The following is a 72,089-nucleotide window of genomic DNA, read 5'->3' on the forward strand; positions in this document are numbered from 1 at the left end:
AAATCGGAAGACAAAACTAAAACAATGCCCTGTTCCCCTTGCATCAGAGTACTCTCTGTGACCAAGTAATGCAGACATAGGATGTGTCTTCTATTTTTGGACTGCAGGGAATATGCAAGGGAAATGGCAGAGGCGCAAAAATAACGAAAAGTAAAGAATGAATGTGCCTACCTTAAAACCATTTGATGGTCCAGGAGACCCATCAATCTGACATGCAATGAACTTCAGATGTGTCCTTACAGTCTTCCCGCGATCCAAGAGATTCGCAAAGTGCCAAGGTCCTTCCTATCCATTAAAGGTAAGTCCTATTGCGTCCTCAGTGCAGATCCTAATGTTTTTTCTTTTTGCCTAAAAAAAAAACCCATTCTCTGTCGGCAGAGCGAGCAAGAGATATGGGAACAACCGCAATACAAAGCAAATACTCTAACATGGCATAAGACGCCCCAAAGTTGTCCAGTTTTGGGACCATCAATCTGCACAGACTATAAAATTAACATTATGTGTAGGCTTCATGCCTTGCACACATGATGTTAAAAACCTCCAGCCTCCTCCATCCCCTTACAGCTGGCCCCTTTACCTCCAGAGTCGGCATGATGGTCCAAAAACTGGAAAATCGGAAGAAAAAACTAAAACAATCCCCTGTTCCCCTTGCATCAGAGTACTCTCTGTGACCAAGTAATAGAGACATAGGATGTGTCTTCCATTTTTGGACTCCAGGGAACATGCAAGGGAAATGGCAGAGGCGCAAAAATAACGAAAAGTAAAGAATGAATGTGCCTACCTTAAAACCATTTGATGGTCCAGGAGACCCATCAATCTGACATGCAATGAACTTCAGATGTGTCCTTACAGTCTTCCCGCGATCCAAGAAATTCGCAAAGTGCCAAGGTCCTTCCTATCCATGAAAGGTAAGTCCTTTTGCGTCCTCAGTGCAGATCCTAATGTTTTTTCATGTTGCCTAAAAAAATAACCCATTCTCTGTCCGCAGAGCGAGCAAGAGACTGGGGAACAACCGCAATACAAAGCAAATACCCTAACATGGCATAAGACGCCCCAAAGTTGTCCAGTTTTGGGACCATCAATCTGCACAGACTATAAAATTAACATTATGGAGCAAATTTATCGAGCTGTCTGAAAGTCAGAATATTTCTAGTTGCCCATGGCTACCAATCACAGCTCAGCTTTCATTTTACCAGTGCTCATGAATATTTTAAACGGGAGCTGTGATTGGTTGCCATGGGCAACTAGAAATATTCTGACTTTCAGACAGCTTGATAAATCTGCCCCTATGTGTGTAGGCTTCATGCCTTGCACACATGATGTTAAAAACCTCCAGCCTCCTCCATCCCCTTACAGCTGGCCCCTTTACCTCCAGAGTCGGCATGATGGTCCAAAAACTGGAAAATCTAAATTAAAAACTATAACAATCCCCTGTTCCCCTTGCATCAGAGTACTCTCTGTGACCAAGTAATGGAGACATAGGATGTGTCTTCCATTGTTGGACTGCAGAGAACATGCAAGGGAAATGGCAGAGGCGCAAAAATAACGAAAAGTAAAGAATGAATGTGCCTACCTTAAAACCATTTGATGGTCCAGGAGACCCATCAATCTGACATGCAATGAACTTCAGATGTGTCCTTACAGTCTTCCCGCGATCCAAGAGATTCGCAAAGTGCCAAGGTCCTTCCTATCCTTTAAAGGTAAGTCCTTTTGCGTCCTCAGTGCAGATACTAATGTTTTTTCTTTTTGCCTAAAAAAAACCCCATTCTCTGTCTGCAGAGCGAGCAAGAGATATGGGAACAACCGCAATACAAAGCAAATACCCTAACATGACATAAGACGCCCCAAAGTTGTCCAGTTTTGGGACCATCATTCTGCACAGACTATAAAATTAACATTATGTGTGTAGGCTTCATGCCTTGCACACATGATGTTAAAAACCTCCAGCCTCCTCCATCCCCTTACAGCTGGCCCCTTTACCTCCAGAGTCGGCTTGATGGTCCAAAAACTGGAAAATCTGAAACAAAAACTAAAACAATGCCCTGTTCCCCTTGCATCAGAGTACTCTCTGTGACCAAGTAATGGAGACATAGGATGTGTCTTCCATTGTTGGACTTCAGGGAACATGCAAGGGAAATGGCAGAGGCGCAAAAATAACGAAAAGTAAAGAATGAATGTGCCTACCTTAAAACCATTTGATGGTCCAGGAGACCCATCAATCTGACATGTAATGAACTTCAGATGTGTCCTTACAGTCTTCCCGCGATCCAAGAGATTCGCAAAGTGCCAAGGTCCTTCCTATCCATGAAAGGTAAGTCCTTTTGCGTCCTCAGTGCAGATCCTAATGTTTTTTCTTGTTGCCTAAAAAAAAAACCCTATTCTTTGTCGGCAGAGCGAGCAAGAGACTGGGGAACAACCGCAATACAAAGCAAATACCCTAACATGGCATAAGACGCCCCAAAGTTGTCCAGTTTTGGAACCATCAATCTGCACAGACTATAAAATTAACATTATGTGTGTAGGTTTCATGCCTTGCACACATGATGTTAAAAACCTCCAGCCTCCTCCATCCCCTTACAGCTGGCCCCTTTACCTCCAGAGTCGGCATGATGGTCCAAAAACTGGAAAATCGAAAGACAAAACTAAAACAATGCCCTGTTCCCCTTGCATCAGAGTACTCTCTGTGACCAAGTAATGAAGACATAGGATGTGTCTTCCATTTTTGGACTCCAGGGAACATGCAAGGGAAATGGCAGAGGCGCAAAAATAACGAAAAGTAAAGAATGAATGTGCCTACCTTAAAACAATTTGATGGTCCAGGAGACCCATCAATCTGACATGCAATGAACTTCAGATGTGTCCTTACAGTCTTCCCACGATCCAAGAGATTCAGAAAGTGCCAAGGTCCTTCCTATCCATTAAAGGTAAGTCCTTTTGCGTCCTCAGTGCAGATACTGATGTTTTTTCTTTTTGCCTAAAAAAAACCCCATTCTCTGTCTGCAGAGCGAGCAAGAGATATGGGAACAACCGCAATACAAAGCAAATACCCTAACATGGCATAAGACGCCCCAAAGTTGTCCAGTTTTGGGACCATCAATCTGCACAGACTATAAAATTAACATTATGTGTGTAGGCTTCATGCCTTGCACACATGATGTTAAAAACCTCCAGCCTCCTCCATCCCCTTACAGCTGGCCCCCTTACCTCCAGAGTCGGCTTGATGGTCCAAAAACTGGAAAATCTGAAACAAAAACTAAAACAATGCCCTGTTCCCCTTGCATCAGAGTACGCTCTGTGACCAAGTAATGGAGACATAGGATGTGTCTTCCATTTTTAGACTGCAGGGAACATGCAAGGGAAATGGAAAAGGCGCAAAAATAACGAAAAGTAAAGAATGAATGTGCCTACCTTAAAACCATTTGATGGTCCAGGAGACCCATCAATCTGACATGCAATGAACTTCAGATGTGTCCTTACAGTCTTCCCGCGATCCAAGAGATTCGCAAAGTGCCAAGGTCCTTCCTATCCATGAAAGGTAAGTCCTTTTGCGTCCTCAGTGCAGATCCTAATGTTTTTTCTTGTTGCCTAAAAAAAAAACCCTATTCTCTGTCGGCAGAGCGAGCAAGAGACTGGGGAACAACCGCAATACAAAGCAAATACCCTAACATGGCATAAGACGCCCCAAAGTTGTCCAGTTTTGGAACCATCAATCTGCACAGACTATAAAATTAACATTATGTGTGTAGGCTTCATGCCTTGCACACATGATGTTAAAAACCTCCAGCCTCCTCCATCCCCTTACAGCTGGCCCCTTTACCTCCAGAGTCGGCATGATGGTCCAAAAACTGGAAAATCGAAAGACAAAACTAAAACAATGCCCTGTTCCCCTTGCATCAGAGTACTCTCTGTGACCAAGTAATGGAGACATAGGATGTGTCTTCCATTTTTGGACTCCAGGGAACATGCAAGGGAAATGGCAGAGGCGCAAAAATAACGAAAAGTAAAGAATGAATGTGCCTACCTTAAAACCATATGATGGTCCAGGAGACCCATCAATCTGACATGCAATGAACTTCAGATGTGTCCTTACAGTTGTTGGGGGGTGAATGGTGAACTGTTTGTCTTCTCTGTGTGTTTAACTTTTCTTCTTTTTCTCCTCCTGCTGGCCAGCAAACCTTTGTCTCTGTCCACTATTGTTTCACCAGACAAACCAGTTCAGCAGCCACCACTCAGCATTACCTGATCTTACCTGTGTGTGCAAAACCTGAGCAGAGGGTGAGCTGGGGTTATATAGCTGCATCTGATTACTGCCAGGTGATGCTGAGCTGAAGCCATGTGGTTTATGTTTGCATTTTTAACTTTGGTTACTTTGTGTATATTGTAAACTCCCCTTTATTTTTATATTGTGTATTATATTGTATTGTGGCATTATGTATATTAAGTAAGAAATATATCTTTGTGTGATGTTTGTTGTTAAAGGTGCAACCCAGGGGTGTATCCCTTTAAAACTCAAGGGAAATAGTTGGGTATTTAATGACACCTGTGTGTACATGGATTGTCTCTAGGTCAGAGTGTCTGATCTGACCACAGGGGAGCTGCTTGTTCCAAGGTAGCTGCAATCTATCCCCTGAATTATCAGCATTTTTGTTCTGTACATTTTATTTTTGTGCAAATAAATGCAAGCCTTTTCTTTGGACCTGAAGCCTGAGTAAAGATTTATTTTTTTTTAACGGCCAGAAGACCCCACATCTCAACATATGGTGGCAGCGGTGGGATGGCTGTTTGTACTGGACTAAGTACAGTTTACTACTCAGCTGATGGCAGGACGTACCAGGAGGTTTATAACGACGCAGTCTGCTAGACCACCGCAGCGCGCTAAAGCATCTGCACGTCCCAAACTGGTAGAAGGATCTCGCCAAAAGGCAAAAGCAGTTCCTGTATTGGAGATGGAGAGCACCCAGCCAGAGGTATGCAAACCTGTGATTCCAGAGGAGGGCGCTGCAGCTGGTACTGATCCACCAGTGAGTGCAACTGCTCCAAAAAGCATGGAGGAACTCCTTGTATGGTTGGTCCAGCGCCAGGAGTTAAGTGATCAACGTAGAAAAGAGGAGGAAAAATTCTACCGTGAAAAAGAGCAATGGAGGCGAGACAAGGAGGAGGAGCAACGCAGAATTGACATCAAGCAACAAGAGGTGGAAAGAGCAAGGAGAGATGAACAGTTTATCCAGGCACTACAAGCCATGCAGCATAATCTTTCTCCTGCCACAAAATTAAAGCTGACCAAGCTAACAGAGACTGATGATATAGAGTCATATCTAAAAGTATTTGAAAGAGTGGCTCATGCGAACAACTGGCCTGAAGATCAATGGGTCCTTCATTAAGTGCCATTCCTCACCAGCAAAGCACAGCAGGCATATAGCCAGATGAGGACTGATGACGCTGAAAATTATTAAAAAAGTCGAAACTGCAATTTTAAGACGTTAAGTTATTATCTATTGGGTAAAGAGTTTGTGTTAATTTCTGACCATTATCCTTTATTTTTGTTGCATACAGTGAAGGGTAATAATGCTCGTCTAACACGTTGGTACTTGGGCTTACAGCCTTACCGGTTCTTGGTACAGTACAAACCAGGGAGTCGGCATAAGAATGCCGATCACTTATCCCGATTTGGTACCCAAGTCCAAGAGAACTACTTTGTGGAAGGGCAAGCTTCCACTTAAGCAGGGAGGTATGTTGGGGGGTGAATGGTGAACTGTTTGTCTTCTCTGTGTGTTTAACTTTTCTTCTTTTTCTCCTCCTGCTGGCCAGCAAACCTTTGTCTCTGTCCACTATTGTTTCACCAGACAAACCAGTTCAGCAGCCACCACTCAGCATTACCTGATCTTACCTGTGTGTGCAAAACCTGAGCAGAGGGTGAGCTGGGGTTATATAGCTGCATCTGATTACTGCCAGGTGATGCTGAGCTGAAGCCATGTGGTTTATGTTTGCATTTTTAACTTTGGTTACTTTGTGTATATTGTAAACTCCCCTTTATTTTTATATTGTGTATTATATTGTATTGTGGCATTATGTATATTAAGTAAGAAATATATCTTTGTGTGATGTTTGTTGTTAAAGGTGCAACCCAGGGGTGTATCCCTTTAAAACTCAAGGGAAATAGTTGGGTATTTAATGACACCTGTGTGTACATGGATTGTCTCTAGGTCAGAGTGTCTGATCTGACCACAGGGGAGCTGCTTGTTCCAAGGTAGCTGCAATCTATCCCCTGAATTATCAGCATTTTTGTTCTGTACATTTTATTTTTGTGCAAATAAATGCAAGCCTTTTCTTTGGACCTGAAGCCTGAGTAAAGATTTATTTTTTTTTAACGGCCAGAAGACCCCACATCTCAACAACAGTCTTCCCGCGATCCAAGAGATTCGCAAAGTGCCAAGGTCCTTCGTATCCATTAAAGGTAAGTCCTTTTGCGTCCTCAGTGCAGATACTAATGTTTTTTCTTTTTGCCTATAAAAACCTCCATTCTCTGTCGGCAGAGCGAGCAAGAGACTGGGGAACAACCGTAATACAAAGCAAATACCCTAACATGGCATAAGACGCTCCAAAGTTGTGCAGTTTTGGGACCATCAATCTGCACAGACTATAAAATTAACATTATGTGTGTAGGCTTCATGCCTTGCAGACATGATGTTAAAAACCTCCAGCCTCCTCCGTCCCCTTACAGCTGGCCCCTTTACCTCCAGAGTCGGCTTGATGGTCCAAAAACTGGAAAATCTGAAACAAAAACTAAAACAATGCCCTGTTCCCCTTGCATCAGAGTACGCTCTGTGACCAAGTAATGGAGACATAGGATGTGTCTTCCATTTTTAGACTGCAGGGAACATGCAAGGGAAATGGAAGAGGCGCAAAAATAACGAAAAGTAAAGAATGAATGTGCCTACCTTAAAACCATTTGATGGTCCAGGAGACCCATCAATCTGACATGCAATGAACTTCAGATGTGTCCTTACAGTCTTCCCGCGATCCAAGAGATTCGCAAAGTGCCAAGGTCCTTCCTATCCATGAAAGGTAAGTCCTTTTGCGTCCTCAGTGCAGATCCTAATGTTTTTTCTTGTTGCCTAAAAAAAAAACCCTATTCTCTGTCGGCAGAGCGAGCAAGAGACTGGGGAACAACCGCAATACAAAGCAAATACCCTAACATGGCATAAGACGCCCCAAAGTTGTCCAGTTTTGGAACCATCAATCTGCACAGACTATAAAATTAACATTATGTGTGTAGGTTTCATGCCTTGCACACATGATGTTAAAAACCTCCAGCCTCCTCCATCCCCTTACAGCTGGCCCCTTTACCTCCAGAGTCGGCATGATGGTCCAAAAACTGGAAAATCGAAAGACAAAACTAAAACAATGCCCTGTTCCCCTTGCATCAGAGTACTCTCTGTGACCAAGTAATGGAGACATTGGATGTGTCTTCCATTTTTGGACTCCAGGGAACATGCAAGGGAAATGGCAGAGGCGCAAAAATAACGAAAAGTAAAGAATGAATGTGCCTACCTTAAAACAATTTGATGGTCCAGGAGACCCATCAATCTGACATGCAATGAACTTCAGATGTGTCCTTACAGTCTTCCCACGATCCAAGAGATTCAGAAAGTGCCAAGGTCCTTCCTATCCATTAAAGGTAAGTCCTTTTGCGTCCTCAGTGCAGATACTGATGTTTTTTCTTTTTGCCTAAAAAAAACCCCATTCTCTGTCTGCAGAGCGAGCAAGAGATATGGGAACAACCGCAATACAAAGCAAATACCCTAACATGGCATAAGACGCCCCAAAGTTGTCCAGTTTTGGGACCATCAATCTGCACAGACTATAAAATTAACATTATGTGTGTAGGTTTCATGCCTTGCACACATGATGTTAAAAACCTCCAGCCTCCTCCATCCCCTTACAGCTGGCCCCTTTACCTCCAGAGTCGGCTTGATGGTCCAAAAACTGGAAAATCTGAAACAAAAACTAAAACAATGCCCTGTTCCCCTTGCATCAGAGTACGCTCTGTGACCAAGTAATGGAGACATAGGATGTGTCTTCCATTTTTAGACTGCAGCGAACATGCAAGGGAAATGGAAGAGGCGCAAAAATAACGAAAAGTAAAGAATTAATGTGCCTACCTTAAAACCATTTGATGGTCCAGGAGACCCATCAATCTGACATGCAATGAACTTCAGATGTGTCCTTACAGTCTTCCCGCGATCCAAGAGATTCGCAAAGTGCCAAGGTCCTTCCTATCCATGAAAGGTAAGTCCTTTTGCGTCCTCAGTGCAGATCCTAATGTTTTTTCTTGTTGCCTAAAAAAAAAACCATATTCTCTGTCGGCAGAGCGAGCAAGAGACTGGGGAACAACCGCAATACAAAGCAAATACCCTAACATGGCATAAGACGCCCCAAAGTTGTCCAGTTTTGGGACCATCAATCTGCACAGACTATAAAATTAACATTATGTGTGTAGGCTTCATGCCTTGCAGACATGATGTTAAAAACCTCCAGCCTCCTCCATCCCCTTACAGCTGGCCCCTTTACCTCCAGAGTCGGCATGATGGTCCAAAAACTGGAAAATCTAAATTAAAAACTAAAACAATGCCCTGTTCCCCTTGCATCAGAGTACTCTCTGTGACCAAGTAATGGAGACATAGGATGTGTCTTCCATTTTTGGACTCCAGGGAACATGCAAGGGAAATGGCAGAGGCGCAAAAATAACGAAAAGTAAAGAATGAATGTGCCTACCTTAAAACCATATGATGGTCCAGGAGACCCATCAATCTGACATGCAATGAACTTCAGATGTGTCCTTACAGTCTTCCCGCGATCCAAGAGATTCAGAAAGTGCCAAGGTCCTTCCTATCCATTAAAGGTAAGTCCTTTTGCGTCCTCAGTGCAGATACTAATGATTTTTCTTTTTGCCTAAAAAAAACTCCCATTCTCTGTCGGCAGAGCGAGCAAGAGACTGGGGAACAACCGCAATACAAAGCAAATACCCTAACATGGCATAAGACGCCCCAAAGTTGTCCAGTTTTGGGACCATCAATCTGCACAGACTATAAAATTAACATTATGTGTAGGCTTCAAGCCTTGCACACATGATGTTAAAAACCTCCAGCCTCCTCCATCCCCTTACAGCTGGCCCCTTTACCTCCAGAGTCGGCATGATGGTCCAAAAACTGGAAAATCTAAATTAAAAACTAAAACAATGCCCTGTTCCCCTTGCATCAGAGTACTCTCTGTGACCAAGTAATGGAGACATAGGATGTGTCTTCCATTTTTGGACTCCAGGGAACATGCAAGGGAAATGGCAGAGGCGCAAAAATAACGAAAAGTAAAGAATGAATGTGCCTACCTTAAAACCATTTGATGGTCCAGGAGACCCATCAATCTGACATGCAATGAACTTCTGATGTGTCCTTACAGTCTTCCCGCGATCCAAGAGATTCGCAAAGTGCCAAGGTCCTTCCTATCCATTAAAGGTAAGTCCTTTTGCGTCCTCAGTGCAGATCCTAATGTTTTTTCTTTTTGCCTAAAAAAAAACCCATTCTCTGTCCGCAGAGCGAGCAAGAGACTGGGGAACAACCGCAATACGAAGCAAATACCCTAACATGGCATAAGACGCCCCAAAGTTGTCCAGTTTTGGGACCATCAATCTGCACAATCTATAAAATTAACATTATGTGTGTAGGCTTCATGCCTTGCAGACATGATGTTAAAAACCTCCAGCCTCCTCCATCCCCTTACAGCTGGCCCCTTTACCTCCAGAGTCGGCATGATGGTCCAAAAACTGGAAAATCGGAAGAAAAAACTAAAACAATTCCCTGTTCCCCTTGCATCAGAGTACTCTCTGTGACCAAGTAATGGAGACATACGATGTGTCTTCCATTGTTGGACTGCAGGGTACATACAAGGGAAATGGCAGAGGAGCAAAAATAACGAAAAGTAAAGAATGAATGTGCCTACCTTAAAACAATTTGATGGTCTAGGAGACCCATCAATCTGACATGCAATGAACTTCAGATGTGTCCTTACAGTCTTCCCGCGATCCAAGAGATTCGCAAAGTGCCAAGGTCCTTCGTATCCATTAAAGGTAAGTCCTTTTGCGTCCTCAGTGCAGATACTAATGTTTTTTCTTTTTGCCTATAAAAACCTCCATTCATTGTCGGCAGAGCGAGCAAGAGACTGGGGAACAACCGTAATACAAAGCAAATACCCTAACATGGCATAAGACGCTCCAAAGTTGTGCAGTTTTGGGACCATCAATCTGCACAGACTATAAAATTAACATTATGTGTGTAGGCTTCATGCCTTGCAGACATGATGTTAAAAACCTCCAGCCTCCTCCGTCCCCTTACAGCTGGCCCCTTTACCTCCAGAGTCGGCATGATGGTCCAAAAACTGGAAAATCGGAAGACAAAACTAAAACAATGCCCTGTTCCCCTTGCATCAGAGTACTCACTGTGACCAAGTAATGGAGACATAGGATGTGTCTTCCATTTTTGGACTGCAGGGAACATGCAAGGGAAATGGCAGAGACGCAAAAATAACGAAAAGTAAAGAATGAATGTGCCTACCTTAAAACCATTTGATGGTCCAGGAGACCCATCAATCTGACATGCAATGAACTTCAGATGTGTCCTTACAGTCTTCCCGCGATCCAAGAGATTCGCAAAGTGCCAAGGTCCTTCCTATCCATTAAAGGTAAGTCCTTTTGCGTCCTCAGTGAAGACCCTAATGTTTTTTCTTGTTGCCTAAAAAAAAACCCCATTCTCTGTCGGCAGAGCGAGCAAGAGACTGGGGAACAACCGCAATACAAAGCAAATACGCTAACATGACATAAGATGCCGCAAACTTGTCCAGTTTTGGGACCATCAATCTGCACAGACTATAAAATTAACATTATGTGTGTAGGCTTCATGCCTTGCACACATGATGTTAAAAACCTCCAGCCTCCTCCATCCCCTTACAGCTGGCCCCTTTACCTCCAGAGTCGGCTTGATGGTCCAAAAACTGGAAAATCTAAAACAAAAACTAAAACAATGCACTGTTCCCCTTGCATCAGAGTACTCTCTGTGACCAAGTAATGGAGACATAGGATGTGTCTTCCCTTGTTGGACTGCAGGGAATATGCAAGGGAAATGGCAGAGGCGCAAAAATAACGAAAAGTAAAGAATTAATGTGCCTACCTTAAAACCATTTGATGGTCCAGGAGACCCATCAATCTGACATGTAATGAACTTCAGATGTGTCCTTACAGTCTTCCCGCGATCCAAGAGATTCGCAAAGTGCCAAGGTCCATCCTATCCATTAAAGGTAAGTCCTTTTGCGTCCTCAGTGCAGATCCTAATGTTTTTTCTTGTTGCCTAAAAAAAAACCCCATTCTCTGTCGGCAGAGCGAGCAAGAGACTGGGGAACAACCGCAATACAAAGCAAATACCCTAACATGGCATAAGACGCCCCAAAGTTGTCCAGTTTTGGGACCATCAATCTGCACAGACTATAAAATTAACATTATGTGTGTAGGCTTCATGCCTTGCACACATGATGTTAAAAACCTCCAGCCTCCTCCATCCCCTTACAGCTGGCCCCTTTACCTCCAGAGTCGGCATGATGGTCCAAAAACTGGAAAATCGGAAGACAAAACTAAAACAATGCCCTGTTCCCCTTGCATCAGAGTACTCTCTGTGCCCAAGTAATGGAGACATAGGATGTGTCTTCCATTTTTGGACTCCAGGGAACATGCAAGGGAAATGGCAGAGGCGCAAAAATAACGAAAAGTAAAGAATTAATGTGCCTACCTTAAAACCATTTGATGGTCCAGGAGACCCATCAATCTGACATGCAATGAACTTCAGATGTGTCCTTACAGTCTTCCCGCGATCCAAGAGATTCAGAAAGTGCCAAGGTCCTTCCTATCCATTAAAGGTAAGTCCTTTTGCGTCCTCAGTGCAGATACTAATGTTTTTTCTTTTTGCCTAAATAAAAACCCATTCTCTGTCGGCAGAGCGAGCAAGAGACTGGGGAACAACCGCAATACAAAGCAAATACCCTAACATGGCATAAGACGCCCCAAAGTTGTCCAGTTTTGGGACCATCAATCTGCACAGACTATAAAATTAACATTATGTGTGTAGGCTTCATGCCTTGCACACATGATGTTAAAAACCTCCAGCCTCCTCCATCCCCTTACAGCTGGCCCCTTTACCTCCAGAGTCGGCATGATGGTCCAAAAACTGGAAAATCTGAAACAAAAACTAAAACAATGCCCTGTTCCCCTTGCATCAGAGTACTCTCTGTGACCAAGTAATGGAGACATAGGATGTGTCTTCCATTGTTGGACTGCAGGGAACATGCAAGGGAAATGGCAGAGGCGCAAAAATAACGAAAAGTAAAGAATTAATGTGCCTACCTTAAAACCATTTGATGGTCCAGGAGACCCATCAATCTGACATGCAATGAACTTCAGATGTGTCCTTACAGTCTTCCTGCGATCCAACGGGTTAAGAAAGCCCAAAGGTCCTTGTTATCTGTTGGACCTGAGTCCTTTCGGGTCCTCAAAGCAGATCTAATGTTTTTGTTTTTTTTTTTGCTTAACTAAAACAACCCTATAAAACAAAATAAAAATGTTTTGCCTCTTAGAACATGGGGGAAAAAACAGTAAATTTCTCACCAAATAAATTCTATATAAGTTGAGTTTGTATGTAAGTCGGAACTGCATAGTTTATCATTGTAACCCCAGTCAAACATTTTTTGGTCTATGTGACAATTGGATTTTAAAAATGTTGGGTTATCATAAGAATCAGGATTAACAATAAATCTTAATTACAGGCACCTTTTATAACTGTTATAGCGGTTTAGTGGAGCCTGGGACTAAAGTACAGCAAATTACTAAAATTCAGAGGTCCGTTCGTAACTAGGGGTCGTATGTAAGTCAGGTGTTCTTAAGTAGGGGACCGCCTGTACTGTAAAACAAGTCAAACATTTAAACCTATATAAATGGTATCGCCGTAATGGAGGAGTGAAAGGCCAACAAAAAAGAAGCTAAAAACCCAAAACCAGAATTAATGCTTTTCTTATCCCCAAGATAGAGTTGATAAAATCATTAAGCTATTGACTCCCCCTAACTAATGTACCTAAAAAGTAGATCTCAATCCGGAAAAAATAAGCCCCCATATGTCCATAATGCAAAAGAAACTTTCTATAGTCTGTAAAATGTGACAATGCAGATTTTCTCTGAATGGCTTTCCCTCCATTCTATGCCGGTCGTGTGCCCATACAGCAGTTTACCACCACATATGGGGTACAGCATATTTAGGAGAAATTTGGTATCAAACCTTGTGGAGCTTTTAATTAATTCATTGTGAATATTTAATTTTAAGGCCAAAATTAATGTCCGGAGCAGACCAGGCCTCAGCCTTGGAGAGAAGAAGCAAGAAATAGAAGGGAAAGAGTTAAAAATGTCTTGTTTCCTATGGGGACGCCGATACTATTGGGGGTTGGGACTGATGACTACTGTGGAGGTTGTGGGACTAATGGTACTGTGGGGGCAATGGGACTATTGTGGGGAGGTCCTGGGACTTGTCTACCTTTAGAGGTGCAGCGACTTCCACAGTGGGGTTGCTCTGTTTTGGCCACTGTTGGTAAAAATGGGGACTTGTCTACTGTGAGGGACACTGAGGCTTGCTTACCATGAGGGAGGGGGGGGGGGATGCACTGTATCTTTGCTACTTTTGGGGGCACTGTGAATTGGCTACTTTGGAGAACCGTGGGACAAGTAGTACTTTGGGGTCAAAGGGAGTAATAGCTATTGCAGAGGGCCCTAGGACTTGGGCTACTACGGGGCATTTTATCTTTCCCACTGTTGGGGACATTTCTTCTTGGCCACAGTTGGGGGCACTGTGACGTAGCCACCATGGGGGATAGTGTTACTTGGCTACCGTGGGGGACACCGTAACTTGGCTACTGTGGGAGCCCAGAGACTAGTAGTACTGTGGGGCACTGGGACTAATTGCCATTGTGGAAGTCCCTGGAACTTGGCTATTGTGGAGGCACTTTGTCCTGGCCACTGTTGTGGGCACTTTGACTTGGATACTGTGAGGCGGAGAATGGACCCTATTAGCTTCTGTCATATTCCCCTGTGAGCATAACATTATCACGTTTGTTTTATTAGGTTTCTAAAATTTCTGTGCTGCTAAATCTGCAGAGATGAGTCGTGGCGGGAAGAAGCTGACATGGCATACAGGGAGAAGAAGAAAAGGAGAAATTCTCTAATTAAAGAGGTCACCAGATTTATAGTAAATTCTGATTTTACCCATGTGCTCACAGTTTGACAGAATCTCCCATGTGCTGTTACTCTACATTTATCATACTCTGTCTCTAATTACACCAGCGTATGATGCTGCTCGCACCCCCGGGCTCATGCTGGAGCCTCCTGATAAGTCGCAGATGGCAAGAGCGCAGCGAACACCTGGTATAAAATTGCACCATAGTCTAAGACCGGCAGAAACAACCTGCGCTGGCCCACGGCACCAACCCCTCCTTGCCCAACCAGCGAATTAGGGGAAGTTGCAATAGGGGGCAGTGTCAGAAATTTTACGAAATCACATCTTATATGGCAGTTATATGGAGACAGGGGTTTACTACTTCACATTTATCATCCAGCATCAGACACTTCTGTAACCAATAAAGCAACTGAAGGACATACAAAATACACATCACTAAAGAATGTTCTTATATCATACGTTTATATACTCTCATACCCATTATATACTCTTATATAACATATTAACATATAAAATTCCATGTCACACACCATAGTATAATCATAAATTTTATTACTTCATCAAGTTCAAAACTATTAAAGCAAAGAGTCAATAAAACATACTACATAAAATATGGGACCATATTATAGACCATGAATAACAGGAAATCTACAAAATAGATAAATATTGTGTGCACAATAAATGCAAATAAAGTGCAATATGAAAACATTAATATGAAGTGCGTATAGTAAAGACACAGTAACATAATAATAATTATTATGCAAGGACCTAAATATAAAACTCCATATTGCAATAACACACATAAACAACACACCAAAGAAATGTGATAGATCTGCTGCAATATAAAGCCGTCTGTTTCAGGCTGCTTGGTTCCGGTGTTGTATCTATGTAGTAATCATGGTTCTAGCAACATATCTATATAGCTATTTTGGTTCTTGTGTTTTATCTATGTAGTAAGCTTGGTTCCGGTGTTGTATCTATACAGTAAGCTTTGTTCCTGTAATTCATGTAGCTGCTGAACAGCCAGTCTGGTAAATGAATGCCTCTAACAACTAGCCATTGCTATGACTGTCCAGGGGGACACCGAGGACAATCATATCCAGGGCTAGTTGTTAGGGGCATCAGTTTGCCGGGTTGTCTACACCCAGACCAGACAATAAATAACAATTCAGGCGCCATTCCGGATGGGAAGAGCTGCAGGGAAGAGGGAGCGGACAGATGCAATGGCTACCAGCAGCTACACAGACAAGAAGAAAGTCACACTGGTGCTCAGGGTGTGATAATGTTCCTCCAGCACCTGATGACATTCTTATATTGGTGTAACGTCTCTTACATGGCTCCTAAAGGTAGATTTTTTTTGTTCAAGAACAAAGGTGGATTTTTGTTAATGGAAAAAGATAAGACATTGCCTGAATATAAGCTGTAACTCACTTTTCAGCACAAAAATAATATTAGACCCTGTGTTATTTTCAGAGGAGTGCGGTCCTGGCTGGTACATGGGGGGCTCATTACTAATGGGGGCTTCCATCATATACACACACACCCATGGAGGGGCTCTTGGGTTACTATTGTATACGCAGGGTGCGCCCCCTTGTGGATACTTATTATACAGAATATCTATACATAAACACAAATAATAACTGGATACAATCAGCCTGTAGATAAGAGATAAGAGCGAGTGATGGGAGATGTAATAGTCACATTACAGCTTATGTGTAATCACCCCGGGGCTTGTGTTATATGATATAAGTTTGGTCGAGCGATGCCATAGCAGCCAATCACAGCACAGCTTTTGTTTCGTATTCCTCATTCATAAAATCTGCTTTGTGATTGGTTGCAATGGGCTATATAAGGAGCTTCATAATAATAGCAACGAGACACTGAGCGGCCTACAGATTTTATCTCCTCCCACCTACACTACATACATCGCCCCCTATAGGACCCTCCTAGTATGACTGCAATAAAACTAAATGTGATTCTGGCAGATATTAGAGCAGGGAGGAGGCAGATAAATCTCCCTCAGGATGTCACAGCATGTAATGTACCTGATACAAGACCCCGGGAGCTCATCCCATGCTTACTACACAGCGACCACTAGATGGCGACTCTGCCTAAAAGACCATCTCCCTACCTATGGGCGGGGGGTGGTTCCATCTGGCTGTAGCTCCTCCTCCTTAGGGAACTGGCCGCTCCCCTTCTGGCTGTAGCTCCTCCTCTTTAGGATCGGGTACCGGAGTGCTCCCTCCTGGCTGTTGCTCCTCCTCTAATAACGGCTGCAATGACTGACGTCACAAAGTAGAACGCGTGGGCGGAGCATCTGCATGTGGTCACGTGAGTGACTGGAAAATGGCGGCGCTTATAGGAGCGTGGGCCATGGCTGCTGATATATTCACTGTGTGCACATTGCTGTATATAGCAGTATATACAGACTGTACTTACTGCTATGTATATGGGCAGTGTATAGCAGTATATACAGACTGTGCTTACTGCTATGTATATGGGCAGTGTATAGCAGTATATACAAACTGTACTTACTGCTATGTATATGTGCAGTGTATAGCAGTATATACAGACTACTTACTGTTATGTATATGTGCAGTGTATAGCAGTATATACAGACTACTTACTGCTATGTATATGGGCAGTGTATAGCAGTATATACAGACTGTACTTAGTGCTATGTATATGGACAGTGTATAGCAGTATATACAGACTGTACTTAGCGCTATGTATATGGGCAGTGTATAGCAGTATATACAGACTACTTAGTGATATGTATATGGGCAGTGTATAGCAGTATATACAGACTGTACTTAGTGCTATGTATATGGGCAGTGTATAGCAGTATATACAGACTGTACTTAGCGCTATGTATATGGGCAGTGTATAGCAGTATATACAGACTGTACTTAGTGCTATGTATATGGGTAGTGTATAGCAGTATATACAGACTGTACTTAGTGCTATGTATATGGGCAGTATATACAGACTGTACTTAGTGCTATGTATATGGGCAGTGTATAGCAGTATATACAGACTGTACTTAGGGCTATGTATATGGGCAGTGTATAGCAGTATATACAGACTGTACTTACTGCTATGTATATGGGCAGTGTATAGCAGTATATACAGACTGTACTTACTGCTATGTATATGAGCAGTGTATAGGAGTATATACAGACTGTACTTACTGCTATGTATATGGGTAGTGTATAGCAGTATATACAGACTGTACTTACTGCTATGTATATGGGCAGTGTATAGCAGTATATACAGACTGTACTTGGCGCTATGTATATGGGCAGTGTATAGCAGTATAAACAGACTGTACTTAGTGTTATGTATATGGGTAGTGTATAGCAGTGTATACAGACTGTACTTAGTGCTATGTATATGAGCAGTGTATAGCAGTATATACAGACTGTACTTAGTGCTATGTATATGGGCAGTGTATAGCAGTATAAACACACTGTACTTAGTGCTATGTATATGGGCAGTGTATAGCAGTATATATAGACTGTACTTACTGCTATGTATATGGGTAGTGTATAGCAGTATATACAGACTGTACTTACTGCTATATATATGGGCAGTGTATAGCAGTATATACAGACTGTGCTTACTGCTATGTATATGGGCAGTGTATAGCAGTATATACAGACTCTACTTACTGCTATGTCTATGGGCAGTGTATAGCAGTATATACAGACTGTACTTACTGCTATATATATGGGCAGTGTATAGCAGTATATACAGACTGTGCTTACTGCTATGTATATGGGCAGTGTATAGCAGTATATACAGACTGTACTTACTGCTATGTATATGGGCAGTGTATAGCAGTATATACAGACTGTACTTACTGCTATGTATATGGGCAGTGTATAGCAGTATATACAGACTACTTACTGTTATGTATATGTGCAGTGTATAGCAGTATATACAGACTACTTACTGCTATGTATATGGGCAGTGTATAGCAATATATATAGACTGTACTTAGTGCTATGTATATGGACAGTCTATAGCAGTATATACAGACTGTACTTAGTGCTATGTATATGGACAGTGTATAGCAGTATATACAGACTGTACTTAGCGCTATGTATATGGGCAGTGTATAGCAGTATATACAGACTACTTAGTGATATGTATATGGGCAGTGTATAGCAGTATATACAGACTGTACTTAGTGCTATGTATATGGGCAGTGTATAGCAGTATATACAGACTGTACTTAGTGCTATGTATATGTGCAGTGTATAGCAGTATATACAGACTGTACTTAGCGCTATGTATATGGGCAGTGTATCGCAGTATATACAGACTGTACTTACTGCTATGTATATGGGCAGTGTATAGCAGTATATACAGACTGTACTTACTGCTATGTATATGAGCAGTGTATAGGAGTATATACAGACTGTACTTACTGCTATGTATATGGGCAGTGTATAGCAGTATATACACACTGTACTTACTGCTATATATATGGGCAGTGTATAGCAGTATATACAGACTGTGCTTACTGCTATGTATATGGGCAGTGTATAGCAGTATATACAGACTGTGCTTACTGCTATGTATATGGGCAGTGTATAGCAGTATATACAGACTGTACTTAGTGCTATGTATATGGGCAGTGTATAGCAGTATAAACACACTGTACTTAGTGCTATGTATATGGGCAGTGTATAGCAGTATATACAGACTGTACTTAGTGCTATGTATATGGTCAGTGTATAGCGGTATATACAGACTGTACTTAGTGCTATGTATATGGGCAGTGTATAGCAGTATATACAGACGGTGCTTACTGCTATGTATATGGGCAGTGTATAGCAGTATATACAGACTGTCCTTACTGCTATGTATATGGGCAGTGTATAGCAGTATATACAGACTGTACTTACTGCTATGTATATGTGCAGTGTATAGCAGTATATACAGACTACTTACTGTTATGTATATGGGCAGTGTATAGCAGTATATACAGACTGTACTTTGTGCTATGTATATGGACAGTCTATAGCAGTATATACAGACTGTACTTAGCGCTATGTATATGGGCAGTGTATAGCAGTATATACAGACTGTACTTACTGCTATGTATATGGGCAGTATATAGCAGTATATACAGACTGTACTTACTGCTATGTATATGAGCAGTGTATAGGAGTATATACAGACTGTACTTACTGCTATGTATATGGGTAGTGTATAGCAGTATATACAGACTGTACTTACTGCTATGTATATGGACAGTGTATAGCAGTATATACAGACTGTACTTGGCGCTATGTATATGGGCAGTGTATAGCAGTATATACAGACTGTGCTTACTGCTATGTATATGAGCAGTGTATAGCAGTATATACAGACGGTACTTAGTGTTATGTATATGGGTAGTGTATAGCAGTATATACAGACTGTACTTAGTGCTATGTATATGAGCAGTGTATAGCAGTATATACAGACTGTACTTAGTGCTATGTATATGGGCAGTGTATAGCAGTATATATAGACTGTACTTACTGCTATGTATATGGGCAGTGTATAGCAGTATATACAGACTGTACTTACTGCTATGTATATGGGCAGTGTATAGCAGTATATACAGACTGTACTTGGCGCTATGTATATGGGCAGTGTATAGCAGTATATACAGACTGTGCTTACTGCTATGTATATGAGCAGTGTATAGCAGTATATACAGACTGTACTTAGTGTTATGTATATGGGTAGTGTATAGCAGTATATACAGACTGTACTTAGTGCTATGTATATGAGCAGTGTATAGCAGTATATACAGACTGTACTTAGTGCTATGTATATGGGCAGTGTATAGCAGTATATACAGACTGTACTTAGTGTTATGTATATGGGTAGTGTATAGCAGTATATACAGACTGTACTTAGTGCTATGTATATGGGCAGTGTATAGCAGTATATATAGACTGTACTTACTGCTATGTATATGGGCAGTGTATAGCAGTATATACAGACTGTACTTACTGCTATATATATGGGCAGTGTATAGCAGTATATACAGACTGTGCTTACTGCTATGTATATGGGCAGTGTATAGCAGTATATACAGACTGTACTTACTGCTATGTATATGGGCAGTGTATAGCAGTATATACAGACTGTGCTTACTGCTATGTATATGAGCAGTGTGTAGCAGTATATACAGACTGTACTTAGTGTTATGTATATGGGTAGTGTATAGCAGTATATACAGACTGTACTTAGTGCTATGTATATGAGCAGTGTATAGCAGTATATACAGACTGTACTTAGTGCTATGTATATGGGCAGTGTATAGCAGTATATATAGACTGTACTTACTGCTATGTATATGGGCAGTGTATAGCAGTATAAACACACTGTACTTAGTGCTATGTATATGGGCAGTGTATAGCAGTATATATAGACTGTACTTACTGCTATGTATATGGGCAGTGTATAGCAGTATATACAGACTGTACTTACTGCTATATATATGGGCAGTGTATAGCAGTATATACAGACTGTGCTTACTGCTATGTATATGGGCAGTGTATAGCAGTATATACAGACTGTACTTACTGCTATGTATATGGGCAGTGTATAGCAGTATATACAGACTGTACTTACTGCTATATATATGGGCAGTGTATAGCAGTATATACAGACTGTGCTTACTGCTATGTATATGGGCTGTGTATAGCAGTATATACAGACGGTACTTACTGCTATGTATATGGGCAGTGTATAGCAGTATATACAGACTGTACTTACTGCTATGTATATGGGCAGTGTATAGCAGTATATACAGACTACTTACTGTTATGTATATGTGCAGTGTATAGCAGTATATACAGACTACTTACTGCTATGTATATGGGCAGTGTATAGCAATATATATAGACTGTACTTAGTGCTATGTATATGGACAGTCTATAGCTGTATATACAGACTGTACTTAGTGCTATGTATATGGACAGTGTATAGCAGTATATACAGACTGTACTTAGCGCTATGTATATGGGCAGTGTATAGCAGTATATACAGACTACTTAGTGATATGTATATGGGCAGTGTATAGCAGTATATACAGACTGTACTTAGTGCTATGTATATGGGCAGTGTATAGCAGTATATACAGACTGTACTTAGTGCTATGTATATGTGCAGTGTATAGCAGTATATACAGACTGTACTTAGCGCTATGTATATGGGCAGTGTATAGCAGTATATACAGACTGTACTTACTGCTATGTATATGGGCAGTGTATAGCAGTATATACAGACTGTACTTACTGCTATGTATATGAGCAGTGTATAGGAGTATATACAGACTGTACTTACTGCTATGTATATGAGCAGTGTATAGCAATATATACACACTGTACTTACTGCTATGTATATGGGCAGTGTATAGCACTATATACAGACTGTACTTGGCGCTATGTATATGGGCAGTGTATAGCAGTATATACAGACTGTGCTTACTGCTATGTATATGGGCAGTGTATAGCAGTATATACAGACTGTACTTAGTGTTATGTATATGGGTAGTGTATAGCAGTATATACAGACTGTACTTAGTGCTATGTATATGAGCAGTGTATAGCAGTATATACAGACTGTACTTACTGCTATGTATATGGGCAGTGTATAGCAGTATATACAGACTGTACTTACTGCTATATATATGGGCAGTGTATAGCAGTATATACAGACTGTGCTTACTGCTATGTATATGGGCAGTGTATAGCAGTATATACAGACTGTGCTTACTGCTATGTATATGGGCAGTGTATAGCAGTATATACAGACTGTACTTAGTGCTATGTATATGGGCAGTGTATAGCAGTATAAACACACTGTACTTAGTGCTATGTATGTGGGCAGTGTATAGCAGTATATACAGACTGTACTTACTGCTATGTATATGGGCAGTGTATAGCAGTATATACAGACTGTACTTACTGCTATATATATGGGCAGTGTATAGCAGTATATACAGACTGTGCTTACTGCTATGTATATGGGCAGTGTATAGCAGTATATACAGACTGTACTTACTGCTATGTATATGTGCAGTGTATAGCAGTATATACAGACTACTTACTGTTATGTATATGTGCAGTGTATAGCAGTATATACAGACTACTTACTGCTATGTATATGGGCAGTGTATAGCAGTATATACAGACTGTACTTTGTGCTGTGTATATGGACAGTGTATAGCAGTATATACAGACTGTACTTAGTGCTATGTATATGGACAGTCTATAGCAGTATATACAGACTGTACTTAGTGCTATGTATATGGACAGTCTATAGCAGTATATACAGACTGTACTTAGTGCTATGTATATGGGTAGTGTATAGCAGTATATACAGACTGTACTTAGCGCTATGTATATGGGCAGTGTATAGCAGTATATACAGACTACTTAGTGATATGTATATGGGCAGTGTATAGCAGTATATACAGACTGTACTTAGTGCTATGTATATGGGCAGTGTATAGCAGTATATACAGACTGTACTTAGTGCTATGTATATGTGCAGTGTATAGCAGTATATACAGACTGTACTTAGCGCTGTGTATATGGGCAGTGTATAGCAGTATATACAGACTGTACTTACTGCTATGTATATGGGCAGTGTATAGCAGTATATACAGACTGTACTTACTGCTATGTATATGAGCAGTGTATAGGAGTATATACAGACTGTACTTACTGCTATGTATATGAGCAGTGTATAGCAGTATATACACACTGTACTTACTGCTATGTATATGGGCAGTGTATAGCAGTATATACAGACTGTACTTGGCGCTATGTATATGGGCAGTGTATAGCAGTATATACAGACTGTGCTTACTGCTATGTATATGGGCAGTGTATAGCAGTATATACAGACTGTACTTAGTGTTATGTATATGGGTAGTGTATAGCAGTATATACAGACTGTACTTAGTGCTATGTATATGAGCAGTGTATAGCAGTATATACAGACTGTACTTACTGCTATGTATATGGGCAGTGTATAGCAGTATATACAGACTGTGCTTACTGCTATGTATATGGGCAGTGTATAGCAGTATATACAGACTGTGCTTACTGCTATGTATATGGGCAGTGTATAGCAGTATATACAGACTGTACTTAGTGCTATGTATATGGGCAGTGTATAGCAGTATAAACACACTGTACTTAGTGCTATGTATATGGGCAGTGTATAGCAGTATATACAGACTGTACTTACTGCTATGTATATGGGCAGTGTATAGCAGTATATACAGACTGTACTTACTGCTATATATATGGGCAGTGTATAGCAGTATATACAGACTGTGCTTACTGCTATGTATATGGGCAGTGTATAGCAGTATATACAGACTGTACTTACTGCTATGTATATGTGCAGTGTATAGCAGTATATACAGACTACTTACTGTTATGTATATGTGCAGTGTATAGCAGTATATACAGACTACTTACTGCTATGTATATGGGCAGTGTATAGCAGTATATACAGACTGTACTTAGTGCTATGTATATGGGCAGTGTATAGCAGTATATACAGACTGTACTTAGTGCTATGTATATGGGCAGTGTATAGCAGTATATACAGACTGTACTTAGTGCTATGTATATGGGCAGTGTATAGCAGTATATACAGACTGTACTTAGTGCTATGTATATGGACAGTGTATAGCAGTATATACAGACTGTACTTAGCGCTATGTATATGGGCAGTGTATAGCAGTATATACAGACTACTTAGTGATATGTATATGGGCAGTGTATAGCAGTATATACAGACTGTACTTAGTGCTATGTATATGGGCAGTGTATAGCAGTATATACAGACTGTACTTAGCGCTATGTATATGGGCAGTGTATAGCAGTATATACAGACTGTACTTACTGCTATGTATATGGGCAGTGTATAGCAGTATATACAGACTGTACTTAGTGCTATGTATATGGGCAGTGTATAGCAGTATATACAGACTGTACTTAGTGCTATGTATATGGGCAGTGTATAGCAGTATATACAGACTGTGCTTAGTGCTATGTATATGGGCAGTGTATAGCAGTATATACAGACTGTGCTTAGCGCTATGTATATGGGCAGTGTATAGCAGTATATACAGACTGTACTTAGTGCTATGTATATGGGCAGTGTATAGCAGTACATACAGACTGTACTTAGCGCTATGTATATGGGCAGTGTATAGCAGTATATATAGACTGTACTTAGTGCTATGTATATGGGCAGTGTATAGCAGTATATACAGACTGTACTTAGTGCTATGTATATGGGCAGTGTATAGCAGTATATACAGACTGTGCTTAGTGCTATGTATATGGGCAGTGTATAGCAGTATATACAGACTGTACTTGGTGCTATGTATATGGGCAGTGTATAGCAGTATATACAGACTGTACTTAGTGCTATGTATATGGGCAGTGTATAGCAGTATATACAGACTGTGCTTAGTGCTATGTATATGGGCAGTGTATAGCAGTATATACAGACTGTACTTGGTGCTATGTATATGGGCAGTGTATAGCAGTATATACAGACTGTACTTAGTGCTATGTATATGGGCAGTGTATAGCAGTATATACAGACTGTGCTTAGTGCTATGTATATGGGCAGTGTATAGCAGTATATACAGACTGTACTTAGCGCTATGTATATGGGCAGTGTATAGCGCTATATTCCATAATTATATTATAGCCCTAATATTCTTGGCTTGTAGTATTTAGGAGAACTACAATCTGCTGTCTAGGTGATACTGGTGTCTCCTTGTACTACATAAGATTTTTTCGAGGTCCCAATAATTGCTGGAGATGCAGTACAGATTTAGACTCTTTTCTGCATGTATTTTTTTAATCCGATCCTTTTTATTAAGGTTTTTCATAACAAAAATACAGAAACGTACAACTCCCCCCTCTCCCCCCTCCCCCCCCCCCCCACCCTACAATCAGTTTAATATACATACATTGCAGTTATTATATCCACTTCGCAGGGTGAAAGGCTACATACCAAAAACACCAATTAAGGAGGAATGTAAGCACCGACATATCAGCAATACAGATCAATTACATTTATCCAATAAGGTTACTTCCCCAATTCTATCCTATCCCTCAAAAGAGTCCCTGACAGCAGACCCGGTTCATCATGACAAGGAGCCCATAGTTTTTCAAACTTAGAGGCTGTGTTATGCTTTGCATATTGTCCCCCATGACGGCCCCCTGGAGGTTGCTTCCCCTTCCTCTCTAGGGACAGGAAATTAAGAGCATTAAAAGGCCCCAGCCTCAACCTCCCACCAGTGTTTTTCCTTTCCCTACAGGGATAGGGTTGAGAGTAAAACCTCTCTCTCTCCTCCAGGAGGATCTGGTACCTCCCGTGTGTGCTTGCTCCTCCGGCCTCCTTGTGAGTTCTTCTTGGGGTCTCCAGGTCCCAGATTGCCATCGGGCAGTGTCTGCGGCCATACGGCTCGCTTATGGGGTCCGTGGCAGTCTGCACATAGGGCTCTTTGGCGCGTGAAGTTACTTCCGGTTTGGCTGGAAGTGACATCAGAGACCTAAGTGTCACGGCCTAGGAGACGGGCTGTAAGAGATGACGCAGACGCCCTAACCCTGGGCTCTGTAAGTAGGACGATTAGCTGAATGGCAATGTGTACATTTGGCACTATACGCTGTGATTAGGAGTCTGCTTCTAATAAGCATAAGGCTGCATTCACGCTAACGTTGTCCGCCGTACGGTAGCACGGCGGGCACACGGCAGCGCACAGGGAGAAGAGGAGGGGGAGAGCGCTGCTCACCCCCGCCCCTCTCCATAGGCATACATGTGTGCTGCACCGTACCTCTCCCGTAGGGCGCCGCGCGCCCATTGGCGTCTATGGGGGACGTATATCGGCCGTATATATGTCCCCCTTGCGTTAGTGTGAATGCAGCCTTACTCCTCCAGAAGGATAGCTCTGTAAAAGAAAAGGAAAAATCTAAAGATTGTGAGAAAGATGAACCAAAAAAGGCACCTTCTAAATGTTGCCAGATTTGTAACACAAAACTTGATGTGCTGGGATTGTTTAGATAAAATATTGAAAGAAGAAAAATCATCATTTATGGATGAATTATGGACGGTTATGTGTGACGAGATAAAAGCTTCAAGGAGTCCGCCGCATAAGAGAGTTAGGGGGAACCCTGTATGTATAGATATTGATGATCAACAACCTTCTTGTTATGAAGTAGATATGGATAAAACTTGACATGATGATGCAACAATCCATACCTATTTCCAAATGAGGATATGGATGGACTAATCAAGACGTCAAGAGACACCTTAAATATTGAAGACACAATAGAAGAAAGATCCGTAGTAGATGAGCTGTTTGGTGGATTAAGACGAAAAAAGGTTAGAGTTTTTCCTATTATTGATAATCTTAAAGATCTTATCCTGGATGAGTGGAAGGATTCGGAAAAACGCTTAACAATTCCCAAGAAATTTAAAAACCGCCTATTGTTTGACCCGGAAGAGACAAAGATCTGGGATAATGTACCTAAGGTAGATGTTCCTATAGCCAAGGTAGTCAAGAAAACTGATCTTCTGTTTGAAGATTCCACTCAGCTAAAAGATGCCATGGATCGGAAATCAAATTGTCTGCTTTGGGAAACCGCAATGGCGACACTAAAAATGGATATAGCAACTACCTCGATGTCCTGTACTCTTCTCTTCTGGTTAAGACAGCTTGAAGATCATCTTAGAGAAGGTACGTCTGGAGAAGAAATTTTAGACTCTTTTCCGTTACTAAAATCACTTGCGGCTTTTCTAGCGAATGCATCAGCAGAAACCATACGTTTCTCAGCAAGAGAAGCTGCATTATCAAATGCGACTAGAAGAGCACTTTGGCTAAGGCTGCATTCACACTACAGTATGGGGGACGTATATGCGGCCGATATAAGTCCCCCATACACTTCTATGGGCTCGCGGCACCCTACGGGAGCGGTACAGTGCAGAGCACGTGCGGCACCGTATCGCTCCGTAGCCCGGGAAAAGATGGGACATGTCCTATCTTTTCCCGTATTACGGCCCCGCGGCCATACATCTCTATGGAGAGGGGCGGGGGTGAGCTGCGCTCACCTCCTCCTCCTCTCCCCGCGCTGCCGTGTGCCCGCCGTGCTACGGTGCGGCGGGCTCACGGCAGTGTGCATGCAGCCTAAGGCAGTGGTCTGGAGATGTGCGATCTAAGGCGAAGTTATGTAGCCTTCCATTTTCCGGTGACTTTTCTGTTTGGATCATAATTGGATGAAATCCTAGACAAATAAAAAGGGATTTCTGGAGGCTAGACAACAACCTAAGAAACAGTTTTTTTTGTAACTTCCGATCAACCAAAGAACAGCCAAAGTTCAAAAATAGACCTGGAAACAGGGATTCTGGAATACATCTAGAGGAGGGAAGGGCAAGCCTTTTCTTTTAATTTTCTCAAACAAGCAGAAGAAAAGACAATGACGCCAGAGTGGGGAGAAGATTGAAAAATTTTCTCCCCCAATGGGAACATATAACATCAAACAGGTGGGTACTCTATATAATCAAAAATGGTTATTTTGTAGAGTTTGTATCGCCTCCTCCTCGTCGGTCTATTCTATCCAGGCAATCATCGAACGGGTTATCATGTCACTTTTGGAAGGGTTATTACAGGCGGTCCCCTACTTATGGACACCCGACTTACAGGCGACCCCTAGTTACAGATGGACCCCTCTGACCACTGTGACCTCTGGTGAAGCTCTCTGGATGTTACTATAGTCCCAGGCTGCAGTGATCAGCTGTAAGGTGTCTATAATGAAGCTTTATTGATAACCCTTACTCACATTACAGCAAAAAGTTTGAAACTCCAATTGTCACCGGGGCAAAAAAAAAAAATGTCTGTTACTATAATTATAAAATATACAGTTTCGACTTGCATACAAATTCAACTTAAGAACAAACCTATAGAACCTATCTTGTATGTAACCCAGGGACTGCCTGTATTCTGCTTTATTTTTTATTTAAAAACCAAATGGAACCTTCAGACTCATTACAAATGTGAAATCTCTGAACAGATGGGTAACAAATGTCAAATTCAAAATAGAATCGGTAAGATCTGCCACTCCATTCATATCTTACAAAACCCTTTTATGCACCTTGGATCTCAAAGATGCATATTATCATGTGCCTATTCGCCCAGAGTAACAGAAATACTTACGGTTTGCAGTATTATCTCAGTCGGGGGAAGAATTTCATTTTCAGTTTACAGCAATACCCTTTGGGTAAGTCTTGGCTGCCCCTATCTAGACGACTTCCTACTGATAGGAGACTCGGTAAGCCACTTGGAAAATCAGAAGGACACAACAATAGAAGTGCTACAATCTCTGGGCTGGATCATAAATTTTGAAAAATCAGATCTGGTCCCAAAATACATTAAAGAGTTTTAGGGGTATCACTGAATTCTGTAACACAAACCTCCAATCTCCCACAGGAAAAAATGGACAAGCTACTTGGAAAGATCAGAAATTTTCAAAAGAAGAAGTCTGTTTTGGTTTGGACGGCAATGAGTCTTCTGGGGACCATGACATCATGCATTCAGAGTGTGGCCTGGTGCCAAAATCACTCAAGGACTTTGCAATCATGGATCCTTTCAAAATGGCACAGAAACCATCACCACTTACATTGGCCGTAAGTAATTCCCTCAAAAGTTAAAATGTCATTGAATTGGTGGCTAAGTGAGTTGCAAGCCTTGTCTATCTGTGGGCCCTATTTGTCAATCACAGAAGATAGGATTACGCTTAAAGAGAACCCGTCATGCAAAATAACCCCCCTAAACTAAATATATTTTCTTAAACTGCCATTAGAGAGCATTGCCTCTATCCCTTCATTGTCCCTCTACATGCCTGTAAACCTAAGCAATGAGGTCCTAAAGCTGTATGCAAATGACCTGTGAAATGTCCAATGAAGCATTAGCATATTCAAGCTGTCCACTTTATTCATGAGTGGGAGGCACAGCCACACCCCCAGTGCATGACTGACAGCCTGTATAATGGTGTGAGGCTGTATAATGATGTGCTTCCTGGTGCTGGTGCCCCCTGCAGCCTGTGTGTGTGTGTATAGGAGAGATACAGCAGCTCCAGGCTGCAGCCATATTACACCAGAACATGTCAGATTCATGTGTAGCTGATGTCTGTGTCTCTCACCTGTATATTAGGAGGATGCATCATGTCAGCAGATGCAGCACACACTAGCCATGGTTTACTATACATTACACACAGACATGAGCAGGGGGAGGAGAGGGGAGGGGTAACAGGGGTGACATCACTGCCTCTGACCATGTGACCAGCCTCATTTACATGATAAAGAATAGATGATTTTACAATGAATAATGTATGAAATAACTAGATAAAGGCTGGGATGGGATCCATGTGAGCTGCTCCAACAGGTAGTGGTGACAGGACTAGTGACACAGACCTGATGACAGGGGTCCTTTAAGCTTCACAGCAATTTTTTTGCCTAAAGTTGTTTCTTATTTCCATAGGAATCAGGAAATTATTTTGCCAACGTTTTGTTATCATCCAAAATATCCTATGGATTAAATATCTTGAAGCTTCCAGTACTTGGAGAAAGGATTTAAATTTATTTATTCAATTTGCAGGAAAAAATAAAGGCAAGAAAGCTTCAAAGGCCACGATTGGGCGATGGATTACAGATGCCATCAAGGAATGCTATAAAATGAAGTGTTCCGCTACCACTCTCAGTCACAGCCCATTCTACTAGGGCTAGATCTACATCTTGGGCTGAGAGAGGAGGAGCATCTATTGAAGAAATCTGTAAAGCTGCCACATGGAGCACAAATATCCCATTTGTAAGGCACTATAGACTGAACGTCTCAGCTTCCAGAGTTCTTCAGGCTGTGGACCCTCCCTAACTGGGCATAATTTGGTATGTCTCCAGGGGGCCTTCATGGGGGACGATATGGAAAAAAGGAATTAGTCACCGTGACGGCCCTGATATTTTCCCTCCCATTTGTGGAAAGAAAGTTGATATTATTACCTATGTATGTGAAATTAACATACTAAATAAAATTGAGGTGACACCTATACTGGTGTAGTTATTTGGTAAAAAACTGGTGGGAGGTTTAGGCTGGGGCCTTTTCATGCTGTTAATTTCCGGTCCCTACAGAGGAAGGGGAAGCAACCTCCAGGCGGCCATCATGGTGGACTTGTGGAAACCGAATTACCGGTAAGGACTAATTCCTTTTTTTGTGCCACGTGGTGGGTATTTTCATACCCTCTGTTTCTATGAGAAGTTATTATGGTTATTGTGCTGCATCCACTTGTATGTTGCATATTAGTATTTATGGAATATTTACTATTCTGGAATTATTACTACAGCCATGTGGTAGTGTTAAAGGGGCTGGCAACCAATTACTATGTTCTGCCACCACATTATGGCCATAGGTCTCCATACACACTGCAGATATCCTGAGCAATCCCCCCCCCCCTTATTTTCTATTGAGTAGAGAACAGTTTAGGATCAAATCTACTATTAGGCCTACGCTACTACACTGCTACATCCACGGGGCGGCGCCACTGACTACAGGATCGGTGACTCACATGAGAATCCTCTGACACTTTCCTTGTATAACAGGTGATTGTACCAACTAAGGAGCTGGTCCTTGCTGGCAAAGATGCCACCGCAGAATATGATGAGCTGGCAGAACCACAGAATTTCCAGGATGACCCAGAGTGAGTCTTTATCAAAAAATAAATTGTAGCATTGGTTTTAACCCTTTTTCATCACCAGGCCATGTTTAGCAGTTCTGTTCTGCTTGTCCTTAAAGGACATCTACCACCAGGACTGAATGGAGCCTGGAGCCCCTCGGGCTCATTTGCATAAACACCTATGGAGACTGCATCCCCTTAGGCTCGTTTGCATACAGTCCTTCATGCTGGTGGTAGATGTGCTTTAAATGGCGGTAACTTTGGAAAAGCTTTTTTTTAATAATGACATGTGAGACTGTAACAGATGCAGGGGTTGCAAGTACTTCTGATACTGTCAGCTCTGTCTCCCTGCAGCTTTTCCATTCTGCTTTCAGTTAACAGGATGGGGGGGGGGGACTTCTGGTACTAAATAGGAGATTATCTCCCTTTAACAGGGTAGATATCCACTGTTGGTCAAGAATTGTGGTATAAAAAAATATTTGACTGAAATTTAACAGTGGATATTTCTGGCAACATTCTGGCCTTTAAGATGACACCAGAACTGTGTTTCGAGTTGCCCTGGTTCAAAAGATATAGCTGTTTGACATCCGCCACTGTCTTTAGTCCTGCCTTCAAACTCTCAGTGGATCTTTGTTTACATGTCTGAGCTCAGCTGAGTAGGAAGAGCTGTAGCAGGAGAGTTAATACTCGTCCTGCTCCCTCCGCTTTCTTAAAGGCTGGTCTTGTAGTGATGATACTAGGACATGCCATCCCTTCATAAGTTGGGAATACGTCGTTCAGCAATTTCTAAACTGCACGTTCACCCCCCTGGTTAATCTCCTGCCTCCCGTTTCATCTCTCCTGCAGCGTGGTCGCCTTCAGAAAGGCTAATAAAGTCGGCGTCTTTATCAAGGTGACTCCTCTCCAAGAGAAAGGAAAGGTGATTGTGAGCTTCAAGCTGAGACACGACTTCAGGAACCAGCCCACCCCCATCCGACCGGCAGAAGACACCGAATCCAGCTCTGAGGCCGTGTGGCTGAGTCATCACGTGGAGCTGGACCTGGGACCCGTGGTACCTGCCGCCCCTTAGTGTTATGGGTTCCTGCGCAGGAAAGGGTTACTGGGCCGCACGCTCATGAGAAATGGCTGCTTTATGCACTTGTTCTGGGAGGATTGTGCACAGGTTGTGCCCAGGAGGTAATAACTTGCTGTGTCATCTCTGTGATCCCTTTAACCAGGGGGAAAGACACTGAGTAAGAGGCACAGACGCATGAAACCATAGGGAGACCTTGTATCGTTACTGATGAGGAATTAGTATTTGTTATTTATCTACTGGGGATCCCCCAACATATAAGCGGGGGCAGGGGAACTAATGACAAGTCACTGCCCTCCTCTTCCTCAGTAATCTCGTGCTTGCACTTCCATCTGCAGCCTACAGGGGTCACTATACTTGTAGTTTACCATATTTACTAAAACCGGCTGCATTTTACCCAAATAGCCCTGGCATTAGTTATTTACATCTAGCATAGCATTTATGGAAATTAAATATACGTATATTATTTCTATTTCTAGAAGGTTGTTACTGAGAAGCGTATGGTCAGAGGCTGGTGATATCTCACATTAATGGCTCGGGGGGTATCTTGCCTAAAAGTACATCCACCATCAAGGACACCAAGCACTTACACACTGGTGTGTGCCCCCTCTGGCAGGATCCATCCCCCTTTAGCTTCTTATGCCCTTGGTTTTTTAGGATAAAAGGCTTTAAAAAATTATGCAAATGAGCCTGAGGGGCTCCAGACTCTATTAAAACCTATGGAGCCCAGAGCCCCTCAGGTTCATTTGCAGTGTGAACATCATTTTTTTGTACAAACAAGGGCATACGAAGCTAAAATAAGAGCGGATCCTGCCAGAGTGGGCACACACCAGTAAGTTAGTGTGCTTGGTTTACAATCCTTGATGTTAGATGTCCTTTACAATTGATGTGTGAGAAGAGGGAGAGGTAGTAACTGCTAAAGTAAAAGGCTCCCTAAAAACTGAAAATATTATCCCTCTGCTTAAGGTCTTTCCATTCTCTGCCCCTCCTGCTTGTGGAACCAGTAAATCATCTTGATGAAATACTTTCTTCTGAACCTTATATTGTCTCCATGGTAACAGACTACACGAACCCTGTGTAGTCTGATGCTTCAGCCTCACTCCCATTCACCTTGCGGCTTTGCCCTTTACGATAACAACAAAAATGTTTACATTTATAGTTTACAATACTCGGTTCTTGTATAAAATGATCTCGGGTTTTGGTTCTGATCACTTGATGCTGTCGAATGCTTTTTAGGTCTTTAAAGTAAATGTCGGATGGTTTCTGTCCTATCTAAGAGGAGGAGAGGATAGAGGGGGAGAAGCTGAGGTCTGTGCTGTACAGGTTTATAACGATTCAATAGAGCTTGTACTTTAGTCATTGTGATACATGTTCTTTCTAGGAGTCCGGTGGGTGGTCCTGTCTGTATACACAGGTATACAAGGAATACAGATAGGACCGCCCACTTTATTCCTAAGCAATGATGCCAAAACTTTGTTAAATCCCTCCGGCGTGCAGTGCATTACCATGGTAGCAGACTACAAAGAAACCCTGTGTAGTCCCATCTCCTTCTCCTTTCTATCTGCCTCCCATCTCCTACATAACATCCATTCACTACTTACTTATGACATAGTTACATACAGTTTAGAATTTATAGGAATCGCCTGCATTTTTAGCAACCCTCCACAGAAGTAGAGCTCGCTCTGCCTGGGGTTGTGTTTCGTGCATTTTCTGGGTAAATAATTTTCAGTCCCAGGGCAATGGCTCAGGTGTCCTTATTTGTACTACATAAAAGCTGAAATATTTTGTATACAGTGTTGGACATATGAAAGTAGGGCTACAAGATCTGACTACAGTGTTTTCTCTGTAGTCTGTTACCATGGAGACACTCAAGACTGAAAGCCTGGTAACCAGAAATGTATAGGGTGTTCTGGGTCTTAGGATTGTTTCTGAGGAGATAAGTTCTGGGTAAATAGAGAATTTCTTCAGCTTTCTTACATCACACGTTTGAGGACAGAGAACTTAAATGGCATCAACCACCAGGATGAAGGACTGAATGCAAATAAGCCTGAGGGGCTCCAGGCTCCATAGGTGTTAATGGAGCCGGGTGCCCTTCAGGCTCATTTGCATACAGTCCTTCATCTTGGGGGTAGATGCCCTTTAAGGAAGGCCTCTTCATGGATGGAGTAAATGTACACTCCAGTCCTGATCCTCCGTGTCCCAGTTTAGGTTCTCAGACATATCAATGTTTTCTCGCAGGATCACAGAGTAATTGCCACCACTTCTAAGATATTTGCCCCTGCTGGTAGGTAATGGCTGCCAGGTTACAGTGTGGCAGCTCCTAGAGCACAACCTCCATGCGTGGCCTATATTTATTACACTATAGTATTACCATACATTGTCTGCTTATTGTACACTATGTGTAACACAGGCCTCACCTGCTGCGCCTCTTCTTTCTCCACGACTTCTGTGCTGCTCCATGAAGACAAGTTCTTGCTGTAGTCGGGTCTCTAAGGACTTTATAACTTTGTACATACGACGAGCCCAATGTACCTCTACTGGTAGGACACAACCACCATCACGTAGTGCGGCCTGTATGAGGTCGGTAGTGTCTATGGATGACTTACTGTTGCAATGTACAGACTTGTACAAGGTCAGTGACCCCCCCCCCCAAGGCTGGACACATTGGGGTTGCGGCTCTTGCACATTCACTATATGGCGGATGATAAGTAACCGGTGACTACTGTGAGACTTGTCAGCGGATGGATGGTTCACCTTATTGCTTATATATAATGTTGTGACCGTGCAGTAATGTCAATAAAGTTGATAAAACTGGTGTGAGTTTGTATGTCTTTTTGGCAACTTTTGTAGTCATTTAAAGGGGCTTGGCTACTTATAGCAAACCTTATACTTACCCAGAAGTTTACCTTCTGTGACCAGGAGCTGCCAATCACATGACCCCCAGTAGCAGGACTCAGCACTTCCTGTGGCGTCTAACGTCCTGCTGGCTTCTGATGGAGGAAGGGGCCGTGCAGTCTTTAATGTCATAACCACTCCTGTGCCCAGGACATCCAAATGTCCCTCCCCTCCAACCACTGATATGGGAGTGAAGGAGGGGGCCCCTTAATCCGCATGAAGCTGACAGAACATGGGATGTCATAGGAAGTCCTGCTTTATTAGAAGAAAATGACTGACCACCATAAGTATCACAAAAATCCATATTTTATCTTGTGAAAAATTCTTTACAAAAAGAGCCGTGCAGTAAAAAATTCAGTAGAGAAATTCTTTCAGAGATAAGGACATTGTAAACCTTATAAGGAGGTATTTATCTCTATAAGAATTCTCTACTTTTGAATTTTTTACTGCACGGCTCTTTTTGTAAAGAATTTTTCACAAGATAAAATATGGATTTTTGTGATACTAACTTATGGTGGTCATTAGTTTTCTTCTAATCTGTACTATTGGACAGTGAAATGGGTCCAGTACTGACCACATATATATTGCCACAATAGCAAGTCCTGCTGCCAGCAGCTCATGGTGACCCACATCAAACATTAACAGGGTACCATATATACTTGAGTATAAGCGGAGGCCTCTCTTTTTGCCACAAAAAACTGGCAGAACCTATTGGGTTATCCGGGTTTAAAAAATTTCTTATGGCCGGGCTGGAGAGGGCTATTTAAACACAATAAACATGTACTTACCTCCTCCGGTGCTGCCGATGTCCCACGCCGCCGCTGGTCTTCTCTGTGCGCCGGTTTCATTACAAGTGCGCACAGGGAGCTTCCGGCCGTCCGGAAGCTCCCATGCGCACCATCTCCCAGAGCTTATAACGCTGAGAGATAGGGACGGATGGGAGGAGCCGTCCACATCGCGGACCGGAAGCTCCCTGTGCGTGGCTTCCGTGCCCCTGTTTGTTTACGAAGGGACCGCGGCGCGGGACATCGGCGGCGCCGGAGGAGGTAAGTACATGTTTATTATGTTTAACTAGCCCTCCCCAGCCCGGCCATAAAATTTTTTTTAAACCCGGATAACCCCTTTAAGTATAAGCCGAGGGTGGGAAATGCATTGGTCACAACTGGGGGCAGGGGGTTCTCCAGCTATATATATAGCTAGCCAGACCCCTGCCCCCCCAGTATATAGGTAGCCAGCCAGTCCTGCACATATAAATAATAAACTCTGTACTTACCTTTCTGACGCCAGAGTCACCCCCCACAGGTCCACTACTTCACTCAGTCCCAGCGGCAGCCCAATGTCCGTGTGTACTGACGGCGCACAGATTATGATGTCAGCTGTTTGCCAATATGGCAGTATGTGTGCTGCTAGCGGGACTGAATGAAGTAGTGGACCTGCGGGGGGAGGACAGAGTTTGTTTTTTTTATATAGCTTAGTGGAAAAAAAAATTCTGGAGTATATACCGGAGTATATACGGTAAGTATAATATGGGTGACCCTATTTTGTAGCAAACTTTAAAAGGGTAAATATAACTGGCCAACCCCTTTAAGGGGTCATTCTGGTAATAAATAAACCTGGTAAAGTTCTGATTATGGGGAACACTACTGATAACATGCATGGATGGTTTATTACAGCTAAATTTACTAAAGCTAAATTTGTAATTAAAATGTAGTGCCTTTCAAACTATAATATTGTGCCTCTCATGATTTATTATAATTGGATTTACATATATATTTCACCAGAACAAAGCTTGGTACATAAATACAGCACCAGAATGTAGTCCAAAACGCATGTACAGTACTAGAACAAAGCTCTGTACAGAAACACAGCACCAGGTCCTTATAGGCATATATACAGTATCCCACATGATTCTACATATGTACAGAGCCCTCTGATTTACATGTATACAGAACCCCCATAATGAATTAATACATGCAGTCCCCCCTTTTTTTTTTTATAATTCGTACTGTGACTGTGCCCCCTGTAATAAATACCATCTTCCCTTCATTAGATGTATATATACTGTGCCTCTCTCTAAGATATATATGTGATGATGCATCTGTATACACTGCAGACCACCTAGTATATAGATATCCACAACACACTGCGCCCCTCCCAGTATATAGATATCCATCACACTGAGCCCCTCCCTGTATATAGGTAGCCCGCCCACTACAGCCCCCCCCCAGTATATAGATATCCAGCACTGCAGCCCCTCTACCCCAGTGTATAGATATCCATCAAACTTCGCCCCTCCGTAGGTTGTTATGAGTACATGGATAACCAGCACACTGTACCCCTCCCAGTATATAGGTAGCCCCAGAAAATCAATTCTCGGCTCCCTTTGCTCCAGTGTCATAGTGTGGCACAGGCAGAGCGTACGGACTTGGCTCTGCCCGAACTGTTAAAGAAGACAGTAAAGGAGTCGTGGGGAGCCTCAGATGGGGAGTTCTGATTTTTTTTTTAACTTGTGGCAGAGTGCAGCTGCCGGCGCCCTGAATTTCCTCCACCAGGTGGCGCTCGGGCCCTCGCACTTTCCGCCCAGTGGAAGGAATGGGCCTCCTAAATGGTCAGAATTTCACAATGTAACTTTTGTTCCCCTATCCCTAAGATGGTGGGAAACTACTGCAATACTTAGAAGGAATATGCTGGATATTTTTAGCGAATAGCTGCTTCCTGATTAGTTTGGTCTCATGACTGAGACTCCACCATTCATGATAAGGGGATAAGGCTCAGTTCACACTACGGTTGTGATTTTCGTCTCTAGTATCCGTCTAGAAAAGTAAAAAACTGAAAAGGAACGGATCAGTTTTAAATCCCATTGATATCAATGTAAATTTTTAGGTCATCATATGTCATCGATTTTACAGTGATCCGTTTTGGATCAGTTTTTTTCACGGAACAAGAGACGGAGCTTGCAGTACTTTCTTCTGTTCCAGAACTGATGGTGCCAAACTGACCACAACTGATGACATTTAGGTCAATAGGACCGATAGTAAGCGTCAGTTTTTAAAAATTTTTTAGATGAAGACAATAGACAGAAATAGTTAATACATAGATAGAAAAAGAGATGATGGATAGATTATAGATACATGTGAGACATAGAAAGAAAGATGGGCAAATAGAAATGTGAGATCAATAGGTAGATAAGCAGGGGAGTAACAACAGCACCCTCTGTGCCCACGACTGAGCCCGGGACCTGCAGCGCTACACTGCCACGCCCCACCCGATGCCACAGCCCGCCCGTGTGTGTGCGCGCTGTGTGTATATGGTGTGTGCGTATGTGCTATATGAGTGTATGCTGTATACACTGTACATCTGTATGTATAGATTTCATGTGTATGTATATGCAGCATGTCTATATATGCTGTATGTGTGTGTACATGTATAGAAATGTGTGTATATGAAAGTGTGTAAATGTTCGTGATTGTATAAACATGTGTACAAATACTTGGGACCTTCTGGTGGTTCTCTACATTTGGCAGTGTCTATGCCTGGCACTTCATCTAAAGTGAATGGAGCTTAGCTGTAATACCTGGTAAACAGTAGTCTGGATCTGGTGCTCACTGCAGCCATGAAGCAATTATTTTAGCACTGGGGATGTCTCTTTCTCTCTCTCTTCCAGGGGAGGAGGGGGAGGTAACGTCTCTTATCTTTCTGGGGTGCCTGCTCCTCCGGATCCCCCCTCGTCCAAACCTTCTAACGTACCACCCAGGGCTCCAAGGTCTTAGTGTGTCTGGGTCTTCGTGGGATGTGCCGGCTGCCATACAGCTTCTTCATCCATGATGCCTCACTTCTGGTGGGACTGGATGTAATGTCACATATGGCCTAGGTTACAGGAAGTGGAACTGGCTGCAGGTGATGACATTGTATGCCGAAAGGTAGGTATAAATTTCCTGAGGCATTGTCACATGTCTGCTGAAGTCTCCTCCTCTCTGTCTTCCTACCATGGCTGAGAAGTGCTCTATTTTCATGGGCTCTAAAAGTTTCATGAATTGCAAGGGAATTGGTAGAGGCCCCTTTCATTTCAGTAACCTATGTCACTAAGAAATGGAAAACTAGGATGTGTCTTCCATTTTTGGACTGCAGGGAAGATGCAAGGGAAATGGTAGAGGCGCAAAAATAACAAAAAGTAAAGAATTAATACGAAGCAAATACCATAACATGACATAAGACGCACCAAAGTTGTCCTGTTTTGGGACCATCAAAGTGCCAAGGTCCTTCCTATCCATTAAAGGTAAGTCCTTTTGCGTCCTCAGTGCAGATCCTAATGTTTTTTCTTTTTGCCTAAAAAAAAACCCCATTCTCTGTCGGCAGAGCGAGCAAGAGACTGGGGAACAACCGCAATACAAAGCAAATACCCTAACATGACATAAGACGCCCCAAAGTTGTCCAGTTTTGGGACCATCAATCTGCACAGACTATAAAATTAACATTATGTGTGTAGGCTTCATGCCTTGCACACATGATGTTAAAAACCTCCAGCCTCCTCCATCCCCTTACAGCTGGCCCATTTACCTCCAGAGTCGGCTTGATGGTCCAAAAACTGGAAAATCTGAAACAAAAACTAAAACAAATACAGTTGTGAAGGGGAATATTTGTACATGAGCTTTATAGTTTTATACTTTTATATTCTTATATACCTTGCAAATACTAAAGTTTTTCCTCCTCAGCAATATGCTCAGATATGTTACTTAAGATGGCGCCGGCATCCACTGACACAACACAGCCAGCACCCTATTTCCGGGAATAGGTCAACACGCCCGATTCCAAGAAGGCGTCATGACTCGCATCTAAACTTAAGGTTTTCTCAACGCCTAGGACCAGGGCCGCATCTGCCATGAGGCGAGATGAAAATCTCGCCTCAGGCGGCAGAATGCGGATCCCTGTAAAGGGCGGCGAAATTCGCCGATCTAAAGTGGGCGATTCGGGCGCCCGTTAACGCCGAATCGCCCACCAGCTAAATAATTCTATGTGGCTAATAAGGGGGAGTGGGGAGGTGTCATGTTATCGTGGGAGGGGGAAAGTACTGTATATTTTATATGGGGCCATAATTTTTTATACTGTGAGGGGGGGTATATATTATATGGGGCCATAATTGTTCTGCCCAGATACTGGAACTGACCAATCGGGGTGCACTGGATGCTAGACATATATGCTTAATCCTTGCCTACTATGATGCTGTATGACGTATAACCACGCTTTTTACCCTTCTGTATAAAATCTGCTAACACGGAAATAAACGCCAGTCTTGTTGTGCTGGGTAGTACGAGCTTGTCTCGAGAGTAAAACTGAACAACTTTGTATCAGAGTCTTTCTTGAGAGTGTGCACGCTTGCTCTGTCTGATTCGAGGTGACTGACTGGACCGGCTGTTTGTCGATTATGACCCCGACAACCTGGCACCCAACGTGGAGCGTTGCCTAAGCCTTTGAGCCCCCGAGGACCTGCGCTAACACCCGGTGGGCGACCCCTGACGCTCCCGGAGAAGATCTGATCAATCTCACAGGAACACGGCCCTCTGCAAAGGTTTTCACGGTCATTGATCTTGCCAATGCCTTCTTCAGTGTACCTCTACACCCAGATTGCCGTTATCTGTTTGCCTTTACCTCCTGTGGAATCCAACTCACCTGGACAAGGTGTCCACAGGGTGCCCAGAACAGCCCTAACCAATTCACCCAGGCCATGAAAACTGTTTTGTCTCCCTGGATTGCTGAACATTCCCAGGTTACTCTTCTACAGTATGTGGATGATCTTCTTCTCTGTGCTGACTCCAAGCAACTACTGGAACAAGAGTCACTGTCTCTTCTACTGTTTCTCTCTACAATCAACTGCAAAGTTTCCAAGGATAAAGTTCAGTGGTGTCACACAAAGGTTATCTTTCTCGGACATTGTGTCTCCCAAGGGGCCAGACACCTCACTGAAGACAAGAAATCGGCCATTGCCAAGTTACCATTTCCATCTACTACCAACCAACTCCAGTCCTTCCTGGGACTCATCACCTACTGCAGACAATGGATTCTAGATGCATCCAGACTTATGCAACCCTTGTACGATTGCCTAAAATCAGGAGGACCACAAGATGTCTCACCTCTGGTCCTCCCACATCTACAAGACTGTCATCATCAACTCAAGATTGCCATTTCCAGAGCACCTGCTCTAGGACTTCCAGACTACACTCAGCCTTTCAACTTGTTTGTTTCTGAAAGTGAAGGGCATGCAACTGGTGTCCTGGCACAGCAACATGCTGGAAGACAACGTCCTATTGGATACTACTCCTGCCGTCTGGACCCCGTAGCCCGGACCTCTCCTACCTGTTTGAAAGCAGTCCATGCCGCCCATGCTCTTGTGGATAAAACTGCTGATATTGTCCTGGGACATGACCTCGTCATTCAAGCTTCTCATGATTTGGCGGCAGTCCTTACTCAGACCCAACCTAGGCATTTGGCCCATCAGAGACACCTTAGACTTCAGTATTCTTTGCTTCTACCATCTTATATCACCTTTAAACGTTTAGTTATCAATCCAGCCACTCTTCTTCCACATTCCAGGGGGGGAGAAGGTGACCCAGAACCAGAAGATGAGAATTTTGATCCCCATGACTGCCTACAGGTTCTTCTTAATGACACTTCAACACCTCCAGGAGTAACTAACTGTGGACAGATGGCTCCAGGTTTGCCGACCAGTCTGGGAGGTACCACAAAGGTTATGCGGTAACCACTGAAACACAGGTGGTAAAAGCAGAAGCCATACCAGCCTCCATGTCAGCGCAAGAGGCAGAACTGATAGCCCTCAAGGAAGCCTGTACTTTGGCCAAAGAAAAAAACAATGAACATCAGAACTGACTCAAGGTATGCCCATGGCATTACCCAAGATTTTGGAATAATCTGGAAGAACAGAGGCTTCATCACAGCTGCAGATAGCCCAGTGAAGCATGCAGACCTTATCAAGAGCCTGATGGAAGCTCTGCAACTGCCTACCAAGGTGGCAGTGATCAAGGTAAAAGCTCATGGAAAAGTGAACTCCAAAGCAGCCAGAGGAAACTACCTAGCTGACTGTGCAGCGAAAGAAGCCGCCATGGGGAATGTGTCATCCGAGTGGCTGGAAAGGATCCTGGAGGAGGAACAAGAGACATTCTATCCCTACGTGGTGGCTACTAGAGCCCAGAAGAAGAAGGAGGAAGAAGGAAGGACCACCTCTCCTACCCTTACGCAGTTACAAAAAGAACAAAGGATGGCCCCAGCAGAAGAACATAAAGCATGGAAAGCATGGGGTGCTGCTTATGAGAATGGACTCTGGACAGTACAAGGACTTGTCTGTCTCCCTAGAAAGTTGTACCCCGCCATTGCTACCTGGGCTCATGGGGTAACACACAGAGGAAAGAACCAAGCACTAACCTATGCCAAGAAGACGTATTTTGCTCCAGGACTATCTACAGCTGTGAATGCCTACACCAAGGTCTGCTCCATTTGTGCTGCTTGTAACCCAGCCCCCACAACCAAAGTGCCCTACCAGCACCTGGCCAAGCCAGACTACCCTTTCCAAAGGATCCAAGTTGACCACATCCAGCTGCCCAAGTCAGGAAGATATGAATATGCCTTAGTAGCGGTGGACATGTTCTCAGGATGGCCAGAGGCCTACCCAGTCGCCAACATGACTGCTAGACTTACAGCCAAGAAACTGATTACTGAAATTGCCTGCAGATTTGGAGTACCTTAGGTAATAGAAAGTGATCAAGGACCAGCCTTCACTGGCCAGATCTACACTGAACTATGGCAGATGCTAGGAGCTAATATAGGACTCCACACGCCATATCACCCTCAAAGTTCTGGGAAGGTTGAAAGGATGAATGGGACTTTGAAGAACAAACTGCTCAAGACAACACAAGAAAACCCTAAAGAATGGCCAGAACTTTTGCCCATTGCCCTGTACCATGTCAGACATACCCCTCAAGCCAAACATGGTCTCACTCCCTATGAAATTTTGTTTGGGTCACCTCCTAAGTTGTCAGAAGTAAGGGAACAGCAGTTAGCTGAAGGGATGGATAAAGTTGTCAAGTTTGTTGTCCGTTTGTCTAAGGAATTGTCTAACACACATTCAGCAGTTTCTGCTTCTATTCCTGAATCTACAGGTGATACAGTTCACGATTTCCAACCAGGTGACAAGGTGTATGTAAAGAAACACATCCGGAAGAACTGCTTGGACCCGAGGTTTGATGGTCCAAACACTGTGGTTCTTGTTACCCCCACTGCAGTTAAACTTGAAGGGAAAACCACCTGGACACAAGCCTCCCACTGCAGAAGAGACCCGGCCTCACCATGAAGAAACATATCCCTATATACATGATGTTCTTTAGCTTGTGCTACATTGGTTCAGGATTAACCACATTATGGGTTAATATGTCCCAACCCGTGCAAACTTATCGGTTTGATTATTGCAATATAGTTTCTTGCACTAGGACAGATTGGCGTCACAACATAGACAAGGGACAGTACTACCTTTGTGTTACGAGACCTGGTAATGAAAACTGTTATTACTGGTCGGATGTGGGGTGGAATACTGGGAACAATTGGAATTACAAACCCCAGGAAGCCCAAAACAGAAAAGACAGTAGTGGTAGATCATTCCTTACCCGGATGACCTTGACAAAGGGTGTCCAGAACTGGGAAGGATGTACGCATCCGGGTAATTGTCTCCCGATCTATTTGAATTTAGAAAACCCTTCCATAGGAGACATGGTAAGGTATGTGTTGGGGTTATATATGACTGGGGACCTTTCGCGTGTCTGGCTAAAGGGGGGAGTTGGAGAAAACATAGGAATTATCGAACTCAAAGACATTTCCCTTAAGTTTACCAGAAAGCCAGCAGTTAAGCCTACCCCAAAGCCCCAAGAAGGCAGAAAGGATACTATGATTCAGAATGTAATACCCCTATCAGGTCTCTCATGGGATCAAGTCTTTTCCATCGAAACAGGAACCGCCCCCAGGAAAAATTTGTGGTTAGAATGGGTCAGGTACTCTGTAAGAGCTAGTAACATGACAGTAGGATGTGTAGCCTGTGCTGCTGTCAATCCTCACTTGAGTACCACCCCTTTCTCTATACCACAGAATAAATCATTAGTGCAGTGCCTTATGACTCTACTAAAGGGAGGGGCAGATGTTAAGTGTCCCCAATACCAGCCCCTAATTACCAGAAAACCCAAAATAAGACCACCAGGAGAAATATATGTACGTCCTGCCAATTATACTTGTTTCAACAGTGATGACCAATCAGGAATCTCTCTGGGGATATTTGCAGATGGATTTTGTGCGAAAAACTCTACTGAGGACCGTGACCTATTGACCAATCACACCGGTATTCTAATGGACTGCTACTGGTTATGTGGTATTGGTAGACTTAGAAGTAAGTTGCTCTTCTCCTGGAAAGGACAATGTACCCTAGTTAAACTCGTCCTCCCCTTCAAAATATTACCCTGGGACCCCAAAGTAAAAGATGAAAGGTCAAAGAGAGCCATTGAGTCCCTTAAAGGATATAAGGAAGACCCTGAAGTGTACATTGATTCTATAGGAGTCCCAAGGGGGGTCCCTAATAGATACAAAGCCCAAGACCAAATTGCTGCAGGATTTGCCTCTATCATTCCCCAAATTCAGATCAACAAAAATGTGGATTGGATTAATTACATTTATTACAATGAACAGAGATTTGTAAATTATAGTGTTGAGGCCCTCACAGGTATAGTCGAAGAACTAGGCCCTAATACTCGAATGACTCTCCAAAATAGAATGACCCTTGATATGATTTTGGCTGAAAAAGGAGGAGTCTGTGGGATGATAGGAGAAGGGTGTTGCACTTACATCCCCCAGAATAGTTGTGCTGATGGCAAAACCACAGTAGCACTAAACAGCCTCAAAAATTTGGCCTTAGAGATGAAGAGGAATTCAGGAGTAGATACCTCCTGGGCCGATTGGCTACTGAATTGGACTGGAGGATGGAAAAAGTTTTTCCAACAAATAGGCGTAGTCCTACTGGGAATGTTTATCCTTTGACTTGTCTTCTTTGTTGTTGCATCCCGGTTTACAAGTCTTTGATCAGGCGTATTGCAGAAAGTAAGTCCAATATTTTGATGGCCCAGGAAAAAGAGGCCCTGATAGGAACGGAAGAGGAAGAATTAACCGATATGCCCCAAATCAAACCACGACCACCTAATCCCCCATCCATGGAAGAGCTAATCTAGGGAAAGATGAGAGGGCTCCATGAGTGTAAGTTAGTGTAGTGCAAACAGGAGGTGAGGTTTTGCTGAAAGGGCAGGCCTTGTCCGAAGTTTGTGAAGCAACCCCACTCCGACCTATCCCCACTCATGGACAACCTCGAAGGTACATTAGGGGAAAAATTTAGTATTTAGGGGGGATTGTGAAGGGGAATATCTGTATATGAGCTTTATAGTTTTATACTTTTATATTCTTATATACCTTGCAAATACTAAAGTTTTTCCTCCTCAGCAATATGCTCAGATATGTTACTTAAGATGGCGCCGGCATCCACTGACACAACACAGCCAGCACCCTATTTCCGGGAATAGGTCAACACGCCCGATACCAAGAAGGCGTCATGACTCGCATCTAAACTTAAGGTTTTCTCAACGCCTAGGACCAGGGCCGCATCTGCCATGAGGCGAGATGAAAATCTCGCCTCAGGCGGCAGAATGCGGATCCCTGTAAAGGGCGGCGAAATTCGCCGATCTAAAGTGGGCGATTCGGGCGCCCGTTAACGCCGAATCGCCCACCAGCTAAATAATTCTATGTGGCTAATAAGGGGGAGTGGGGAGGTGTCATGTTATCGTGGGAGGGGGAAAGTACTGTATATTTTATATGGGGCCATAATTTTTTATACTGTGAGGGGGGGTATATATTATATGGGGCCATAATTGTTCTATACTGGGGGGTGCTGTATACATTATATGTGGCCATACTTGTTTTATACTGGGGGGGGGGGTGCATATATTATATGTGGCCATACTTGTTTTATACTGTGTGTGAGGGGGGGGGGGGGTGCATATGTTATATGGGGCCAGAATTGTTGTATACTGTGTGTGTGGGGAGGGGGTGCTGTATTTATTATATGGGGAAAGAATTGTTTTATACTGGGGGGGTGCTGTATATATATTATATGGGCCCAGAGTCATTTATACTGGGACGGGGGGTGCTCTATATATTATATGGGGCCAGAATAATTTTATGCTGGGGGCTGTATATATTATATGAGGCCAGATTCTTCTTTTCCTGGGGGGGTTATATATTTATATGGGGTCAGATTTCAGCTGGGGGGTACAGTATATTACCAAGCTGCGGGGCTGTATATGGGATACAATATATTACTAAGCTGGGGGGCTGTATATGGGATACAGTATATTACTAAGCTGGAGGGCTGTATATGGGATACAGTATATTACTAAGCTGGGGCTGTATATGGGATACAGTATATTACTAAGCTGGGGCTGTATATGGGGTACAGTATATTACTAAGCTGTGGGGGGGGCTGTATATGGGATACAGTATATTACTAAGCTGGGGGGGATGTATATGGGATACAGTATATTACTAAGCTGGGGGGCTGTATATGGGATACAGTATATTACTAAGCTGGGGGGCTGTATATGGGATACAGTATATTACTAAGCTGGGGGGGATGTATATGGGATACAGTATATTACTAAGCTGGAGGATGTATATGGGATACAGTATATTACTAAGCTGGGGAGCTGTATATGGGGTACAGTATATTACTAAGCTGGGGGGCTGTATATGGAATACAGTATATTACTAAGCTGGGGGGATGTATATGGGATACAGTATATTACTAAGCTGGGGGGTTGTATATGGGTACAGTATATTACTAAGCTGGGGAGCTGTATATGGGGAACAGTATATTACTAAGCTGGGGGGCTGTATATGGGATACAGTATATTACTAAGCTGGGGGATGTATATGGGATACAGTATATTACTAAGCTGGGGGGCTGTATATGGGGTACAGTATATTACTAAGCTGGGGGGCTGTATATGGGATACAGTATATTACTAAGCTGGGGGGCTGTATATGGGATACAGTATATTACTAAGCTGGGGGATGTATATGGGATACAGTATATTACTAAGCTGGGGGGCTGTATATGGGGTACATTATATTACTAAGCTGGGGGGCTGTATATGGGATACAGTATATTACCAAGCTGGGGCTGTATATGGGATACGGTATATTAATAAGCTGGGGGGCTGTTTATGGGATACAGTATATTACTAAGCTGGGGGTGCTGTATATGGGGTACATTATATTACTAAGCTGGGCGGATGTATATGGGATACAGTATATTACTAAGCTGGGGGGCTGTATATGGGATACAGTATATTACTAAGCTTGGGGGGATGTATATGGGATACAGTATATTACTAAGCTGGGAGGGCTGTATATGGGATACAGTATATTACTAAGCTGGGGCTGTATATGGGATACAGTATATTACTAAGCTAGAGGGGCTGGATATGGGATACAGTATATTACTAAGCTGGGAGGGCTGTATATGGGATACAGTATATTACTAAGCTGGGGCTGTATATGGGATACAGTATATTACTAAGCTAGAGGGGCTGGATATGGGATACAGTATATTACTAAGCTGGGGGATGTATATGGGATACAGTATATTAATAAGCTGGGGGGCTGTATATGGGATACAGTATATTACTAAGCTGGGGGGATGTATATGGGATACAGTATATTACTAAGCTGGGGGTGCTGTATATGGGATACAGTATATTACTAAGCTGGGGGGCTGTATATTGGATACAGTATATTACTAAGCTGGGGTGGGCTGTATATTGGGGGGTGCTATATATTCACATTGGTCAGAGGAGCACTGTATGTAAAATCATGTAACGTAATAACAGGGTGCGATATATTAATTATAGGATACCATAGATCAGTGGTGGCGAACCTATGGCACGGGTGCCAGAGGCGGCACTCCGAGCCCTTTCTGTGGGCACCTGGGCCATCACCCCAGCACTCCAGACAGGACTCAAAGAATTTTCCTGCAGTTCCAAGCAACTTGGAAGCAAAGAAGCTGCTTTCAGTGATATTTTAAAGTGATACTTGCTTGGCTATTTGGGACTGTAGGAAGAGGGAGAAGGTGTAGAAATGGCCTAATTATGTTTGGAGGACCTCCTGCTGCCCCATGATTCTCTTTGTACAGAGGGACACTGGAAAGAAGCTAAAATGATGCAAATTTCCCCTCCTTTCTACTGTGTTGGTGTCCTCAGGAGGCCAGTATGATTGAACATTGTTGAAGAACAGGCAGCAATAACTTACTGCTTTTTGTTTGGCACCTCGCGATAAATGAGGGTTTGCGGTTGCAGTTTGGGCACTCGGTCGCTAAAAGGTTCGCCATCACTGCCATAGATTACTTTTAGAGATGAGCGAGCACTAAAATGCTTGGGTACTCGTTATTCGAGACGAACTTTTCCCGATGCTCTAGTGCTCGTCTCGAATAACGAGCCCCATTGGAGCATTTTTCAAGGGGACCAAGGCTCTGCACAGGGAAGCTTGGCCAAACACCTGGAAACCTCAGAAAAGGATGGAAACACCACGGAAATGGACAGGAAACAGCAGGGGCAGCATGCATGGATGCCTCTGAGGCTGCTTAAACGCACCATGAAGCTAGATAGCATCTAAAACATCCAATAATTGACCCTGACACTATAGGGGACGGCATGCAGAGGCAGCGGCAGCAGCGGCAGGCTAGAGAGTGGCATGGCGACATACCCTAAATGGACTCAGGCTTCAAACCAATGGGTGGCAGAGAGGAACCAAAGGAGGTGAGCAAGAAGCGCTGAAATTATTTCCTCTGTGAACAAAAGGTTGACGGTATATTTAGTCGATAACACAGCATGGTGGCGACATAGTGACCAAGTTCCATAACGTATCTGGTGAAACACCCGAAAAATGAGCCTGACACAGCTCGTTTGATAAGGGGACGACATTTGGAGGCAGCCATGGAGAGGACTTCCATGATTAAGAGCGACAGTATGGGGCATCCATATTGCGCTTCTATGATTGCAACTGCAGGTCTCCAGCATGGCGGCGACAGACGCGCCGAGTTCCACTATGTATGTGGTGAAACACCTGAAAATTCTGCCTGACACAGCTCGTTTGATAAGGGGACCATGTATGGAGGCAGTGAACTAGTAGTAGATTAAAGGTGCTGCAGTTAAAACTATGTTAGTTGGATCTTGGGATAGAGCTGGCGCTCCGCTGCCAGGCGAGCTTTCGCCAATCCAAGCCCCTGTCTCTAGGCTACTCCCCAAACAGCACTTCTAAGAACCTTTTGTATAAGATCAAGTGTAGTAGCATTCTTATAAGTTTGGGATATGGCGGGTGAGGGGAATGTAAACAGATGCGCAAGAAGCGCTGAAATAATATCGGTAAATGATAAAAGTTTGCCAGTATATTTTGTAGATTACACAGCAGGGTGGCGACAAAGTTAACAAGTTTGATGTGGAATGCCCTGTAATAGCTCTTGGGCGGTGTGCCTTTTATCGCTTAGGCTCAGCAGTTTGAGCACCGCCTGCTGTCGCTTAGCGACGGCACTGCTGCTGTGCCTAGAGCTACCGACTGATGGCGCCATGCCCACGGATGGTAATTCGGAGGAGGAGGAGGTGGAGGAGGGGTGGGAGGAGGAGGAAGTATAGTAGGCCTTTGAGACCTGGACCGAGGTAGGCCCCGCAATCCTCGGCGTCGGCAGTATATGACCAGCACCAGGGTCAGACTCGGTCCCAGCCTCCACCAAGTTAAGTGTAGTAGCGTTCTTATAAGTTTGGGATATGGCGGGTGAGGGGAATGTAAACAGATGCGCAAGAAGCGCTGAAATAATATCCGTAAATGGTAAAAGTTTGGCAGTATATTTTATGGATTACACAGCAGTGTAATCAACAGATGCGCAAGAAGCGCTGAAATAATATCGGTTAATCATAAAAGTTTGCCAGTATATTTTGTGGATAACACAGCAGGGTGGCGACAAAGTTAACAACTTTGATGTGGAATCCATGAAAACAACCCAAATTTCTGCCTGACACACCTCGTTTGATAAGGGGACGATGTATGGAGGCAGCTATATGGACGACTTTTGGAGGTAGCAATGGAGACAACGTGTGGAGGCTGCTATGGAGACAATTTAATTTGGATAGTGCCTGTATGTGGCAGTCCAAAAAAGTTTTCAAACCAGAGGAGCAGGTAGGTGGCCCTCCAGAAAAATGAAATAGATTGAGTGCATGTATGTGGCAGTCCAAAAAAGTTTTCAAACCAGAGGAGCAGGTAGGTGGCCCTCCAGAAAAATGAAATAGATTGAGTGCCTGTATGTGGCAGTCCAAAAAAGTTTTCAAACCAGAGGAGCAGGTAGGTGGCCCTCCAGAAAAATTGAATAGATTGAGTGCCTGTATGTGGCAGTCCCAAAAATTGTTTAAAACAGAGGATCGGGTAGGTGGCCCTCCAGAAAAATTAAATGCATAAAGTACTATAGCTAGAGCCAGTGGGCCCTGTCAAAAAATAGCCAGTTTCCTCTGCTTTAGTGTACAAAGAGGAGGAGAAGGAGGAAAATGAGGAGGAGGAGTGCATAAATTATTCAGGTTGAGCTTCCTTCACCTGGTGGAGATTGGAAATTATGAGAAATCCAGGCTTTATTCATCTTAATAAGCGTCAGCCTGTCAGCGCTGTCAGTCGACAGGCGTGTACGCTTATCGGTGATGATGCCACCAGCTGCACTGAAAACCCGCTCGGACAACACGCTAGCGGCAGGGCAGGCAAGAACCTCCAAGGCGTACAGCGCCAGTTCGTGCCACATGTCCAGCTTTGAAACCCAGTAGTTGTAGGGAGCTGTGTGATCATTTAGGACGATGGTATGGTCAGCTACGTACTCCCTCACCATCTTTCTGTAAAGATCAGCCCTACTCTGCCGAGACTGGGGACAGGTGACAGTGTCTTGCTGGGGTGACATAAAGCTGGCAAAAGCCTTGTAAAGCGTACCCTTGCCAGTGCTGGACAAGCTGCCTGCTCGCCTACTCTCCCTCGCTACTTGTCCCGCAGAACTACGCACTCTGCCGCTAGCGCTGTCAGAAGGGAAATACTGTTTCAGCTTGTGCACCAGGGCCTGCTGGTATTCATGCATTCTCACACTCCTTTCCTCTCCAGGGATGAGAGTGGAAAGATTTTGCTTGTACCGTGGGTCCAGGAGAGTGAATACCCAGTAATCGGTGCTGGAATAAATTCTTTGAACGCGAGGGTCACGGGATAGGCAGCCTAGCATGAAATCTGCCATATGCGCCAGAGTCCCAACGCGCAAGAATTCACTCCCCTCACTGGCCTGACTGCCCATTTCCTCCTCCTCCAACTCCTCTTCTTCTGCCCATACACGCTGAACAGTGAAGGACTGAACAATGGCCCCCTCTTGTGTCTCGCCAACATTCTCCTCCTCTTCCTCCTCATCCTCCTCCACCTCCTCCGATATGCGCTGAGAAACAGACCTGAGGGTGCTTTGGCTATCAACAAGGGAATCTTCTTCCCCCGTCTCTTGTGACGAGCGCAAAGCTTCCGACTTCATGCTGATCAGAGAGTTTTTCAACAGGCCAAGCAGCGGGATGGTGAGGCCGATGATGGCGGCATCGCCACTGACCATCTGTGTTGACTCCTCGAAGTTATTCAGCACCTGACAGATATCAGACATCCACGTCCACTCCTCATTGTAGACTTGAGGAAGCTGACTGACCTGACTACCAGTTCTGGTGGAAGTTGACATCTGGCAGTCTACAATCGCTCTGTGCTGCTGGTAAACTCTGGATAACATGGTTAATGTTGAATTGCACCTCGTGGGCACGTCGCACAACAGTCGGTGAGCGGGCAGTTGGAGGCGGCGCTGCGCTGCCCTGAGAGTGGCAGCATCTGTGCTGGACTTCCTGAAATGCGCACAGATGCGGCGCACCTTCGTGAGCAAATCAGACAGATTGGGGTATGTCTTGAGGAAACGCTGAACTATCAGATTTAACACATGGGCCAGGCATGGCACATGTGTCAGTCTGCCGAGTTGCAGAGCCGCCACCAGGTTACGGCCGTTGTCACACACAACCATGCCTGGCTTCAGGTTCAGCGGTGCCAGCCACAGATCAGTCTGCGCCGTGATGCCCTGTAATAGTTCTTGGGCGGTGTGCCTTTTATCGCCTAGGCTCAGCAGTTTGAGCACCGCCTGCTGTCGCTTAGCGACGGCACTGCTGCTGTGCCTAGAGCTAGCGACTGATGGCGCCGTGCCCACGGATGGTGTTTCGGAGGAGGAGGTGGAGGAGGGGTGGGAGGAGGAGGAGGCATAGTAGGCCTGAAAGACCTGGACCGAGGTAGGCCCCGCAATCCTCGGCGTCGGCAGTATATGACCAGCCGCAGGGCCAGACTCGGTCCCAGCCTCCACCAAGTTAACCCAATGTGCCGTCAGCGATATATAGTGGCCCTGCCCGGCAGCACTCGTCCACGTGTCCGTGGTCAGGTGGACCTTGTCAGAAACGGCGTTGGTCAGGGCACGGATGATGTTGTCTGACACGTGCTGGTGCAGGGCTGGGACGGCACATCGGGAAAAGTAGTGGCGGCTGGGGACCGATACATCGGGAAAAGTAGTGGCGGCTGGGGACCGAATACCAAGGGGCGGCCGCCGCCATGAGGTTGCGAAAGGCCTCGGTCTCTACTAGCCTATAGGGCAGCATCTCCAGGCTAAGCAATCTGGAGATGTGGACATTAAGGGCTTGGGCGTGCGGGTGGGTTGCACTATATTTCCTTTTCCGCTCCAGCGTCTGTGGTATGGAGAGCTGAACGCTGGTGGATGCTGTGGAGGATCGTGGAGGCGACAATGGGGTTTTTGTGCCAGGGTCCTGGGCAGGGGGCTGACTATCAGCTGACACAGGGGAAAGAGCAGTGGTGTGCACGGCCGGAGGTGAACGGGCTTGGTGCCACTGAGTGGGGTGTTTAGCATTCATATGCCTGCACATACTGGTGGTAGTTAAGCTAGTAGTGGTGGAACCCCTGCTGATCTTGGTTTGGCAAAGGTTGCACACCACAGTCCGTCGGTCATCCGCTGTTTCCTTAAAGAACCTCCAGACTTCTGAAAATCTAGCCCTCGCCGCGGGAGCCCTCGCCACGGGAGCTTCACTACGTGACACATTTGGCGCTGATGCACCAGCTCTGGCCCTGCCTCTCCGTCTGGCCCCACCACTGCCTCTTCCAACCTGTTCTGGTCGAGGACTCTCCTCCGTCTCAGAAGCACTGTGTTCACCCGGCCTCTCAACCCAGCTTGGGTCTGTCACCTCATCATCCTCCGATCCCTCAGTCTGCTCCCCCCTCGGACTTCCTGCCCTGACAACAACTTCACCACTGTCTGACAACCGTGTCTCCTCATCGTCGGACACCTCTTTGCACACTTCTTCCACTACGTCAAGAAGGTCATCATCACCCACAGACTGCGACTGGTGGAAAACCTGGGCATCGGAAAATTGCTCAGCAGCAACCGGACAAGTGGTTTGTGACTGTGGGAAGGGTCCAGAAAACAGTTCCTCAGAGTATGCCGGTTCAAATGCCAAATTTTCCTGGGAGGGGGCAGACTGGGGGGGAGGAGGCTGAGGTGCAGGAGCTGGAGGAGTGCCAATTTCGGTGACATGGGTGGACTGCGTGGAAGACTGACTGGTGGACAAATTGCTTGAAGCATTGTCGGCAATCCACGACATCACCTATTCGCACTGTTCTGGCCTCAACAGTGCTCTACCACGAGTCCCAGTAACTTCAGACATGAACCTAGGGAGTGTAGCTCTGCGGCGTTCCCCTGCTCCCTCATCAGCAGGTGGTGTCTCACCCCGCCCAGGACCACGGCCTCTGACCCCTGCAGTAGTTGGAAGCCCACGTCCCCGCCCTCGTCCTCTACCCCTAGCCCTCGGGTTAAACATTTTGAAAATGAAAGTTATAACTTTAATTTTTTTTTAACTTTTTTTTTGTGTTTTTTAGTTTTTAAAACCAAACGATGCTATCCTATTGCTATGGCTATTTTCTAGCCAACTATGAAAGCACACTGCTATGCCAGATGAGATGACGCTGAGTTATGAAAAAATAAACGTAAAATAAAAAGTAAATGGCAGACTGTGCCTAATTTCAATCCAACCCCTAATAAATTGTCCCACTTCGGTCTTTGCGATGGATATGTGCGTCACTAAGCGCTAAACACAACGGTCGCAAGTCTCCCTGCAAATTCCTCACAATATGGTAGTAGATGCACTACAGCAAGGCCACCAGCAGCTCAACCAGAAATAAAATATATAACGCTATTGTAGGCCTAAGTAAGCCGTTTGGATTCTCCTATGGCTATTTTCTAGCCAAGTATGAAAGCACACTGCTATGCCAGATGAGATGACGCTGAGTTATGAAAAAATAAACGTAAAATAAAAAGAAACTGTCAGACTGTGCCTAATTGAAATCAAACCCCTAATAAATTGTCCCACTTTGGTGTTTGAGGTGGATATGTGCGTCACTAAGAGCTAAACACAACGGTAGCAAGTCCCCCTGCAAATTCCTCACAATATGGTACTAGCTGCAAATAAAAAAAAAAAATGTATAATGTTATTGTAGCCCTAAGAAGGGCTGTTGGGTTCTTGTAGAATCACTCCTGCCTAACACTATTCTAATAGAACAGCCTAACGCTTTCCCTGACCAGCAGCAGCTCTCTCCCTAGCGGCATCCAGACACAGAATGATCCGAGCAGCGCAGGCAGGGGCTAGTCTATTCCAGGGTCACCTGATCTGGCCAGCCAACCACTGCTATCGACGTGTAAGGGTACCACGTCATGCTGGGTGGAGTGCAGAGTCTCCTGGCTTGTGATTGGCTCTGTTTCTGGCCGCCAAAAAGCAAAACGGCGGGAGATGCCATTTTCTCGAGCGGGCGAAGTATTCGTCCGAGCAACGAGCAGTTTCGAGTACGCTAATGCTCGAAATGTTCGCTCACCAGCCGCAGGGCCAGACTCGGTCCCAGCCTCCACCAAGTTAACCCAATGTGCCGTCAGCGATATATAGTGGCCCTGCCCGGCAGCACTCGTCCACGTGTCCGTGGTCAGGTGGACCTTGTCAGAAACGGCGTTGGTCAGGGCACGGATGATGTTGTCTGACACGTGCTGGTGCAGGGCTGGGACGGCACATCGGGAAAAGTAGTGGCGGCTGGGGACCGAATACCAAGGGGCGGCCGCCGCCATGAGGTTGCGAAAGGCCTCGGTCTCTACTAGCCTATAGGGCAGCATCTCCAGGCTAAGCAATCTGGAGATGTGGACATTAAGGGCTTGGGCGTGCGGGTGGGTTGCACTATATTTCCTTTTCCGCTCCAGCGTCTGTGGTATGGAGAGCTGAACGCTGGTGGATGCTGTGGAGGATCGTGGAGGCGACAATGGGGTTTTTGTGCCAGGGTCCTGGGCAGGGGGCTGACTATCAGCTGACACAGGGGAAAGAGCAGTGGTGTGCACGGCCGGAGGTGAACGGGCTTGGCAGTAGTTGGAAGCCCACGTCCCCGCCCTCGTCCTCTACCCCTAGCCCTCGGGTTAAACATTTTGAAAATGAAAGTTATAACTTTAATTTTTTTTTTACTTTTTTTTTGTGTTTTTTAGTTTTTAAAACCAAACGATGCTATCCTATTGCTATGGCTATTTTCTAGCCAACTATGAAAGCACACTGCTATGCCAGATGAGATGACGCTGAGTTATGAAAAAATAAACGTAAAATAAAAAGTAAATGGCAGACTGTGCCTAATTTCAATCCAACCCCTAATAAATTGTCCCACTTCGGTCTTTGCGATGGATATGTGCGTCACTAAGCGCTAAACACAACGGTCGCAAGTCTCCCTGCAAATTCCTCACAATATGGTAGTAGATGCACTACAGCAAGGCCACCAGCAGCTCAACCAGAAATAAAATATATAACGCTATTGTAGGCCTAAGTAAGCCGTTTGGATTCTCCTATGGCTATTTTCTAGCCAAGTATGAAAGCACACTGCTATGCCAGATGAGATGACGCTGAGTTATGAAAAAATAAACGTAAAATAAAAAGAAACTGTCAGACTGTGCCTAATTGAAATCAAACCCCTAATAAATTGTCCCACTTTGGTGTTTGAGGTGGATATGTGCGTCACTAAGAGCTAAACACAACGGTAGCAAGTCCCCCTGCAAATTCCTCACAATATGGTACTAGCTGCAAATAAAAAAAAAAAATGTATAATGTTATTGTAGCCCTAAGAAGGGCTGTTGGGTTCTTGTAGAATCACTCCTGCCTAACACTATTCTAATAGAACAGCCTAACGCTTTCCCTGACCAGCAGCAGCTCTCTCCCTAGCGGCATCCAGACACAGAATGATCCGAGCAGCGCAGGCAGGGGCTAGTCTATTCCAGGGTCACCTGATCTGGCCAGCCAACCACTGCTATCGACGTGTAAGGGTACCACGTCATGCTGGGTGGAGTGCAGAGTCTCCTGGCTTGTGATTGGCTCTGTTTCTGGCCGCCAAAAAGCAAAACGGCGGGAGATGCCATTTTCTCGAGCGGGCGAAGTATTCGTCCGAGCAACGAGCAGTTTCGAGTACGCTAATGCTCGAAATGTTCGCTCATCTCTAATTACTTTGCATCATTTAAACTAAATGTTAGGGGTCTGTATTAATAAATTAGGGGTGTTGTATATTGTTAGGTGCTGTGTATGCTATAATTCCAGTAGAAATATTTATATAATGAAGTAATGTTTGATATGTGTAGAGAGTGTGGTCAGTTGTGCTGTGAGGTGTATATATTATTTAGGAGCGCAGTGTTGTTATTCAGGAGACTTTATACCGTAAGTGACTGTGGTATTTTTAGGGACGCCGGGTGGAGATGCTGCAAGGAGCTGAAGATATCTGGCCGTGAACTCATCAGTGATGTGTCATGGATTAGAGAACCCGGAATAAAGTCCTACTGATGGAAGAGATTGTCATCTATAAGGTACTAGATGCCACTAATGACTCCCAGAACCTGTAGTCAGTCACACAGTGTCAGGGAGCTGCCTGTGGGGATGTTAATTGTTAATAAGGTTTTCAGCATTTACTTAACATGGAGGGGGCAGCATTTTAATATTCGCCTCAGGCAGCAAATATGCTAGAATCGGTCCTGCCTAGGACACTATCTGCCCAGATACTGGAACTGACCAATCGGGGTGCACTGGATGCTAGACATATATGCTTAATCCTTGCCTACTATGATGCTGTATGACATATAACCATGCTTTCTACCCTTCTGTATAAAGTCTGCTAACACGGAAATAAACGCCAGTCTTGTTGGGCTGGGCAGTACAAGCTTGTCTCGAGACTGAAACTGTACAACTTTGTATCTGATTCTTTCTTGAGAGTGTGCACGCTTGCTCTGTCTGATTCAAAGTGACTGACTGGAATGGTTGTTTGTCGATTATGACCCCGACACAGTCTTCCCGCGATCCAAGAGATTCAGAAAGTGCCAAGGTCCTTCCTATCCATTAAAGGTAAGTCCTTTTGCGTCCTCAGTGCAGATCCTAATGTTTTTTTCTTTTTGCCTAAAAAAAACCCCATTCTCTGTCCGCAGAGCGAGCAAGAGACTGGGGAACAACCGCAATACAAAGCAAATACCCTAACATGACATAAGACGCCCCAAAGTTGTCCAGTTTTGGGACCATCAATCTGCGCAGACTATGAATTTAACATTATGTGTGTAGGCTTCATGCCTTGCACACATGATGTTAAAAACCTCCAGCCTCCTCCATCCCCTTACAGCTGGCCCCTTTACCTCCAGAGTCGGCTTGATGGTCCAAAAACTGGAAAATCGGAAGAAAAAACTAAAACAATGCCCTGTTCCCCTTGCATTAAACTACTCTATGTGACCAAGTAATGGAGACATAGGCTGTGTCTTCCATTGTTGGACTCTAGGGAACATGCAAGGGAAATGGCAGAGGCGCAAAAAAAACGAAAAGTAAAGAATGAATGTGCCTACCTTAAAACCATTTGATGGTCCAGGAGACCCATCAATCTGACATGCAATGAACTTCAGATGTGTCCTTACAGTCTTCTCGCGATCCAAGAGATTCAGAAAGTGCCAAGGTCCTTTCTATCCATTAAAGGTAAGTCCTTTTGCGTCCTCAGTGCAGATCCTAATGTTTTTTCTTTTTGCCTAAAAAAAACCCCATTCTCTGTCCGCAGAGCGAGCAAGAGACTGGGGAACAACCGCAATACAAAGCAAATACCCTAACATGACATAAGAAGCCCCAAAGTTGTCCAGTTTTGGAACCATCAATCTGCACAGACTATAAAATTAACATTATGTGTGTAGGCTTCATGCCTTGCACACATGATGTTAAAAACCTCCAGCCTCCTCCATCCCCTTACAGCTGGCCCCTTTACCTCCAAAGTCGGCACGATGGTCCAAAAACTGGAAAATCTGAAACAAAAACTAAAACAATGCCCTGTTCCCCTTGCATCAGAGTACTCTCTGTGACCAAGTAATGGAGACATAGGATGTGTCTTCCATTTTTGGACTCCAGGGAACATGCAAGGGAAATGGCAGAGGCGCAAAAATAATGAAAATTAAAGAATGAATGTGCCTACCTTAAAACCATTTGATGGTCCAGGACACCCATCAATCTGACATGCAATGAACTTCAGATGTGTCCTTACAGTCTTCCCACGATCCAAGAGATTTGCAAAGTGCCAAGGTCCTTACTATCCATTAAAGGTAAGTCCTTTTGCGTCCTCAGTGCAGATCCTAATGTTTTTTCTTTTTGCCTAAAAAAAACCCCATTCTATGTCCGCAGAGCGAGCAAGAGACTGGGGAACAACCGCAATACGAAGCAAATACCCTAACATGACATAAGAAGCCCCAAAGTTGTCCAGTTTTGGAACCATCAATCTGCACAGACTATAAAATTAACATTATGTGTGTAGGCTTCATGCCTTGCACACATGATGTTAAAAACCTCCAGCCTCCTCCATCCCCTTACAGCTGGCCCCTTTACCTCCAGAGTCGGCTTGATGATCCAAAAACTGGAAAATCTGAAGCAAAAACTAATATAATGCCCTGTTCCCCTTGCATCAGAGTACTCTCTATGACCAAGTAATGGAGACATAGGATGTGTCTTCCATTTATGGACTGCAGCGAACATGCAAGGGAAATGGCAGAGGCGCAAAAATAACGAAAAGTAAAGAATGAATGTGCCTACCTTAAAACCATTTGATGGTCCAGGAGACCCATCAATCTGACATGCAATGAACTTCAGATGTGTCCTTACAGTCTTCCCCTGATCCAAGAGATTCAGAAAGTGCCAAGGTCCTTCCTATCCATTAAAGGTAAGTCCTTTTGCGTCCTCAGTGCAGATACTAATGTTTTTTCTTTTTGCCTAAAAAAAACCCCCCATTCTCTGTCGGCAGTGCGAGCAAGAGACTGGGGAACAACTGCAATACGAAGCATATACCCTAATATGACATAAAACTAACCAAAGTTGGCCAGTTTTGGGACCATCAATCTGCACAGACTATAAAATTAACATTATGTGTGTAGGCTTCATGCCTTGCACACATGATGTTAAAAACCTCCAGCCTCCTCCATCCCCTTACAGCTGGCCCCTTTACCTCCAGAGTCGGCATGATGGTCCAAAAACTGGAAAATCGGAAGACAAAACTAAAACAAAGCCCTGTTCCCCTTGCATCAGAGTACTCTCTGTGACCAAGTAATGGAGACATAGGATGTGTCTTCCATTTTTGGACTCCAGGGAACATGCAAGGGAAATGGCAGAGCCGCAAAAATAACGAAAAGTAAAGAATTAATGTGCCTACCTTAAAACCATTTGATGGTCCAGGAGACCCATCAATCTGACATGCAATGAACTTCAGATGTGTCCTTACAGTCTTCCCCTGATCCAAGATATTCAGAAAGTGCCAAGGTCCTTCCTATCCTTTAAAGGGAAGTCGTTTTGTGTCCTCAGTGCAGATCCTAATGTTTTTTCTTTTTGCCTAAAAAAAAACCCCATTCTCTGTCCGCAGAGCGAGCAAGAGACTGGGGAACAACCGCAATACGAAGCAAATACCCTAACATGACATAAGACGCCCCAAAGTTGTCCAGTTTTGGGACCATCAATCTGCACAGACTATAAAATTAACATTATGTGTGTAGGCTTCATGCCTTGCACACATGATGTTAAAAACCTCCAGCCTCCTCCATCCCCTTACAGCTGGCCCCTTTACCTCCAGAGTCGGCTTGATGATCCAAAAACTGGAAAATCTGAAGCAAAAACTAAAACAATGCCCTGTTCCCCTTGCATCAGAGTACTCTCTGTGACCAAGTAATGGAGACATAGGATGTGTCTTCCATTTTTGGACTGCAGGGAACATGCAAGGGAAATGGCAGAGGCGCAAAAATAACGAAAAATAAAGAATTAATGTGCCTACCTTAAAACCATTTGATGGTCCAGGAGACCCATCAATCTGACATGCAATGAACTTCAGATGTGTCCTTACAGTCTTCCCGCGATCCAAGAGATTCGCAAAGTGCCAAGGTCCTTCCTATCCATTAAAGGTAAGTCCTTTTGCGTCCTCAGTGCAGATCCTAATGTTTTTTCTTTTTGCCTAAAAAAAAAAACCCATTCTCTGTCGGCAGAGCGAGCAAGAGACTGGGGAACAACCGCAATACAAAGCAAATACCCTAACATGACATAAGACGCCCCAAAGTTGTCCAGTTTTGGGACCATCAATCTGCACAGACTATATAATTAACATTATGTGTGTAGGCTTCATGCCTTGCACACATGATGTTAAAAACCTCCAGCCTCCTCCATCCCCTTACAGCTGGCCGCTTTACGTCCAGAGTCGGTTTGATGGTCCAGAAACTGGAAATCGGAAGAAAAAACTAATACAATGCCCTGTTCCCCTTGCATCAGAGTACTCTCTGTGACCAAGTAATGGAGACATTGGATGTGTCTTCCATTTTTGGACTGCACGGAACATGCAAGGGAAATGGCAGAGGCGCAAAAATAACGAAAAGTAAAGAATTAATGTGCCTACCTTAAAACCATTTGATGGTCCAGAAGACCCATCAATCTGACATGTAATGAACTTCAGATGTGTCCTTACAGTCTTCCCGCGATCCAAGAGATTCAGAAAGTGCCAAGGTCCTTCCTATCCATTAAAGGTAAGTCCTTTGCGTCCTCAGTGCAGATCCTAATGTTTTTTCCTTTTGCCTAAAAAAAAAAACCATTCTCTGTCGGCAGAGCGAGCAAGAGACTGGGGAACAACCGCAATACGAAGCAAATACCCTAACATGACATAAGACGCCCCAAAGTTGTCCAGTTTTGGGACCATCAATCTGCACAGACTATAAAATTAACATTATGTGTGTAGGCTTCATGCCTTGCACACATGATGTTAAAAACCTCCATCCTCCTCCATCCCCTTACAGCTGGCCCCTTTACCTCCAGAGTCGGCTTGATGATCCAAAAACTGGAAAATCTGAAGCAAAAACTAAAACAATGCCCTGTTCCCCTTGCATCAGAGTACTCTCTGTGACCAAGTAATGGAGACATAGGATGTGTCTTCCATTTTTGGACTGCAGGGAACATGCAAGGGAAATGGCAGAGGCGCAAAAATAACGAAAAATAAAGAATTAATGTGCCTACCTTAAAACCATTTGATGGTCCAGGAGACCCATCAATCTGACATGCAATGAACTTCAGATGTGTCCTTACAGTCTTCCCGCGATCCAAGAGATTCGCAAAGTGCCAAGGTCCTTCCTATCCATTAAAGGTAAGTCCTTTTGCGTCCTCAGTGCAGATCCTAATGTTTTTTCTTTTTGCCTAAAAAAAAAACCCCATTCTCTGTCGGCAGAGCGAGCAAGAGACTGGGGAACAACCGCAATACAAAGCAAATACCCTAACATGACATAAGACGCCCCAAAGTTGTCCAGTTTTGGGACCATCAATCTGCACAGACTATAAAATTAACATTATGTGTGTGTTAGGATCAGTGGATCCTCTGGACCACTGCGGGAGAAGTAACTAGCCAACACCCGGAACCGGAGCCCAGCGGCACCTGGTATTCACCAGAGCCCGCCGCAAAGCGGGTTGGACTTGTTGCGGCAGGATACCACTAGGTCGTTCCCAGGTGTGACTAGCCCACGGTGGCAGCCGAGGTCGAGGTACCTTAGCGGATTACAATCTCGTAGACAGGTCCAGGCACAGGGCCAGGGCAGGCGGCAGAGATGCAACGTCAGGTCCAAGTCCGGGGTCAGCAACGGGAGGTCCAGGCAGGTGGGAACGGGAACACAGGCACACGGAACACAGCAACACGGAGGAACTCAGGTAACACAGGACTCAGGAGTGGGAATACACAGGAATACACAGGAACGCAGGAATACACGGGAACGCAGGAATACTCGCTTGGAAGCTTTCTCTAAGGCTATGAGGCACAAAGATCCGGCAAGGAACACAGGAAGAGGCAGATTCTTAAAGGTGAGGTGTTCAGCCAGTGCACCAATTAGCGGTGCGCTGGCCCTTTAAATGTTCGGCCGGAGCCGCGCGCGCCCTAGGAGGCGGGGACTGCGCGCACGGCAGTCCGAGGAAGTGCGGGAGCTGGGAGAGAGACACCGGGCAGCAGCGGCGGCACATGAAGGAGCACGGATGCGCCCGCGATCCGTGACAGGGATCGCGGGAGCACCCGTGACAGCACCCCCCCCTTCGGCCTCCCTCTCTTCTTGGGCCTGAGAAAACGTTGAAGCAGGCTCTTGTCCAGGATGTTATCCTCTGGCTCCCAGGATCTCTCCACAGGACCAAATCCTTTCCCGTCTACCAGAAACAACCGTCTACCTCTCACAGTCTTAGTATCCCGGATCTCTTTCACCTCGAAGACATCGGTGGAATCAGCTTGTGGTACCGGAGGAGGAGTAATTTGTCGGTTGAAGCGGTTGAAGATGACTGGCTTAAGGAGAGAAACGTGGAAAGAATTAGGAATGCGCATGCTGGGAGGCAGACGCAACTTGTAAGCCACCGGGTTGATGCGGCCGAGAATTTCAAATGGACCCAAGAACCGAGGTCCCAATTTATAGCTCGGGATCTTCAGCCGAACATACTTGGCGGACAGCCAAACCTTGTCACCAGGAGCTAAAACAGGGAATGGTCGGCGTCTTTTGTCTGCTTGACGCTTGGTCTGGGCTGTAGCTCGGAGCAATGAGGTGTGGACTTGCTCCCAGATGGCTTTCAGATCACGTACCAGGTCCTCCACAGCAGGAACATCTGCAGACGGAGGGAACGGAAGAGGAGGCCGAGGATGCAGTCCATAGTTAATAAAAAAGGGAGCAGAACCGGCAGAAGTGGAGTCCAGGGAATTGTAAGAGAACTCCGCCAATGGTAGAAGAGATGCCCAGTCGTCCTGACGGGCAGAGACGAAGTGGCGGAGATAGCAACCTAAAGTCACCCTCTCCACTTGGCCGTTAGTCTGTGGGTGATAGGCAGAAGAGAAGTCCAAGTTCACCTGCAACTGGTTGCACAAAGATCTCCAGAATTTGGACTCAAACTGAACTCCTCGATCCGAGACGATGTGCTGAGGGAGACCATGAAGCCGGAAAATATGCTGGAAGAAGAGGCTGGCGAGACGTGGAGCAGAAGGCAAACCTGGTAGAGGGACAAAGTGAGACATCTTCGAAAAGCGGTCAGTCACCACCCAGATAACGGTGTTGCCAGAAGATGGCGGTAGATCCGTAGTCCATAGCCACATGAGACCATGGGCTGGTAGGCACGGGTAACGGCAACAGAAGACCAGCAGGTTTAAGTCGTGAAGGCTTGTTGCGGGCACAAGAGGCACAGGAACCCACAAAATCCCGAACGTCCTTGACCAAATCAGGCCACCAGTAGAATCGGGAAATTAAGGCCACAGAGCGCTGCACCCCAGGGTGCCCAGCCACACGAGAAGAATGTCCCCAGGTCAGAATCCTCTTTCAGAGGCCAGGTCGCACATAAGTCTTGCCGGGAGGCAGCTGCCGGAGGTCCACCGGCACGGCAAGCACAAGTCTCTCTGGAGGAACAATATGCCTCGGAGCAGAGTCCTCCCCCATAACATTAGAAGCACGGGACAAGGCGTCAGCCTTGATGTTTTTCTCTGCAGGGCGAAAATGGATTCGGAAGTCAAAGTGAGAAAAGAAGAGGGACCACCGGGCTTGACGTGGATTCAAACGCTGAGCCGTCTGAAGGTACTGAAGGTTTTTGTGGTCCGTGAAAATGCTGATTGGAAATCGGGCTCCCTCCAGCAGATGACGCCACTCTTCCAAAGCCAGCTTGATGGCTAGAAGCTCCCGATCTCCAATGGAATAATTTCTCTCCGCGGAGGAGAAAGTTTTGGAGAAGAAACCACAAGTGAGTGTTCGTCCCCTGGGACCCTTCTGGGTAAGGACTGCCCCAGCACCCACCGAAGAGGCATCAACCTCCACCAGGAACGGCTTTTCAGTATCCGGTCGGGTAAGGACTGAAGCGGAGGAAAAAGCAGTTTTTAATTTCGTGAAGGCTTCTTCTGCTGCTGGTGGCCAGACACGGGGATTAGCACCCTTTTTCGTAAGCGCCACCATCGGCGCGACCAAAGATGAGAAGTGTGGGATAAATTGCCTATAATAATTAGCAAAGCCCAGAAATCTTTGTATAGCTTGCAGTCCCACTGGGCGTGGCCACTGAAGAACTGCAGATAACTTGGCAGGATCCATCTGCAAACCCCTAGCAGAAATTATGTAGCCGAGGAATGGAAGGCTCCTCTGATGAAAGTGGCACTTCTCCAGCTTGGCATAGAGGTGGTTTGTCCTGAGGCGGCTGAGAACCTCCCATACATGAGACTGGTGGGACTCCAGATTGGCAGAATACACAAGGATGTCGTCCAGGTACACCACGACACAACTGTACAATAGGTCCCGGAAAATATCATTTACAAACTCCTGGAAAACGGCTGGCGCATTACAAAGTCCGAAGGGCATAACTAGATATTCAAAATGCCCATCACGGGTGTTAAAGGCGGTCTTCCACTCATCACCCTTCCTGATGCGGATGAGGTTGTAGGCCCCACGAAGATCCAATTTGGAAAAAATTCTTGCACCCCGCAGATGATCAAATAGCTCCGTGATAAGCGGCAGAGGATAGCGGTTCTTAACGGTGACCTTGTTAAGACCGCGATAGTCTATAAAGGGGCGGAGAGAGCCATCCTTTTTTGTGACAAAAAAGAAACCAGCGCCAGCTGGCGAGGAGGATTTGCGGATGAAACGTCTTTGCAGATTTTCCTTAACATATTCCGACATAGCGGCAGTCTCAGGAACCGAGAGCGGATACACCCGACCCCGTGGTGGAGAAGATCCAGGCAGCAGGTCAATGGGGCAATCATAGGGACGATGTGGAGGAAGGATCTCGGCTTGTTTTTTGGAAAACACGTCTGCAAAGTCCCGGTACGGAGCTGGAAGTCCCTCCAGAGGCTTGGGAGACAAGGTAGCAGTCCTGACAGGAAGCGGATGTGGAACCGTCATGCAGCGTGAGGGGCAATCCGGACCCCAACGGAGAATCTCCCCAGAAGACCAGTCCAGAACAGGGGCATGATGCTGCAACCAGGGGAGACCCAGCAGGAGAGTGGAAGTGCACTGTGGCAGCACAAAAAAGGAGAGTCTCTCTTTATGCAATGCACCAACTTGAAGGAGCAGGGGTTCAGTGCGAAACCAGATAGGCACGGAGAGAATCTGGCCACTGACTGAGGCAATGGACAAGGGCTTCTCAAGACGAACCACCGGGAAGTGATGCAGGGCGACCAGTGCAGCATCTACAAAGTTCGCTGTGGAGTCCGAATCCAGGAAAGCGAAAACCTGGACCGGAGTACCGGTGCCAATGCTGAGGAGTACAGGGAGAATCAAGCGTGGAGAAGCTTTATTCACACCTAGGGACGCTTCTCCTGAGAAGCCTAGGTGCTGGCGTTTCCCGGGCGTTGGGGACGTACAGGGCAAGTCCCGACGAAGTGCTGTGGGCTGGCACAATACATGCACAAGTTCTCCTGACGTCGTCTGGAACGCTCTTGTAGAGTGAGCCGGGTTCGGTCAACCTGCATGGGTTCCTCAACAGAAGATTCAGGCGGGACCTGGAGCGGCCAGGTGAGGAATGCGTCTAACACGGCCTTGGGGATACTCGGAGCGTAGTTCCTCAGCTCGCTCCTTAAACCGAACATCAATTCGAGTGGCCAAGGTGATGAGGTCACTCAGCGTAGATGGAAGATCCCGAGCTGCCAGTGCGTCCTTGACCTGCGCAGAGAGCCCTTTCTTAAATGTAGCGATGAGGGCTTCATCGTTCCAAGCAAGTTCAGAAGCCAGGGTGCGGAATTGAACTGCGTACTCTCCCACCGATGAGTTGCCCTGACGCAAGTTCAACAATGCTGACTCCGCAGAGGAGGCTCGTGCTGGTTCCTCGAAGACTGACTGGAACTCTGACAGAAACGCAGTGAGGCTAGACACAACCGGGTCATCTCTGTCCCAAAGCGGAGTAGCCCAGGCCAGGGCTTTCCCGGAAATAAGGCTGAGGACAAATGCCACCTTCGACCGCTCTGTGGCAAATTGCGACGGCATGAGTTCTATGTGCAAGGAGCACTGGGTTATGAAGCCCCTGCACATCTTGGGATCTCCATCATACTTGCCGGGCAAAGAGAGGCGTAGCCTGGATTCAGCAGCAGGAAGATAAGCCGGGGTAGCAGGGGTCGCAGCGGCCGCTTCAGGAGACTGTTGCTGATGTTGGGTAGCAAGTAGTTGTTGTAGCATGGCGGTGACTTGCTCTAGCTGATTCCGCTGTGCTGCAATCTGCCGGGACTGGTGGATCACGATGGTGGCGAGATCAGGCTGACTGGGAGAAGGAGCCTCGGCGGGATCCATGGCCGGATCTTACTGTTGGGATCAGTGGATCCTCTGGACCACCGCGGGAGATGTAACTAACCAACACCCGGAACCGGAGCCCAGCGGCACCTGGTATTCACCAGAGCATGCCGCAAAGCGGGTTGGACTTGTTTTGGCAGGATACCACTAGGTCGTTCCCAGGTGTGACTAGCCCACGGTGGCAGCCGAGGTCGAGGTACCTTAGCGGATGACAATCTGGTAGACAGGTCCAGGCACAGGGTCAGGGCAGGCGGCAGAGATGCAACGTCAGGTCCAAGTCCGGGGTCAGCAACGGGAGGTCCAGGCAGGTGGGAACGGGAACACAGGCACACGGAACACAGCAACACGGAGGAACTCATGTAACACAGTACTCAGGAGCGGGAACACACAGCAATACACAGGAATACACAGGAACGCAGGAATACACGGGAACGCAGGAATACTCGCTTGGAAGCTTTCTCTAAGGCTATGAGGCACAAAGATCCGGCAAGGAACACAGGAAGAGGCAGATTCTTAAAGGTGAGGTGTTCAGCCAGTGCACCAATTAGCGGTGCGCTGGCCCTTTAAATTTTCAGCCGGAGGCGGGGACGCGCGCTCACGGCAGTCCAAGGAAGTGCAGGAGCTGGGAGAGGTAAGAGACACCGGGCAGCAGCAGGGGCACATGAAGGCGCACGGATGCGCCCGCGATCCGTGACAGGGATCGCGGGAGCACCCGTGACAGTGTGTAGGCTTCATGCCTTGCAGACATGATGTTAAAAACCACCAGCCTCCTCCATCCCCTTACAGCTGGCCCCTTTACCTCCAGAGTTGGCTTGATGGTCCAAAAACTGGAAAATCGGAAGACAAAACTAAAACAATGCCCTGTTCCCCTTGCATCAGAGTACTCTCTGTGACCAAGTAATGGAGACATAGGATGTGTCTTCCATTTTTGGACTGCAGGGAACATGCAAGGGAAATGGCAGAGGCGCAAAAATAACGAAAAGTAAAGAATGAATGTGCCTACCTTAAAACCATTTGATGGTCCAGGAGACCCATCAATCTGACATGCAATGAACTTCAGATGTGTCCTTACAGTCTTCCAGCGATCCAAGAGATTCAGAAAGTGCCAAGGTCCTTCCTATCCATTAAAGGTAAGTCCTTTTGCGTCCTCAGTGCAGATCCTAATGTTTTTTCTTTTTGCCTAGAAAACCCCCCATTCTCTGTCCGCAGAGCGAGCAAGAGACTGGGGAACAACCGCAATACAAAGCAAATACCCTAACATGGCATAAGACGCCCCAAAGTTGTTCAGTTTTGGGACCATCAATTTGCACAGACTATAAAATTAACATTATGTGTGTAGGCTTCATGCCTTGCAGACATGATGTTAAAAACCTCCAGCCTCCTCCATCCCCTTACAGCTGGCCCCTTTACCTCCAGAGTCGGCATGATGGTCCAAAAACTGGAAAATCTGAAACAAAAACTAAAACAATGCCCTGTTCCCCTTGCATCAGAGTACTCTCTGTGACCAAGTAATGGAGACATAGGATGTGTCTTCCATTGTTGGACTGCAGGGAACATGCAAGGGAAATGTCAGGGGCGCAAAAAAATACGAAAAGTAAAGAATGAATGTGCCTACATTAAAACCATTTGATGGTCCAGGAGACCCATCAATCTGACATGCAATGAACTTCAGATGTGTCCTTACAGTCTTCCCGCGTTCCAAGAGATTCGCAAAGTGCCAAGGTCCTTCCTATCCATTAAACGTAAGTCCTTTTGCGTCCTCAGTGCAGATCCTAATGTTTTTTCTTTTTGCCAAAAAAAAAACCCCATTCTCTGTCCGCAGAGCGATCAAGAGACTGGAGAACAACCGCAATACGAAGCAAATACCCTAACATGACATAAGATGCCCCAAAGTTGTCCAGTTTTGGGACCATCAATCTGCACAGACTATGAAATTAACATTATGTGTGTAGGCTTCATGCCTTATACACATGATGTTAAAAACCTCCAGCCTCCTCCATCCCCTTACAGCTGGCCCCTTTACCTCCAGAGTCGGCTTGATTGTCCAAAAACTGGAAATCGGAAGAAAAAATTAAAACAATGCCCTGTTCCCCTTGCATCAGAGTACTCTCTGTGACCAAGTAATGGAGACAAGGATGTGTCTTCTATTTTTGGACTGCAGGGAACATGCAAGGGAAATGGCAGAGGCGCAAAAATAACGAAAAGTAAAGAATGAATGTGCCTACCTTAAAACCATTTGATGGTCCAGGAGACCCATCAATCTGACATGCAATGAACTTCAGATGTGTCCTTACAGTCTTCCCGCGATCCAAGAGATTCGCAAAGTGCCAAGGTCCTTCCTATCCATTAAAGGTAAGTCCTTTTGCGTCCTCAGTGCAGATCCTAATGTTTTTTCTTTTTGACTAAAAAAACCCCCCCATTCTCTGTCCGCAGAGCGAGCAAGAGACTGGGGAACAACCGCAATAGGAAGCAAATACCCTAACATGGCATAAGACGCCAAAAATTTGTCCAGTTTTGGAACCATCAATCTGCATAGACTATAAAATTAACATTATGTGTGTAGGCTTCATTCCTTGCACACATGATGTTAAAAACCTCCAGCCTCCTCCATCCCCTTACAGCTGGCCCCTTTACCTCCAGAGTCGGCTTGATTGTCCAAAAACTGGAAATCGGAAGAAAAAAATTAAAACAATGCCCTGTTCCCCTTGCATCAGAGTACTCTCTGTGACCAAGTAATGGAGACAAGGATGTGTCTTCTATTTTTGGACTGCAGGGAACATGCAAGGGAAATGGCAGAGGCGCAAAAATAACGAAAAGTAAAGAATTAATAAGCCTACCTTAAAACCATTTGATGGTCCAGGAGACCCATCAATCTGACATGTAATGAACTTCAGATGTGTCCTTACAGTCTTCCCCTGATCCAAGAGATTCAGAAAGTGCCAAGGTCCTTAATATCCATTAAAGGTAAGTCCTTTTGCGTCCTCAGTGCAGATCCTAATGTTTTTTCTTTTTGCCTAAACCCCCCCCCCCATTCTCTGTCGGCAGAGCGAGCAAGAGACTGGGGAACAACCGCAATACATAGCAAATACCCTAACATGACATAAGAGGTCCCAAAGTTGTCCAGTTTTGGGACCATCAATCTGCACAGACTATAAAATTAACATTATGTGTGTAGGCTTCATGCCTTGCAGACATGATGTTAAAAACCTCCAGCCTCCTCCATCCCCTTACAGCTGGCCCCTTTACCTCCAGAGTCGGCTTGATGGTCCAAAAACTGGAAATCGGAAGAAAAAATTAAAACAATGCCCTGTTCCCCTTGCATCAGAGTACTCTCTGTGACCAAGTAATGGAGACATAGGATGTGTCTTCCATTTTTGGACTGCAGGGAACATGCAAGGGAAATGGCAGAGGCGCAAAAATAACGAAAAGTAAAGAATTAATGTGCCTACCTTAAAACTATTTGATGGTCCAGGAGACCCATCAATCTGACATACAATGAACTTCAGATGTGTCCTTACAGTCTTCCCGCGATCCAAGAGATTCGCAAAGTGCCAAGGTCCTTCCTATCCATTAAAGGTAAGTCCTTTTGCGTCCTCAGTGCATCCTAATGTTTTTTCTTATTGCCTAAAAAAAACCCCCATTCTCTGTCGGCAGAGCGAGCAAGAGACTGGGGAACAACCGCAATACGAAGCAAATACCCTAACATGGCATAAGACGCCCCAAAGTTGTCCAGTTTTGGGACCATCAATCTGCACAGACTATAAAATTAACATTATGTGTGTAGGCTTCATGCCTTGCACACATGATGTTAAAAACCTCCAGCCTCCTCCATCCCCTTACAGCTGGCCCCTTTACCTCCAGAGTCGGCTTGATGGTCCAAAAACTGGAAATCAGAAGAAAAAACTAAAACAATGCCCTGTTCCCCTTGCATCAGAGTACTCTCTGTGACCAAGTAATGGAGACATAGGATGTGTCTTCCATTTTTGGACTCCAGGGAACATGCAAGGGAAATGGCAGAGGCGCAAAAAAAACGAAAAGTAAAGAATGAATGTGCCTACCTTAAAACCATTTGATGGTCCAGGAGACCCATCAATCGGACATGCAATGAACTTCAGATGTGTCCTTACAGTCTTCCCGCGATCCAAGAGATTCAGAAAGTGCCAAGGTCCTTCCTATCCATTAAAGGTACGGTAAGTCCTTTTACGTCCTCACTGCAGATCCTAATGTTTTTTCTTTTTGCCAAAAAAAAAGCCCCAGTCTCTGTCCGCAGAGTGAGCAAGAGACTGGCGAACAACCGCAATACAAAGCAAATACCCTAACATGGCATAAGACGCACCAAAGTTGTCCAGTTTTGGTACCATCAATCTGCACAGACTATAAAATTATCATTATGTGTGTAGGCTTCATGCCTTGCACACATGATGTTAAAAACCTCCAGCCTCTTCCATCCCCTTGCAGCTGGCCCCTTTACCTCCAGAGTCGGCGTGATGGTCCAAAAACTGGAAATCGGAAGAAAAAATTAAAACAATGCCCTGTTCCCCTTGCATCAGAGTACTCTCTGTGACCAAGTAATGGAGACATAGGATGTGTCTTCCATTTTTGGACTGCAGGGAACATGCAAGGGAAATGGCAGAGGCGCAAAAATAACGAAAAGTAAAGAATTAATGTGCCTACCTTAAAACTATTTGATGGTCCAGGAGACCCATCAATCTGACATACAATGAACTTCAGATGTGTCCTTACAGTCTTCCCGCGATCCAAGAGATTCGCAAAGTGCCAAGGTCCTTCCTATCCATGAAAGGTAAGTCCTTTTGCGTCCTCAGTGCAGATCCTAATGTTTTTTCTTGTTGCCTAAAAAAAAAACCCTATTCTCTGTCGGCAGAGCGAGCAAGAGACTGGGGAACAACCGCAATACAAAGCAAATACCCTAACATGGCATAAGACGCCCCAAAGTTGTCCAGTTTTGGAACCATCAATCTGCACAGACTATGAAA

General features: G+C 44.8%; 1 long non-coding RNA gene across 1 annotated transcript; it reads left to right on the plus strand.

The window, feature by feature from the left end:
- Positions 1-16,585: 16,585 nt before the first annotated feature.
- LOC140128907 (uncharacterized) lies at positions 16,586-32,583 on the plus strand. Its single transcript, XR_011855178.1, has 3 exons — positions 16,586-16,646; positions 31,011-31,108; positions 31,931-32,583. It is a non-coding gene; the product is annotated as an uncharacterized lncRNA (long non-coding RNA).
- Positions 32,584-72,089: the final 39,506 nt, after the last annotated feature.

The sequence above is a fragment of the Engystomops pustulosus genome, chromosome 4 (genome assembly GCF_040894005.1).
Source record: "Engystomops pustulosus chromosome 4, aEngPut4.maternal, whole genome shotgun sequence".
Classification (NCBI taxonomy): domain Eukaryota; kingdom Metazoa; phylum Chordata; class Amphibia; order Anura; family Leptodactylidae; genus Engystomops; species Engystomops pustulosus.